We start from the raw sequence: 72,089 nt of genomic DNA, 5'->3' as shown, positions 1-72,089 counted from the left end.
CATCCATCGCCGCCGTCCTCCACCACATCCATCGCCACCGTCCTCCATCATGCCGGAGCGCCTACCAAGACCGCATCGTCCACTGCTAGAGATGGACGTTTCTCATCCACGGCGTCGGGCCAATAGCCTTGCATCACGTCCTCTCGCTTCATCGGCGCCGTCGTCCTCTTTGCCTGGGCCGCTCACACAACCTTCTCTTCCACCGCAACGGGACTTATCCCCCGATGCACCCGTCTACCATCGCAGATCTGCTTCAACGCCACCGACAGCCATCGCACCCCCGATGCCTACACGCCGCCGCAAGAGAGGTGGTACTTCATATCTCCTCAACTTTTTGATCTCAACCAGAAAATAGATCTTAACTTGGTTACTCTACTTTCTTTTCAGCTCTTAGAATTTAGTTCTTAGTTCGAAGCAAACAATGGATGCTAAATATCATTTCTCCGGTTTGCGGCTTCAAATCTGCCATGGCACATCCATAATACGGTTTAATTGATCATGCTTAGGGTTTAATTGATCATGTTGGTTCCATGGTGGTTTCTTTAATAGAAATCGGAGGGAAACCCTCTTTTGCTAAAAAATATGCTTAGAGTTTCCCCCTTTTATGATCACTATACGATCAGAATACGTGCTTTGTGTCATAATAACACTGCTCCACCCATCAAGCTAAACAAGCTTAGTTGTTCAAATACGAATCTGATATTATTAAAACAGATTTGTTTAATTGGTCAGCTAAATGTTCCTAAATTAGTTTCGAAAATGCATGTTCGCCGCTCGGGTGTGTATCTCTACAGGGTGCCCACGGTGGGCCGGCCCATCCTGGGATTTTGGGTCGTCCCAGGCCCCGATTCCCCTCTGTTCTGCTACGCCCTTCCGATCTCTACTCGGCCCCAGCCGCATGCCTCACCGGCGACTTGCCGTCCCCGGACAGCATGACTCTAGGAGGAGACGCTGGACTAACAGGAGGCCAGGAGCCGCTCGCCCAATAGCGTCACCGCTGCACGGGCACGCCGCCGTGCCTACCTTCCCAGTCCGTTCAGGGCTCAGGCGTGCAGCACCCACCAAGCCAACCCGATTTATCCTGAGATACGTCCTCAACACTCAGCAGCCACTCCTCATCACCCATTTTCTAATTGATTCATTACTCATTAGGCAGGACTGTCATTAGGGTTTGTTGTGTGCTCAGTGCTACCTACACTTAATGGTTCAGATATATTTCAATAATCTTTAGTACCTCTAAAGTTCACAGGGTTTTCAAAATTCCGGCCCTCGGAACAGAAACTAGTCATTTTGGATTGTTGGTCATAGTGACATTGACCCAGATTACTACTGCAAGCCAGGTTTGTTGACAATTTTACTTGTCTTTCTTACTCATTCGATATAATATCCAATTATTCACGTCGATTAGTTGCAAACAATAAGTGCTAGACAAACTTCTTCATTCAGATTTTGGACAGTCTCTTACTGCAGTTACAATTCTGCATACTTGTCCTAATAAGCTCACAAGTAAATGATTGATTCACTATATCTATGCTTGCCTTGTCATATTTGTTGTCAATATTCTTTTAGGGTGGACCACCCTGTTTCTAAATACTAGAACCGTAGACATGAGTGAATAGTATTTCTCTATGTGATCTCTTCCATCATGTGTGGGTAACGAATACTGCATTGTATAGAAAGAAAGTGTCATTTCCAGCTTTTACATAGGTTTCAATCTTTTACATGGAATACAATCTGCCTACTTGCTTTGTGTCGCACTACCAACACTCCAGCCTTGAAGCTAAACATTACGCCACTCATAATTGCTTAGTTTATTTGTTCAAATACGAATTTCTATGATTCTAATGTTCCTACTTTAGTTTTAAAATGTCTGTCTGCCTGTTATAGAGACATAAGGGGTTTGTATTTCTGTGTGTGGCCTGGTCAGCACGGTTGGGGAGGTGAACTTTGCATATGCAGGGGTTTATAGGGAGACACTCTCCGAGTTGAATCCGCAATGCATTCCATAGATAATCTGACTACTTTTTATGTTTTCATGAATCTCAGATTCTGAACATCATCATAATGATTATGAGCTTGCGCGCATGAAAAGAATAAAGCAGAACAATGACATGGCTGTCAAACTTGGCATTAAGGGACTGAAATCAAGTTTGGATGCAATGCAATGCAAACGCTCTCCACCTACAGATTCATGCTCAGAATATGATCCTAACAGTGATTCTGAGCTAGAGGGAGACCTAAGTCAATGTAGCTCCCTAGTGGAGGAGTCATAGGAAGATGACCTATCTTATTCACCCATCAAGGTACTTGCTCTAACTTTCCAAGGTTACATTGCTCGCACATATCTTGCAACTGATGCTTCGCATTGCTTCTACTTTGTTGAACTGCCATTAGCTTAGTTTACACATCGTGTATGTGAATACGCCCTGCCTATCCATTTTCTGTACATATTCTATTTGTCATCATACCATATTTATCCATTCAAATGTTGTTCTTGTGTATCAGACGTTCAAAAGGAAGAGGGCGATTGCTGATCGTGGAGGAGCACAAGCAAAGTATTTGGAAAAGGTAGTGGCACCTGATAAATCAAATAGCCCATTAGGTGTAGTTGCAATATCACCTGACCCACAAAATACCCCAACTCTAGCAGACTCCAGCCCTACTACACTGGTCATTTCTGATGCCCCAACTCAGCAGACCCAACTGCAGCAAATAGTATGATTATGCCAGTTGACATAGCACCAGCTGTACGATGCAAAACCCCCATTTCAGCAAAGAGTACACCAAATCCAGTTGCCAAATCCCTTTTCGAACCAGAGAGAGCCCCAATTGCAGCAAATAGGACCCCTGTTCCATTTCTTCCCACTTTAGAAGATGAAGCTTATGTTGTTTTCAGGAACTTTGTGCGCATCTTTCCTTCATGGAAAGATTATACCGCAGACACAGAACAATTTCCAGTCTTCCTCCGCAACTTATGTGTAAGTAATGTACTAATGTTATTCATGGTCATTACTGCATATGGTTCTGCTGACACAAGACACAAGATTTCATTCTTTTAAATAGGCGAGGAGCAAACTGGATTGTGATGACGAGCAAGGGTTGGTTGCGCTTTTCAAGCACTCGTTGATGAAGTATCATTCCTACCTGATGCAAGTGCACTTCGATGGCAAGCCTCTGAACAAAATTTCTGTAAAGTCTCCGGTGCTACATTTATCAGACGGTGACTGGAATAATCTTGTTACACATTGGTCTTGGCTGCAGCGTAAGGTACTGTCTATGATATCACATCAGAATTTGAACTACATTTCTGCATTTGCCTTAATGTCTCACTTGTATGAAAACTGTTAGCAGAAGAACAATCGTTCTCAAGGGACCACAGAATCTCGCAACTATACTGCACACTGCATTGCTCTTGTGAGTACCTCTTGCCATGTATGACCATACTTACTTTCATAGTTGTTTGATTATGTAGCATCACTGCACATGTTAGCCTCGTAATCGTCTATTTGGTGGACATTATAAGATCCCTATGGACTCTTACATAAATTTAGAATCAACCCAATGCTTTTGAAGAGGTTTAGCTCTACAATCCTCTTGTAAGGACTGAACGAGAGTGTAGGGAGATTTGCTTCTTGTGTCGTGCTTTGAGTCGTCTTGTGTTTTCTTGTGTGTTCCTTCTTTGGTTTGGTTTGGTGTGAGACCTAAGTTCTAGTCATATGGTGTAAGACATATGCTCCCTATCGCTACCTTATTACTTATGTCATTTCAGAGTACTGCAGTTTATTGTGAGATGCATGCTTGTCCTATTTACTCACTTCTCTCATATATATTGTGCTTAGTATTGTTGGACTATAAAATATAGGGGGAGTGTTGATCCGAATGTGTGTGTTGTGCCATCTCTAGGTGCACACATTCTGGGGGAGCCCGTCTATATTTTGTAGTTCTTAGTTTTCTTTGTTTCATTTATTTTCCTTGCGCAAATCCCTAGTTGTCATCAATCCACCAAAAAGGGGGAGATTGTTACGGCATATCTCTCTCAAGGTAGTTTTGGTGATTGATGACAACATGTTTGCGGACTAATCTTGTGCTTTGAATAATTCACAGATTCTCCCCTGGCACGAGACGCCTCCTTTGCTTCACTTCGAACCCTAGAAAGAACTTCAACTCTCCCATGGAGGACAACTCGAACTTTGAGGTCATGAGAGCGGCAAATTCCTCATTGAAAGCTTTGTTAGGAGAACCAAAGATAATATCATCAACATATAATTGGCACACAAACAACTCCCCTTTGACCTTCTTAGTAAAAAGAGTGGGGTCGATTAGCCCAACTTCAAAACCACGGTCTTGTAACAACTTGGTAAGGTGGTCATACCACACACGTGGGGCTTGTTTAAGGCCATAGAGTGCCTTATTGAGTTGATACACATGATCGGGAAAGTAGGGATCCTCGAACCCGGGGGGTTGCTTGACGTAAACCAATTCATTAATGGGACCATTAAGAAAAGCACTCTTCACATCCATTTGTTGTAACTTAAAGTTATGATGAGAAGCATATGCAATCAACATGCGAATGGATTCAAGACGAGCAACGGGAGCAAAGGTTTCACCGTAGTCGATACCCTCGACTTGGGAGTAGCCTTGTGCTACCACACGAGCCTTGTTGCGAATAATAATCCCATGGGCATCTTGCTTGTTCTTGAATATCCACTTGGTTCCAATGACATTATGGTTCCCCGTTGGCCTTGGCACCAATCTCCACACTTTGTTGCGCTTGAAGTTGTTGAGTTCTTGCATTGAGCCAATCCGGATCTTCTAGCGCCTCATAGACCTTGTGGGGTTCCACACAAGAGACAAACGCGTGATGCTCACAATAATTTGCTAATTGTCTACGAGTGCTTACCCCCTTTCTTAAGCTTCCAAGCACATTCGTCATGAGATGATCCTTGGTGGAGAGCTTGGAAGCAACCTTGGCGGCACGACGCTCTAATTCCTCCTCGGTGGTGAGTTGAGGAGCGGTTACTTGATCATCTTGAGCGTCGTCATGAACTTGTTCTTGATCTTGAACTTGCTCGGGGGAGAGAACTTGACCTTGGGCATCACTTGGTGTGTCACCACCGTCTTGAGTATGATCTTGCCCTTGGTCTTGTTCATGAGGTTGAGGGCCTTCACTTTGTTCTTCGAAAGCGTGTGGGCCTTGGGTTGGTGATGGCTCCACTTGAGTGGAGCATTGTCCTTCTCCTTCGGCCACAAGGGGTTCCTCAATGGGTAGGATGGAACCAACACCCATTCTTCTTATGGCTTGAGGAGGAATTTCATCACCTACATCACAAGTGCCACTTTGCTCTACTTGGGAGCCGTTATTCTCATCAAACTCCACATTACACGTCTCCTTAATAAGTCCCGTGGATTTATTGAGGACACGGTAAGCATGAGAGTTTGTAGCATAACCAACAAATATGCCCTCATAAGCTCTAGCCTCAAATTTAGACAACCGAACACCTTTCTTGAGAATGAAACACTTACACCCGAATACCCGGAAGTACTTGAGGTTGGGCTTGTTACCGATGAGTATCTCATATGGGGTCTTGTTCAATCCCTTGCGGAGGTAGAGCCGATTGGATGCATGACACGCGGTGTTGATGGCTTCGGCCCAAAAGTTGTATGGAGACTTGAACTCCGCCATCATGGTCCTTGCCGCATCCATCAACATCCGGTTCTTCCTCTCCGCAACACCGTTTTGTTGAGGGGTGTATGGTGCGGAATATTGATGCTTGATTCCCTCATCACTAAGAAATTCATCCAAGGTGTAGTTCTTGAACTCGGTGCCATTGTCACTTCTTATTGTCAAGATCTTTGCATTGTGTTGACGTTGTGCTTCATTTGCAAAGTCAATGACGGTTTGTTGGGTCTCGCTCTTCCTCTTGAAGAAATACACCCATGTGTACCTTGAGTAGTCATCCACAATCACCAAGCAATACTTCCTACCTCCAAGACTATCGAAGGATGGGGGCCCAAAAAGATCCATGTGAAGGAGCTCCAAGGGCCTCTTTGAATAAATGATAGTCGTGGGAGGGTGAGCCTTCTCATGTAGTTTTCCTTCGATACAGGCACTGCAAGCACGATCTTTGACAAAACTAACATTCGTTAGTCCACGGACATGGTCCCCCTTGAGAAGACTTTGCAAAGATCTCATATTGACATGGGCTAAACGGCGATGCCAAAGCCATCCCACATCAACTTTAGCCATTAGGCATGTCGCGGTCTTAGTGGGTCGCTCCGAAAAGTTAATCACATATAGACCATTCTCGACATGCCCAACAAAAGCTACTTTAAGAGTCTTGCTCCACAAGAGGGCCACGGTATCGATATCAAAGAAAGTGGCAAAGCCCATGATTGCAAGTTGACGAACGGAAAGTAAATTGTATGCAAGGGACTCAACAAGCATGACCTTCTCGATCGTGAGATCATGAGAGATGACCACCTTGCCAAGTCCCAATACCTTAGAGGATGAGGCGTCACCCCACTCGACATTGGTGGGCATAGATGGAACTTTGTGCACGTCCACTACCAAGTCCTTGCTTCCGGTCATATGATTTGTAGCTCCGCTATCGAGCAACCATGATCCACCACCGGAAGCAAACACCTACAAGAGATCAATGCTTGGTTTTAGGTACCCATTTTGTGATGGGTCTTTTGATGTTAGTAACAAGGGTCTTAGGAACCCAAATAGACCATTCAATACACTCATGAAGAGAACCAACAAATTTGGCATAAACATGCCCATCACTAGCACGGCATAACACATAAGAAGGATTAAAATCACCGGCTTTGTTGGGAGGGGTGACATTGCCCTCCTTGACAGTGTTCTTCCTCTTCTCCTCAGGGACACTCTCTCCCTCCCTCACAAAGGTTTGCATGAGGGGAGGAGGTCGTTTGGTCTTGTCATTCTTCTTCTTGTTCTTGGAGTCGGGCACGTACCCAACCCCTTCCTTGGCCACACCTCCCTTTTGGTTGATCAAGAGATCGTTGAGGTTCTTCTTGCCTTGTATGCAAGTTGCAAGACCTCTCTCAAGTTGCTTTTTCAACTTAGCATTTTCCTCAACAAGATGTATATGCTCACAACACGGGTTAGTAGCATTTGCATTATCAATTAAAACCATATGAGGAAAAGTTGCTTTCTCCTTAGTTAGCTTCACTTGGAGTTGATCATGAGACTCCTTGAGACTAGCGTGAATACCCTTCAAGGCCTTGTGGGCCTTGTCAAGTATATCAAACTCCTCTTTGAGTCTAGCAAGATCAATTCCGAGTTTGGCCTTGTCAGAATTTAGCATACGAGAAACCATGAGGGCATGATCATAATCTTTCTTTAACTTAGCATGATCAATGTTGTGTGACTCCTCAAGAGCCAAACGAAGACCACGCTCTTCCTCAAGAGCATTGGAAAGATCCGAAATCTCATCGGCATAGTCACGACTATGCCCTTCCATCTTAGAGATGGTGTCTTCGTGAGCCTCGATCAAGTCATTGGCCTCACCAAGTTGTTCCAAGAGAGCAACAAAGTGCTTCTTGGATTTTCCCTTGAGTTTTCCCATAAAGGCCTCAAACTCGTTAGCCTCCACATTAGCTCCCTCAAGTTCATTAATGCTATCCGTTTGGGAAGGATGATTAATGATGGTAGTTTTGATGTTGGAGGTTACCTTGTTGGTGGCTTTAGCCATGAGGCACTTGGCGGTGATGCTCTCGTTGGGTGAGTCGAAGAGAGACACCCGTGACGTTGTTGCAATGGCAACAGAGGCCATGGCAACCGACTCATCATCTTCATCATCATCATCATCATCCTCATTGTACTCTTCTTGCACAACCAAAGCCTTGGGAGGAGTCTTCTTGGTGAAGTTGTTCTTGTTGGGGAACGACTTGACCTTGTCCTTTCGGATGAGTTTGCCACCATTGTCTTCCCTCTTCTCATACGGGCATTCCACAACGAAATGACTCACGTTGCCGCAGTTGTAGCAAGTCCTTACACGTTGCTTGCCCCTTGTGCCACTCGAGTTGTTTTTGCTAAAGTTGGGCCTCGAGTTTTTCTTGCTCCAAAATTGCCTTGAAGCAAGTGCCATGTGTTCATGATATGCATACTTCGTATCTTCGGGGTTGCTCTCCTCTTCTTCCTCTTCTTCTTATTCCACGGTGAGCTTGGCCTTCAAAGCAAGGTTAGGCTTCTTTGCCCGTTGAGAACGGAGCACCGCATTGTCGGCGGTCTTGTCCAAAATGTTCATGGCCACAAACTCATCCAACACTTCGCTTGAGGTCAAAGTGTGGAAGTCCGGTCTTTGACGAATGACGGAGGACATGGCCTTGTGGTAGGGCATCATTGCCTTGAGGAATTTGCGCTTGATCCAATTGTCATCCATGTCCTTGCTCCCGTGATCTTGTAGTGAGACCGCGAGTTTGGTTACTCTCCGATAAAGCTCACGAGGTTCTTCATCTTCCTTCATTGCAAACTCATCGGCCTCATCTTGTACCACTTCATAGTTGGAGCGTTGAATGCTTGCGCTTCCTCGGTAGAGAGACACGACACAATGCCATGCATCTTTGGCCAAGGCGAAGGGACGAAGATGAGGTAGGTCTTCGGGTGGAATTGCATCTTGAATGATGAAGAGAGCATTCTCATTGAATTGATTGTCCGCGGCTTCTCGAGGAGTGAAGTTGCTTGGATCATGTGGATAGAAACCTTCTTCAATGATTCTCCAAAGGTTAGTGTTCACATGATTTAGATGATGTTTAAAGCGGTAAACCCAAGAATCAAAATCCTCATTTTTCACAATCTTAGGGGGAGGACCGGCATGATTCAAATGAGTGGAGGGAACCGGTCCACCATAAACAAGTGGTTGTTCCACATGGGCAAAGATGCCGGTGCCATTCTTGCCACTAGAAGAAGGAGCCTTTTCACTACTAGCTTCCCCCTTGTCGGGGATAGCATCCGACACCTTGTTGGCGGGATCACCCACTTTCAACGGTGCGGTGGATAGTTTAAGCCCCTCAAGAAATTTAGTAAACATGCTTTCAACTTCAGTCGTCATGGAGGTTTTCAATGTCTCCAAGGCCACATTGAACTCCTCACGAGAGACCGAAGTTCCCCCATCTCCCGTAGACGAGATCGGATTCACACCGGAGTGTTCCTCCACACCGTCTATGGTATCAACCATACTCTTTGGACGGTAAAATCCTTAATAAAGAGATGAGGCTCTGATACCAATTGAAAGGATCGATATGGTTGACTAGAGGGGGGGTGAATAGGCAACTACCAATTTTTAGCTTTCCTTTACCAAATTAAACTTTGCATCAAAGTAGGTTGTCTAGATGTGCAACTAGGTGAGCAGCCTATATGATGCAATAACAACAAGCATACAAGCAAGCAAGGGTAGAAACACTAAAGAGCTTGCACAAGTAAAGGTAAGAGATAACCAAGAGTGGATCCGGTGAAGACGAGGATGTGTTACCGAAGTTCCTTCCTTTTGAGGGGAAGTACGTCTCCGTTGGAGCGGTGTGGAGGCACAATGCTCCCCAAGAAGCCACTAGGGCCACCGTATTCTCCTCACGCCCTCACACAATGCAAGATGCCGTGATTCCACTATTGGTGCCCTTGAAGGCGGCGACCGAACCTTTACAAACAAGGTTGGGGCAATCTCCACAACTTAATCGGAGGCTCCCAACAAGACCACGAAGCTTCATCACAATGGAATATGGCTCCGAGGTGACCTCAACCATCTAGGGTGCTCAAACACCCAAGAGTAACAAGATCCGCTAGGGATGAGTGGAGGAATCGAAAATCCCTTGGTGGAAGTGTAGATCGGAGCCTTCTCAACCACTCCCGAGCAAATCAACAAGTTTGATTGGCTAGGGAGATAGATCGGGCAAAATGAAGCTTGGAGTATTTAATGGAGCTTGAGCAATAAATGGAGCTTGGGGGAGGAAGAGGTAGGTGATAAGGAAGAAGGGGACTCCCTTTTATAGTGGGGGCAACAATCCCGTTGCCCCCACCAACCAGCCCCGCACAGGGCGGTACTACCGCTGAGAGGGGGCGGTACTACCGCCAGAACAGCGGTACTGCCGCGCCAGCCAGTGGTACTGCCGCGCTGAGCAGACTAGTAGGGAACAGATCCAACTGCAGTACTACCGCTCCAGGAACGGTAGTACCGCCACTACAACCATGACTAGTGCCGCAAAACCCGACACGAGAAAAAGACCTCTCGAATCGAGGTGGTAGGAGCCAGACTGCCCAACGGTACTACAGCAGTGGGGTCAAGGGCGGTAGTACCGCTGTGGAGCGGTACTACCGCGGGCAGGTCACGGTACTACCGCTGCATGCCAATTTCCATCATTTTCCTGCCTTACCTTGATCTTTTGTTGAGTTTGTTGGCTTATGCTCGTTCTTTCTGGTTGTTTTGCGTGTTCTTGTGTTTGGCTCCAGGTGAGGACCCTTCCGAGCAGCAAGGTCGCCGTATCAACCCCGGGCGTGCCACATCAAAACACTACCATACCTATGAGCCAGCCGGTGGTTCCTCGAGCACCCAACCGCCTCCAGCAAGTGCATCTGCAAGTGTTCCTCCACCTCCTCAGCAATCGAAGCGGGCCGCCCACAAACCCAAAGGGAAGACTGTGACTGAGATGACCAACAAGGAGTTTTGGGAGAAGCGTCGCCGCAACCCCTATGCGGTGGCCCAAGAACCCTCTTTGGTCAACCGCCCGTTCTGGAACCGTTTTCAGTTTGCCATCTACTTTGATGTGATCAAGGCCAAGAAGAATCTTTTTGTTGATGTTTGCTCCATTGATACTGATGCTATGGAGAAGGACCCAGAGTACTTTGGCGAAGCTCTTCAAATGTGCACTCAGCTGAACATTCTCAGGATCATGCAATTCAACAAGGATTTTGATGCGGATTTGGTAGCTCAATTCTATGCCACCGTCCATCTTGGGACGGATGTCGACAGGACTCCGACATGGATGACCAATGGCAAGCTGCTTTCTGTCAAGTGGAAGGCTTTCATGGAGTTACTTGATGTGGTGGATACTGGGCTTGAGACTCCTGTCGGTTTCCGTCCTCACTGCAATGCTACATCCACCCACAAGCAAGCCCTTTGGCCCTATTGCACTGTGAAGGTTCACCCAGTAACTGAGAAGAAGACCTATGAGCTGTCTCCGTATCTGTACATTCTTCATCGCATATTCTGTGAGACTCTCTTCCCTTGGATCGGGAATCTGGATATGGTCCACTCTTACCTCGTGGACATGCTCCTTTTCTGTTAGCATGAGAAGGAATCAAGCACTGGAGAGAGCCTGGATATCTCTCATGTCATGTGGTCTGAACTTCTATCTGCCGTGTCTGAGCGCAAGTGTCCTATCTATGGTCCATTCATCATGAGGCTCATTGAGAGGGCCTGGGCACAGACTTATCCCAAAGTGTTGCTAGAGACTGGAGACTTGGTGTCTCATGAGATCAAGCGTCTAAGGAAGAAGGACAACTGGACAGCGCCTCACACAGGGGGTCCATCTGCTACTGCTGCCACAGGGGGTCCGTCTGCTGATGCTGCTGCTGCTGCTGCTGCCATGGGGACCGAGGGTGAGGCTGCTACTGATGATCATGAGGAGAACTTTGGCTCCTCTAGTGCAGAACCGTCGTGGGCACAGAAGCTTAAGCGCAAGATGAAGAAGCTTTTCTGCATGGAGTCTCATGGTCAGTACATGAATCATGTGGCGGAGAAGCATGCCAGGACGCGCCACAAGGAGCTCATGCATCAGATGGGAGCAACTGTTGCTAGTGGGTCTGAGGGTCAGATCACTGAAGAGGAGGACTGGATTCATCAGAATTGCCACTGGACCGACTCCGATGCCGAGCAGTTTTCGACCCACGATGAAGATGCAGAGATGTGATGTTCGAGCTCTTCCGCCTCCCATCACCTGGAGTCGTAGTGTCACTCTATGCCCTTTTTGGTGTCTTGCTGCCAAAGGGGGAGAGAGTGTAGGGAGATTTGCTTCTTGTGTCGTGCTTTGAGTCGTCTTGTGTTTTCTTGTGTGTTCCTTCTTTGGTTTGGTTTGGTGTGAGACCTAAGTTCTAGTAATATGGTGTAAGACATATGCTCCCTATCGCTACCTTATTACTTATGTCATTTCAGAGTACTGCAGTTTATTGTGAGATGCATGCTTGTCCTATTTACTCACTTCTCTCATATATATTATGCTTAGTATTGTTGGACCATAAAATATAGGGGGAGTGTTGATCCGAATGTGTGTGTCGTGCCATCTCTAGGTGCACACATTCTGGGGGAGCCCGTCTATATTTTGTAGTTCTTAGTTTTCTTCATTTCATTTCTTTTCCTTGCGCAAATCCCTAGTTGTCATCAATCCACCAAAAAGGGGGAGATTGTTACGGCATATCTCTCTCAAGGTAGTTTTGGTGATTGATGACAACATGTTTGCGGACTAATCTTGTGCTTTGAATAATTCACAGATTCTCCCCTGGCACGAGACGCCTTCTTTCCCTCGGAGTGTATTTCAAGACAGTGTAGCTCTTTCATTTCTTTCTCGGTAGACTAGTTGCGTAGAGGGCACCGTACTATCAAGAGGGGGTCCGCTGGGGTTTTGCATGGGTGGAATCATCACGTACACATCAGCTTCTCACCCTCCGAGCTTTTCCTGTCCATTGAAGAGATCTCTGCTCTCTTCCTTGTCCTGTCTGGGTCTAAGCGGCAGTACCGTGCACCCAGCGGTAGTACCGCTGAGAAGCCACAGGCGGCAGTACCGCTCCGCAGCGGTAGTACCGCCGTGGCTCCACAGCAGTAGTACCGCTGGGGGCCTGGCACCTCCGCCTGGTCCTTAGCTTCTTTGAGAGATCCCTTCTCCCTCTCTCTCTCTCACCCCAGTGGTAGTACCGCACTGCTTGCGGTACTACGACCGAAGGGTCACAAGCGGCAGTACCGCTCCATAGCGGTACTACCGCCCTTGACCCCACTGCCGTAGTACCGTTGGGCAGTCTGGCTCCTACCGCCTCGATTTGAGAGGTCTTTTTCTCGTGTCGGGTTTTGCGGCACTAGTCACGGTTATAGTGGCGGTAGTACCGTTCCTGGAGCGGTAGTACCGCCCTACCACCGCGGTAGTACCGCAGTTGGATCTGTTCCCTACTAGTCTGCTCAGCGCGACAGTACCGCTAGCTGGCGCGGCAGTACCACTGTTCTGGCGGTAGTACCGCCCCCTCTCAACGGTAGTACCGCCCTGTGCGGGGCTGGTTGGTGGGGGGGCAACGGGATTGTTGCCCCCACTATAAAAGGGAGTCCCCTTCATCCTTATCACGTACCTCTTCCTCCCCCAAGCTCCATTTATTGCTCAAGCTCCATTAAATACTCCGAGCTTCATTTTGCCCGATCTATCTCCCTAGCCAATCAAACTTGTTGATTTGCTCGGGAGTGGTTGAGAAGGCTCTGATCTACACTTCCACCAAGGGATTTTCGATTCCCCCACTCATCACTAGCAGATCTTGTTACTCTTGGGTGTTTGAGCACCCTAGATGGTTGAGGTCACCTCGGAGCCATATTCCATTGTGGTGAAGCTTCGTGGTCTTGTTGGGAGCCTCCGATTAAGTTGTGGAGATTGCCCCAACCTTGTTTGTAAAGGTTCGGTCGCCGCCTTCAAGGGCACCAATAGTGGAATCACGGCATCTCGCATTGTGTGAGGGCGTGAGGAGAATACGGTGGCCCTAGTGACTTCTTGGGGAGCATTGTGCCTCCACATCGCTCCAACGGAGACGTACTTCCCCTCAAAAGGAAGGAACTTCGGTAACACATCCTCGTCTTCACCGGATCTACTCTTGGTTATCTCTTACCTTTACTTGTGCAAGCTCTTTAGTGTTTCTACCCTTGCTTGCTTGTATGCTTGTTGTTATTGCATCATATAGGTTGCTCACCTAGTTGCACATCTAGACAACCTACTTTGATGCAAAGTTTAATTTGGTAAAGAAAAGCTAAAAATTGGTAGTTGCCTATTCACCCCCCCTCTAGTCAACCATATCGATCCTTTCAGTGGTCTATCACTGTGCTTACATTAACAGCTACTCCCTTCGTCCCATAATATAAGAACGTTTTGTACAGTACACCAGTGTTCAAAACACTCTTGTATTATGGGAAGAGGGATTGGTTCATTTTGTAGCATTATGCATCTTATCTCCCTCGCCCACCATTTACTAAAAAAGATTAGATCTATATTTAATCTTACCAACAAGTAGAATACACAGACAATGCCAGTGCAGAAGTGTAGCCCATTGCTCTTGTCAGTACATTTTGTCATGTAACACTTGTACTTCCAGGGATTGGTAGTTGATTATGTAGCATCAATCTGCATCTGATCTTCATTATCCTCTATCCCTTCCAGTATTATCATATCTATAATTACTCTCTACAAAATGTAGAGTACAGGCAATGCTTACGAAGAACATTCTGTGCTGAAATTCTTGAGTTATCCTTCCCTTGACATGGAGAAGGGCATTATAAAGCCGGTGTTAACTGTTAATGTAAGTCAGTCCTTCTAAAGCCTTTATCCTCAACTGCTGTTCAATTTGCTCATACTCCCTATTGTTTACTGCTGTTTAGTTTGCTGTTTCTACCAAAATGCATGTTCGTAAGAACCATAAGTTCTAAGTTTTACTTGTAAAATCAAATTCCTTATTCATACCATGCACATTACTTAATACTCCCTATATGTATGCTTGTTTTTGTGGATCTATAATCCAGTGTGTGGTGAAGCAGCCCACGTTTGCACCTTGTCATCTCCTGTTTTATCTTACTGATGTGGCTGATGATATGAACAACATGTCATGCACATTATCCAAAATAGATACAATGATTTTCTTTGCCCTTCATCTATGCTTGTTATGTTGACATGGTAATCCAGTAGTGTGGTGAAGCTCCCCGCATTATGAACAATGCCAAATTATGCTATTGATATTTTGAACTTACTCTTTATTTTCTAATTTGAAATTGGATAGAATTGACAGAACAGTTATCATCTTTGTTTATACACGTGCAAAACTTGTCATCTCTCTGCTTTGTTTCAGGGTGATATGCCTAATGGCATGCACAAGTCTGCTAAAGGCTGTGAGACAAACCCAACATATATTCCAGCAAAGAAGGCAAAACATCTTGAAGATAGCGAGACAACCCCAAAGTCTTGTCTTGATGCAGTGTTCAAGTTACTTGAGACTAACAGTCAGACAAGCTCACAGAATTCGTTGTCTGAATCAGTTCGACTTCTTCAGTCCCAAGTTCTAACAGAAAGGCATTCTGCAACTCAACTTCGACTTGAAGTCCTATCTCTAAGAAAGATTGCGGAGAACACCAATGAGAACCTCATCGCTAAACAGCTACACCTGGAAGCTATGACCGACATGCTAGGCCGGTCTCACAGCCTTGCTCAGCAGCTTGCGTGGCAGTTCCCCCGCAAGGCTAACCTTTCTTGAACTGTCTTGGAAGTGGTCTTGGCTCAGTATTATTTTGTTACGCTGCAATGGTGCCCAGTTTTTGTAATCTGCTTCTTCGTTGCACTTTATGATCACTGGTGGCGAACTTCGATGCCCAGTGGATGTAATATACCTTAAATATTTTATTGTATAGTGTAGGTTTATTCTTAGTTACTATGCCGTAATTTCTTTATTGTATAGAGTAGGTTTGTTCTTAATTCCTACTAGTTACTGCCATCATTCGCTATCTGAAAAAAATCAGATGTAGTCGACCGGACCGAAACATTCGACCCTAACGGGCCAGGTTTTTAGCGGGCCACAATTGGGCCGGCTTGCGTCTTTCTTGAGACTGAATGATTGGGGCCTTCACACATTGCGCCAGGCCCAAACATACATCGGCCTATATGTTAGTTGGGTCTTTTGTTGACCCAACGCTTAGTTTGGCCCAGGTAGCGTTGGGCCATTAACAAGCTGAATATTGTACTGGCCTGTTATGGCCAAGATGAAACCACGGGCCTTTAGCAGGCCAAAATGCATGTTGGGCCTCAATTTTCACTAGTCGTCGACGGGCCTTCAGCAAGCTGAAATGTAGACCGGGCCGTTTTGGGCCCAGTTAGCTCACGGGCGGTTACCAGGCCGAAACATATCTCGGGCCTTAGTTGGCCCACTGATATCATGGGCCTTTAAGAGGCCGAAAGCTTAGCACAGGCATCAACGGGTCAAATTACGCGACATGCCTTTAACAGGCCCAAAGTCACGTTGGGCTTAACTGTTGCCACCTTTAGCACGGGCAGTTAGTGGGCCCGATGTCCCATCGGACCATATATGGCCCATGGGCAGCACGGGCCATTCCCAGGCCGAAAGTCACACTGGGCTAAAATGGGCCCATGTCTACATCAGGCCTCTAATAGGCCGAAAGTCACTGGGCTATAGTCGGGCCCAAATATTCGACGAACAATTAACGGGCCAGATCTGGCTTCGGACCGCAAATGGGCCCAAATATTGGGCGAACAATTAACGGGCCAGATCTAGCTTCGGACCGTAAATGGGCCCAAATATTGGGCAAACAATTAACGGGTCAGATCTGGCTTTGAGCCGTAAATGGGCCTTTATTAAGCAGGCCGTTATTGGGCTGGCCCACTAGTACCTGATTAAGTTCTACGGGCCTTTGACTGGGCCGACCTTTTTAACCTATATGTGCCTCTGTTGGGTCCAGCCACGTGTCGACGTATCATAGGCATGTCTCCTCCAATGGACGGGCGACATCTGACCCACTGGCGAGCTGACAGGTGTTTCCTTCGGCCAATCAGAATTTTACATGTGGAAATTTCCCATTAGTTAGGGCTGTTAACGGGTTATCGGATCCAAAATCCAACCCGATAGATTAACGGCGTTCCTTTACGGTGGATGCCATGTGTCGATCACCCTTGACGAAAGCACTTCTGTGACGCGCGATTTATCGTCATGGAAGTGGACACTTCCGTGATGATAATTTTGGTAATGTCATGGAACACTTCTACGGCAGCACATGTATGACTATCTTGATTCTGTCATAAAATCGTCATGGATGTACATGCATGACAAAAAACGCGACCTACTGTGAAAAACACGTATCATCACGGAAGTGTATTTTTTTGTAGTGAATGGTCTAAAGCCTGCCTATCCAGAATTTTCCAGACTTAGTTTTTTTGAAACTGGAACTATTTTCTACTGCGGGTATCACGGAAGTTCAGGAGTCCTACTCTGTCACGACTCGAAGTATGGCGTGATCTGGAAATCCAAAATAGAGTAACAAAATACTGGACTCGTACTAGGACTAGTAGCGGAGATGAATCTAGTGGAACTCGGACTGATGGCGGAGATGAATCTGGTAGAACTCGGACTGGTGGCGGATATATGTTGCAGGCGGACTCGAATTGGCGTGATGGTGGCGGATATGTGGTGGCGTATATGGACTCGGATTGGTGGTGAATATGTGGTGGTGATATATGGTAGTGGCGATGAAGTTGGTGTGGTGGTGGTATATGGCAGCAGCGATGATGATGATGATGCGGTGGTGATATATGGCAGCGGCGACGTGACAACCTGTGAATAGAACTTGAAACTTTAAAGGACTAGACGCTAAGACCAACAACTTGACACGACAATGCAACCGCAAATTCAACAAAACAAATACAGAAAAGATTATGCAAAGGCTCAGATTGGTTCAGATAGGATGAACTAATCCTAACTTTTTTGGCTTTTTCGTGGACTATAGGTATGAAGACAGACTCGATCTAAACTATAAGAAACTGTAAAATTTCACCGAGCAACCTGGAAAAATCTGATACCACTTGATAGAGGCAAAGGTGTCCCGTCTTTCGATGAGATGGTGGCTATCGTTTTGGAGGAAGTCGACTTTGACGAAACGACTACGAACGTGCGAGGATGTCGCGCCTTAGCAACCGCTAAACCAACTCCGAGAGGTTATTGACCACGCCGGGGCACGATCAACCTGACCATGAAGGTATGTTTCCTGCAGGCAAACAAAGAACAAGCAAGAAACTAAGATTGCAATCTGGATATTGCGAATATAAGAGGAAAGCTTTATTGATCAAGATGGGGTTCTGTGACACCTTTGTCTGGTCGTTGAACACAAACGAAGAACGCAAAGTTGCAGCTATGGTGAACTTTAATCTAAACAAAACCCAAAGTCTAAACGATGCCCTAAGGGCAGTATATATGGAGGAGAGAGGGGGAAATTTCATGGCCCTTGGAGGAGGGGTCCGAAACCAACCCTAACTCTTATTTCCCCACACATACAGACTCTAAAAACAGCCTATAATCAAGTATTTCGAAATTACATGGGCCTGTCCCAAAAATAAGATGACGCAGCACCTAGAATAGCCTCTGGACAAAACTTATGAAGTGGCATCTTGTATATTTCATCCAAGGCTTCATGCACTCATTATGGCGGCTTCAAAGTCCTGGAATCATCACTTGTAGCTCCGTTCTTGTTCCCCTTGCGCATGCCATCATCTCCATGCTTGAACTTTCTCCAAGGTTCATCTATCTTGTCCAAGCTAGGCCCTTCATTTGTAAGCAAAACAAACATATCCAATTTAGGCAGCATCATATTCTCATGAACATTAGAACCGTTACCAAGAAACTAAAGTGCCTGGTAATTCAATTGGTGTGCGCGAGCTCTAGCAATTGGTCCAGTATGTATAGCAGCAGGGGTTGTGGGTGTAACAATGGTATTGATGTCCTCATCAGTACACCCCCCGGGATCTTCATAGCTGAGGAGCATGCGTAGTGTCCCTGAGAATCCCTACAGACCGCACAGACGGAGCCTTCGATGGCCGCCCTTGAGACAGCGTTGTCCACTCTAATCTTGTCCACACCCTGGGAGGAGGAATCCATACTGGACGTGATCTGTTTGGGGTTACCTGTGACGGAGCAGCAGCCTGTTTTGGCTTGCACACCTCTAGCTCATGCAAGTATTTCATGATAAAAGCATGTGTGGCTTGGGGGCCTTGAAAAATGTTCTCGTGCAATGCTTGCCTTCTTGCAAACCAGATGGCCCAAAGGGTGACGAAAACTTGAGTGAATTCACTGGGAGGGATTGACCCAGCGTTTATCATCAGGCTCCGTGATACTGTTTATTGCCTCGACCAAGTCTGGATTCTGCAATGCCCACACACAGCGAGCAGCATGGCAGTGTAGAAGAGAATGTTGCCAGGAGTCCTCGCTGCCACACAGTCCGCATGTTGTCACCGTAGACATGTTACGGCGGTGAATGAGGTCTGTAGTTGGGATAGACTGCTGGGCTAGTCTCCAGAGGAAGATTTTGATCTTTGAAGGAACATCTATCTTCCAAGATTTCTGCTCGCCTTCAGCATCGGATGCATCTGCTCTGCCTTCTAGCCAGGCTTTTCGTCGCAGTTTTATGGTGACCAATATCCGGTATGCAGAACGCTCCGAGAACACTCCGTTTTTCTCGTGTATCCAAGAGGTAATGAATAATAAATGAAAATACCAGTAAACCACCTTATGGGGCCGGCCTACTACTGGGAAGACGTGGGCCTAGCCTCCGTTGTTTGCCGCTGTTTGTTGTGTGCGTTTAGTGGAAGAGACATTATTGGGTTTCTTTAGCTCAGTCCACATTCCGTCGGTTCTCCAGAATATTCGACTATATTATTATAGTAGTACCAAGCATGATGAGAGTGATTTTCTTTTCCTAAAAAACAAGCATCATGAGAAGGACAGTTTATAGTGGCCTGGCGCATGCATGCCCGGCCACGTACCAGTGCGTCCATGAACTGGTAGAGCATATAGGAGCACTAAATTTCTGTCTCGGTAATTCAACTAGGCGAATTCTGCGCCGGTTCACCAACTGGCGCGCTTGTAATTGGGCCGGCCTGTTTTTCCTTTATATTTTTCAAACCCAAGCAAAAAAGGTGGTTAATGCACCAGAAGGGTTCGAACTCAGGATCTCTTCGCGGAGACCGCAGGTGCACTAACCACTAGGACACTAACTCATTTGTGCACAAATACATGTTACCTTCTTTTATTCTTTCTCCGGTCGCGGTTCTTATTCCTTATTCCTTTTTTTGTTTTCTTCATTGCACGAATTTGGTTCAATAAAACGTACATGTCGTGTCAAAGTCATGTACTACTACTAGAAAACCAATTAAATAAGAAAACAAAGAAACTCACGATCAAGACTTCCAGTTGAACCTTCCTAACCCTCCCATATATATGATGCTCGGGATCACGTGCTCTCCTATACCTAGGCGAGACGCCGAGACCTCGCATCGAGGAAGAGCAGCGCCGAGTTCGAGGAAGCACGATGGGCGTCCTTGGTCTTCCTCCCGATCGAGATCGGCCACGGTGTTGCCCGAGGTCGTGTGCATGACTTCCTTGATCTCTCACGATGCGTATGTTTGTTACCTTGCTCACGTCCTCCTCGACTCGATCGGCTCCAGAGAGCTGGATCGTCTCTTGTGATATATAGATCGCAATGGCGGCAAAGGTCCCAAGAACGCCCGCTGGACTTCACTCCAGATCGAGCTCTACCAGTACCCGTTCACCCCATGAGATTTGTCCGCCGACCGTCTCCTCCGCTCAATGCCCCCCCCCCCCCCGCTGGACTCTCCCGCTCCCGCCTAGCATGTCCGTCAACCGTGATCGGGCTCTTCTCTACCGGCACCGATCATCAGTAGGTCGCCGCCTCCCAACCTCATGCATCGATCATCCTCCACTCATTGCTCCCTTCATTGGCAGTTGCAGACGTATGTTCTCGTTGTTCGTCATGGTGCAGTGCTTAAGGTGTTCCGGGAGCCGCTGGCTGGCGCAGGAAGAAGCGTCTCGCCGGTTTACCACTCCATCGCCTATCAATGGCACCACCAAGGTATGTTGATCGAGGTCGAGGTTCACACAACATTGTGAATCAGAGATAGAGTCGTGTGCTTGGTGTAGTGTGGAGTGGCCTGTGACTCTGAACATTGTTCCAGCTTTCCTTTTTCTCATATACTTCCCAAGCAGGTAGAAGAGCGTTGATCTCAATTTTCATGTTCTAACCTTGCTATGAGCTGTAGAAGAGCGTGAACTACATCCTGGTGAGGTGATGGCTTTCCATGCAGGATGCAGCAGCAGCAGCATGCAGGGATGGATGAAAGTAAGTAGCAGACTAGCACTTTGCACGTCTTATGATTCTCCCTAATTGGTGATACGTTGCATCAGTAACGTATCCGTTCAACAATCCTTCTGTTATTGCCGCTGCTCCGGCCTATGAAGATATCTGTCCATGCATATCTTCTTGATGGACAGACATAATATCTTGGATGCCCATAAATATGTTAGAAAACATGGGTTGTGGGAATCACTTCCTTTTACTTAACATATATTTACGTACAAGTTTTGGCTTTTATATGCTTCAACTGCAGTGCCAACTGGGTGAGACTTCGCGGCGAGGACAAGAGCCCAATTGGAGTGTCTGATAAGAAAAAATCCCGACATCATTTATGCATGAAAAAATAATTCTAACCTGCATGAGCAGACAGGGCCAAGCAAAGGTTGCATGGACGTGTGAATTAATATACAAGTCTCCTATATATGCTTCAAAGAAAAACTCTGAGATCCATAGATGAGCTAGATAAGTACAAAGCTACGAATTTTCCTGTAGCTATGTGAGTTTGTGATGTTTTCCATACGTATTTCCTTAAGACAACAAAAGCATCCTACTTTTCAGTCTATAAGTTAGTTTATGAGTTGATCCAGTGCCAAACACAGTTCAGTTGAACATGTTTGTTACAATATTTTTACGACATGAGCGTGAATTTTGAAGAAGTAATTGCCGGGTTAGATCGAAATATTATAGTATGTCTTTTAGAAAACGTTTCTTGAAATTCAGAATAATTCTTTGAATTATCAAAAATTTTTGACAACCAAGATATTTTTTCAAAAATGTGAACATTGCTTTAGTTTGTGAATAAATTTAAAAAAGGATACATTTTTCTTGCATTTGTAAATAAATTTTAAAAATCATGAGATGAGATGTGAACAAAATGTGGTCATAACCATTGAAGAATATGATTTTTTTTTCTCCCGTTGTAATGCACGGGCCCTTTTGCTAGTAGTAATAAATAATGCAATCGATATCTCGCTGCAAATGATCCTGACAGTGACAGGCGGTCTCCGAATCCTACGATCCGAATTAACTAGGTAATCCAAAGAGATACCGAATCGCGCCAGATTAATCCAGGAGATTTATCATTGCCCGCCTCGCCTCGCCTCCCCTGAAAAGGCCGGGACGCGCATAGCATAGCATGGGGATAGTACACTCTGATCGTGGCCATCTCACTGGGCCGCATCCCCACGACCTCGCCTCGCAGTCTCACGCGACATGGCGATCACACGTACGTACCCGAAAAGCGATCGCTTGTCCAGCTCCAGCTCCAACGATCCATCCATGTGCGCCGCAGCGGTGGCCGTGGACGTGGAGGCCGGAGCACGCCCCACTTGCTCCACTCTGCATTGGCATTGGCATCTGCGCTGCGACCCTGCAAGTCGCGACCGTAAACATGTCGCTAGACAAGGCGGACGTGCTCATGGTTGGCGCCGGAAAGCTCGCCGGCCACATGGACACGGGCGCGGGCACGTAAATAACCCATGCCGCCCGAGGTGATAGTAGGAGTACGTTAGCGGCGGAGCCGGACGTGGAGCATAACCATGGCAGCACGCGGCTGCATAAACAAAGCCGGCGTCCATCTGGCGACCTGCACTTTTGGAAATTATTGCGAGGGCGAGGGCGAGGGGATCCACGTCAAAGCTTTCGAAATCTTAACTAACCCCGAGCCGGGATTAGACGGGGCGAGCTGAGAGCCACATGCTTTCGCTTTGTGTAATCTCCCTCCCCGCTGTTTGGAGTTGATCCAGCGTCTCGTCTGACTTCACAGCGAGCGAATGCGCCAAAGTGTTTGACATCGCGGGAGCTCATGGGTAACAGTATCACTGCTACAACTTGGGAGTACTAGTATATTTCTGTTTGTCGCCCTTAGCCTAATCCCTGCCTACAAATGGCCGCATTAGGGCCTGCTTCTTCTTCTTCACCACCTTCGTCCCAGACAAACCGCTCCCACTAATGAGCATTAGCCTTGCTTCCTGAACCCGAAACATACCTCCCAAAACATCACTGCAGCCCCGTCGCTTCTGCTCTGGCAACTCTGGATGGAATAACTCCCCTGCAGAAGCTTAATTAGGTGCGTGCCCATCCCTGACCAACGCACAGGCCCTTAAATTCCGCGCTTGTTTGATTCTCATGTGCATTGCAAAGTTTGTTCCTTGCTTGTTTCAGCACTCTACCCGTTGCATGTCCGTGTCTGTCTGCTCCTCTGGCATGCATATTCTGAAAACTCTCGCTCAGCGATGTCTTCGTTTCAGAGTTTCTTCAGAGCTAACTGCCGTGCATACCATGATTATATCTTACTTTTCTTTCTGTTCTCTGAGCGCTTAATTAGCTATTATCTGCGTTGTGACGCTCCGGTCTGAGATGCGTTCAGTTATGTGCGGAGCAGAGGCACCTTGACTGCATTTCTCTGTCAAGACTCGACAGACAGCCTGAAACATTCATACATTCTCTGGGAAAATAGTCGTGCATCTGGCGCTTTCTCTTCAGTTATTATATCATCTAGTAGTACCTTTCTAGCGCGAAAAGAAAAAAGAATTGCAAGTCCTACTACGTGCTCGTCAGCACAGCCATATGGCAACCTGTAGTGTTGAGATATGTATATTGCATGTATATTTCTTGTACCACAAGCCGTCCTCCTCCCTTGTATAGTTGAGGACGTGGCTACCCTTGTACCTATATATATACGTGCATATGCACCCGATCAATATATCGTGAGTTACATCAATCCTCTAATCTCCTACATGGTATCAGCCTAACTCGGTCTACCCTCGCGCGCCCTGCAACCCTAGCTGCCGCCGCGCCTTACCTCTTTCCGCCGCCGCTCTAGCTGCTGCTGCGCCTCTCCCCAGCGCGCCCTAGTCGCCGCCGCACCTCACGTTCCAACCTGCGCTGCTCCCTTGCTTCCAGCCACGCCCCACGCTGCTTTCGCATCTCCAGCCGAGCCGCCGTTTTCCTCAAAGCTGTGCGTAGCTTCTGCCCTAGCACCCAGCCGCGCTGCTTTCGCCTTCCAGCCGCGCCGCTCATCCATCGCTGCCATGTCTCACTCGAGCCTCTCCCACCGCAGCAACCCGTTCGCCTCTTCCTCCGAGGCCGGCTCTCTCCCCAACCCGGCGTACATCCGTGACGTTCCGATCTTCGATCGCGTTCCGATCAAGCTATCCCACACGGAGGCCAACTTCTATGCATGGAAAACCTATTTCAAACTCCTCTTCCGTGAGTACAACCTCCGTGACCACATCGACGGCACCACCGACTTCCTCACCATGCGTCGCGATGAGGATTGGATGGCGGTTGACGCCACCATCATCCGGTGGCTCTTCCTCACCGTGTCCAAGGACATCTTTCACACTGTTGTTCGCGACGGTGATGATGCCTACACGGTGTGGACGAAGATCGTCGGCCTCTTCACCGACAACAAGCTCCAACGGATCGTCTTCTTACAGCAGGAGTTTTTTGGTTGCCACCAAAACGACTCCTCCATCGACGCCTACTGCATGCGCCTCAAGACTCTCTCCGACGAGCTCAATGACGTTGGCTTCAAGGTTGGGGACGAGCTCCTCCTCTCCACCCTCACCGCCGGCCTCAACGAGGATCTCGGTAATGCCGCGTCCAATCTTACTCTTATGGCTAACCCTACTTATGAACGGGCGGTGGCCTACCTACGTCTTGAGGAGCGTCGCCTGAAGAACCTGCGGGCTCGTGCGGTTCATACCGCCTTCGCCGCCGACTACTCCCACGGCGGGTCTACATCAACACCTCCCGCCAGGGGCCACGACGCCTCGCTGCCTCCGCAGCCTCGCCCATCGGTGCCTCCGGCAGCCGCAGGTGCGGGTGGCTACGGCACACCCTACGGCGCCTCCTACGGCTCCCATCCACCTCGGCCTCTGGCGCCGGTGCCCCCTCCCCAACAACAGCAGCAGCACCAGGGCGACCGGCGCGGCCGTGGTGGTCGTCGTGGCCGTGGAAACCGCAGCAACAACGGCGGTGGACAGCAGCGTGGTGGTGGCCAGCAACAGCACCTTCCCTTGCCACCATGGGGCACCGGCCACAATCCCTGGACCGGGGTTGTACACGCCTATACAATGCCGGTTCCCCGCGCTCCACTTCCAGGACTTCTCGGGCCTCGACCAGCGGCACACCAGGCCTTCTACGCGGCCCCCCAGCCCGGCGCTCCGACACCACCGCCTCCCCCCTACCCTGCACAGTTTGGCTATGGCGCGCCAAATCCCAGTGGGGGGGTGACGGGGTTTGCTGGCTACCCCACGCCGCCGGTCTCCTACGACCCGGCTCTGCTCTCGGCGCTGCAATACACGCCTCAGCCCGGTTCTTACACCGGCGGTGGCGACTGGTTCATGGACACCGGTGCATCATCTCATATGGCAGCCTACCCGGGTAACCTCTCCTCCGCGTCTCCCGTTCACACATCTTCTCGTATCATCGTCGGTAACGGCGCTGGTCTTCCCATTACTCATGTCGGTTCTACTCCCTTTCCATCTACATCTAGGCCATTGTCTCTTAATAATGTGCTCGTGTCTCCTCAACTTATTCAGAACTTAGTCTCTGTTCGTAATCTTTCCCGTGATAATTTTGTAACTGTTGAATTTGACGAAGTTGGTTTCTCTGTTAAGGACGCCCGCACCCGGATGGTTCTTCACCGATGTGACAGTCCCGGCGACATGTACCCCGTCCAGCCTTCATCATCATCACACACTGCACCTCTCGCTCTTTCCGCCGGCATTGATCTTTGGCACGCCCGTCTCGGTCATCCTAGCACCACCGCACTTCGTCAAATAGTCAAGGGTTTTTCTTTTTCATGTAATAAAGCGGATGCTCATTCTTGTCAAGCATGTCGCATGGGCAAACATGTTAGACTCCCGTTTAGTTCTTCTTCGACAGTTGCTTCTTATCCTTTTGAATTAATTCATAGCGATGTGTGGACGTCACCTATCACAAGTAATTCTGGTTTTCTATACTATCTTGTTATTCTCGATGACTACTCTCATTTTGTGTGGACCTTTCCGCTTCGTCGGAAATCTGACGTTCCCGCCACCCTCCTCGCCTTTTTCTCCTATGTGTCTACACAGTTCGGTCGTCCCATCCATGCTCTACAAACCGACAACGGGAAGGAATTTGATAACCTCACCATCCGTACACTTCTCGCCAACCACGGCACCATCTTTCGGTTAACCTGTCCATACACCTCCCAGCAAAACGGTCGGGCCGAACGCGTTCTTCGCACTCTTAATGACTGCGTCCGCACTCTTCTGTTTCACGCCTACATGCCACCACGGTTTTGGCCGGATGCCCTTGCCACCGCCACCCTCCTTGTTAACCTACGTCCGTGTCGTGTCCGTTGGAACTACACCCCGCATCATCTTCTCTTTGGGTCTCCTCCATCCTACGACGGTCTTCGCATTTTCGGATGCCTCTGTTATCCTAGTGTCGCAGCCCACGCCCCTCATAAACTTGCCCCTCGCTCCTTACCTTGTGTCTTCCTCGGTTACCCGGCTAACACTAAAGGCTACCGATGTTATGATCCGGTGTCTCACCGTGTCATCACCTCTAGGCATGTTTATTTCGACGAGTGCTCTTTTCCTTTTGCACAGGAACAAATGGAGGTGCCAGGAGATGATCACCCCTTGGCTGGCTCTACTCATCAACGTGTTGCACTTGGACCTTTTCCTTTGGGTCGTGCACCGTTGGCCTCGCCAGCCCCTCTGCTGGCTTCGTTGGAGTCTTTGACGGCCTCGCCTGGCTCGTCGGCCACGCCGGGCTCTTCGCCAGCCTCGCCGGTCACCCCGGCCACGCCGGGCTCTTCGCCGGCCTCGCCTGGCTCGTCGGCCACGCCGGGCTCTTCGCCGGCCTCGCCGGTCACCCCGGCCACGCCGGGCTCTTCGCCGGCCTCGCCGGCCACCCCGGGCCCTTCGCTGGCAACGCCGGCGCCTTCACCAGCTTCGTCGGGGCAGTCGCCTAGCCCGGCCGTGCATGGCGCGCCCCCGGCACATGCTGCTTCTACGTCTACTGCACCACCACCTGCTGGTCCTATCACTCGTGCACGCATGGGTGTTCATCGGCCGAGTCTCCGTTACTCTGCTGATGAGTATGCTTGTCCGGCGTCTACGGTGCCACTGTCGCCTCTTCCGACCTCCGCTCGTATGGCTCTTCGCGACCCGCTTTGGTATGCAGCGATGAAGGAGGAATTTGAGGCTCTACAGCGCAATGCGACTTGGCAGCTTGTTCCCCGCCCCCGGCACGCCAACATCATTACCGGGAAGTGGGTGTTCAAGCACAAGTTTCATCCCGATGGCACCCTCGACCGCTATAAAGCACGTTGGGTGGTCCGAGGTTTTCGACAGCGTGCTGGCGTTGACTTCACGGATACATTCGCACCGGTTGTCAAGCCCGGGATGATTCGCACTGTTCTTCAGCTCGCGGTATCTCGTGCCTGGCCGGTGCACCAGATGGACGTCTCCAACGCCTTCCTACATGGCCATCTTGAGGAGCAGGTCTATTGCCAGCAGCCTACGGGGTTCGTCGACGACACTCGTCCGGAGCATGTTTGCCTGCTTTCTCGCTCCTTGTACGGGCTCAAGCAGGCTCCCCGCGCTTGGTACCAGCGCATTGCAGCGTTTCTTCATCAACTCGGCTTCCGCTCCGCTCGCTCCGATGCTTCGCTGTTCATTTACCAACACGGGGATGCTACCGCCTACTTACTTCTTTATGTCGACGACATCATCATGACAGCTTGCTCTAGTGCTCTTCTTCGACAGCTTACCGATCGTCTTCGCGCTGAGTTTGCCATTAAGGACCTGGGTCCTCTGCACTATTTCCTCGGCATCGAGGTTGTTCGACGTGCGGATGGCTTCTTTCTTCATCAGCGGAAGTATGCTCATGAGCTTCTTGATCGCGCTGGGATGCTTAATTGCAAACCCGCGTCTACTCCTGTCGACACGAAGGCCAAGCTCTCTGCCACCGACGGATCACCTGCTCCGGATGCTTCGTTATATCGGTCTATTGTGGGCTCCCTTCAGTATCTCACTCTGACACGCCCGGAGCTTCAATACGCCGTTCAGCAGGTCTGCTTACACATGCATGCTCCTCGTGATGCTCATTGGACTGCGGTCAAGCGGGTCCTCCGCTACATCCGCGGCACCTTGGATTTCGGTTTGTCTCTTCATGCCTCTATGGCTCTGGACATCACTGCTTACTCGGATGCTGACTGGGCCGGCTGCCCTGACACGAGACGTTCCACCTCGGGCTATTGTGTTTATCTTGGACCATCGTTGATCTCTTGGTCGTCTAAGCGGCAGCCCACTGTTTCTCGCTCCAGTGCTGAAGCCGAGTATCGAGCAGTGGCTAATGTTGTTGCAGAGTGCTCCTGGCTTCGTCAGCTTCTTCTTGAGCTCTCTTGTCCTGTCGCCAAGGCCACCATTGTCTACTGCGACAACGTCTCCGCTGTGTACCTCTCCGCCAACCCAGTTCATCACCGCCGCACCAAACATATTGAGCTCGATATCCATTTTGTTCGGGAACAGGTGGCTCTTGGACACATCCGGGTTCTCCATGTCCCTACTTCCCAACAGTTTGCGGACATCATGACCAAAGGGTTGCCTACGGCGTCTTTCGAGGATTTTCGCTCCAGTCTCTGCGTCGGACGTCCCGATGTTTCGACTGCGGGGGGGTGTTGAGATATGTATATTGCATGTATATTTCTTGTACCACAAGCCGTCCTCCTCCCTTGTATAGTTGAGGACGTGGCTACCCTTGTACCTATATATATACGTGCATATGCACCCGATCAATATATCGTGAGTTACATCAATCCTCTAATCTCCTACATGTAGCCCCGCGGAAACGATGGTACAGTAAACAGGAGCAACTCGTCCAGCACAGATACACAGCCTGTTAGCCATAGACCCGTAGTATACAGCGTATAAATTATGCAAGCTAAGTTTGACAGATTAGATCCGTTAACTCGTAGGCTGGAACATTTTCGCCGCTAAATCATTTTTCTATCTATCTACAACCAAGACTATCATTATACCCGGTGCAAGCACTACGTCCACATCATATCAGCAAAGGAAAACGCTGTACCACCGACCATTTTCCTCCATCTTTTCAAGGCACACCGTCCATTATTTATCCCCGTGAACTAGCAGCAGTACATGCGATGCGCGTACCCCTACCCCTACCCCTACCCCAACATGTGAACGCGGAAGATCAGTCCACAAAGTGTCATCCTGTTCTACGATCGGAAGGTCTAGAAGTCGAATCAGGCTTCCGTTGGAAAGAAGCATGGTGGTGAGTGGGTTATCTGAAGAAAAGCCTCCAATTGGAGGGGGAGATCGGTAGATGCTAAAAATAATCGAGGCCACTAGCTCATGGCTCCATCACCCCCCCAACCCAACTCACATGCATCACTGTCCCGCTGCCCCTTTATCCATAGTTCTATGGCACTTGTTGCAAGTTAACAACTGTTGGCATGAGAGCGATCAAAGGGTTGTGTTGTTTGTCTAGACGCGTGCGAAGAACCGGGATGTGTTCCACAAGTGCCGCCAATTAGGTAGGTCTCCATCTCTTTCTCTAATGTATGCTATGTATAGTGTATAGGGAGATCACATGTGGAAGATATGTTGGATGGCCTAAATAATGAAGTGCACCCCGGGTCTCTTACAGCATAGTATTTTTCCGAAATAATTGAAAAACCATATTCTTTATTTTAGGGAGTGTGTTTATTGATTTAGGAAGAAAAAAAAATCGGCTCTAAAGGGTATGTAATCATTTCCAAAAATAATTCGAGTTCAAGGAGACTGGGGCCATTTTGTAATTTCCTGAAAAATGGCAACTATTGTCTTTTGAGTCTACATTCTGAATTTATGTAAAAATATATATGTGGTTAAATTCTTTTTTGCCTCTTTATTCATTCCGAGGAATGGTCGCTTTATTGAGCTTTTTTAGCTACTCGGATATGTGTAAGATAATAACAAATGAGCAATTTGGTCATCTTTCCCTACCACAGTCACATTACGGTTATTTAGATTTTTCACAAGTTCATTTCTGATCTCGAGATTTAAATTTGAAGGCAGAATAGCACATCGATAGAACGATATTAATGCCATATCAATGTGTTTCCTTGAAACCTAAAGTATTGATGACACCAATGAAGTGAATTTTTTATGCTTCTCCTCAAGTCAGATTTTTTCCTTACCATTCCTTTATTGTCAACTTGCGGGTTGCCCCAAACCAAACAAATGTACTGTAGCTCATGCGTAAACTAAACTGCATCTCCCCGCCAAAAAAACAAACAAAACAAAACTGTATCCTTTAGAGCCCTTTGGTTCATAGGAATGGATTCCTATTCCTACATAGGATTGGTTCCTATCCTCCATATTTCATAGGAAAATAAAAAAGAGCCTAGACTCAATGGAAAAATTTCTTTGGTGTCAACCAAATGACATCTTGTTTCCTATTCCTACTCATAGGATTTGAGATACATGCCATTTTATTTCCTACAAGATTCCTATTCCTATGATAATCCTATCCTATGAACCAAAAGAGGCCTTAATGTTCTGAAAAGTTCAAGTTCTCTAACTTTAGCCAATTTCATAGAGAAAAATATCAACAACCACAATAATATTGTAGACTTCGATATATTTTTGCTATAAACTCAATTAAACACGGAAAATTTCGATTTTTTTTACAAAAATCAACAGCCTTATATTTTAAAAAACAGAGGAAGCAGGAAGCAATTTCAAGAAAACAGAAAGAAGTACCCTCTCCGTCTAGGTGTGTAAGTCACCTTACGAAAACCAAATAATCCCAAAACACTTAGGCACCGTACATTAACTCCCTCCTTGTTTCTTGTCTTGTGGCATATCAACCAATAATATATGTGGGCCGTGCATGCTTTCAATGACTTAAAACTACCAAACATAACATGCAGTGATTAGTTCATTGCATGCAATGCTATTAATTAACAAAAAGACATTAAGTTTTCTCGTTTTCCTCTCTGCCTTGATCGCGATGCACAACGTAAGATGATTTACACACCTAGACGGAGGAAGTAGTAGTATGACAACATAAAAAACGCCTCACTTCCACGACAACATACCTGTCGTCAGAAGGACCCAGAATTAAAGTTACTCCTATTTCAAAGTCGAGGGGACCAAAATAAACCCCAAAAATCACTTCACATTTCTAAACTTTTGTTTGGAAGGTAGCAGCAATCCCAGCGAAAATTCCGTAGGTTTCCATGCCGTTGGACACGCAGCAGCAGCCAATCAAGAATCAGAAGAAGATGGGGGAAAAGACCGGCCGAGCACCGGGCCGGAGAATGCGATGCGACCGATCAAAGGCGGACCGCGTCGCGATTTAGCGTTACAGCTCCATTTATTTACACAAGGGAACAGCTCGACCGCCTAGGAAACCAAGGCCACAAGGTACGTACAAAGACGGAGGGAGGGAGCGCACGGAAGGAGCGGAAGAAGAGTCCAAGAACCCCAATCCCAAGCTCCAACCGGAACGAGTCCTCATTCCCCTCCCCTCTGTCTGTCCCCCCTCGAACCCTCCGCCGGCCGCCCCGGGAGCAGCAGCAGCACCAGGCACCGCGCGGCTGCCTGGCCGCCGGAGGCCTTGACGGCGGCCGGAGGCGACGCCGTGAAGAGCCGATCGATTCTCCTCGTCCGGAGTCCTCACGCGCGCGGAGAAGGTGACGAGATTCGATTCCTTTCTGTCCTTCTTTTCTTTTCTTTGGGGGGTCGATCCGTATGGTTTGGTTGCTGGAATGGCACAGTGATTTGCTATACGGAGTGTCTCCTTCTCCTCCTCTGTGGCCGTTCCTGTTTGAATGGTACAGTTCGTGGGCAGTGGGATATGCTTCGTTATTTTGGGGGGCTCGGTAGTAGTACCAGTATTCGCTTTCTTTTCTTCCGAGCCTTGGATTTTAGCCCGCCTTCGTTTTGCTTGCGCCGCCTGAGATTCAACTGCAAATTTTGCCCATCGAGTTGCGATCGGAGCGCCGGTAATCACCAGAAGCTTCGAACGTTTGTTTCAGGAAAGGGACTTCTTTTTTGTGTTTTTGTCATTTTGAAACGGACGAGCGTTGCTTTTCCCACATTCTAGTAGTAGCACACAACTGAATTGAACACCAGTGCGACCAGATTATCCCCGTTGAATGGCGCCGTTCTGTCGAGATCACTCTGTCTAGTAACTACCAGACGATTCGTTTTCATTCACATCGCATTTACTACTATGGCTTGCAGTTTTTTGTACTCAACCGAGCCAGCACTGGTAACGTTCGGAATCTGTGGCGATGCAGTTAAATTCTCATTTTCATCTGAGACGAAGGGGAGGCGCCGAAAAATAAATCCGTTTCATTTGTTAGCGCTGCCATTTGTGCACAGGAACCAAAAAAGCACCGCAAATCAAAAACGAGAGATCGCTGCCGCATCTTTCTCCCTTTGATTGATGAGAGGAGCAGCGTAAAGACGCGTCTTTAATGGCCAGCCACGCGCCTACGCCCGAGCCCGTCCGGCCGTCGGCGTAGCGGTAGTGGTAGGCGTTAAAATAGAGCAGCCAGCGCGCGGCGGCAGCGCACGTCGCTGGACCCCCGCCCGCGCTTCTCCCTCCGGTGGCACGCAGACGCAGCAGCCAAAGTACTACTGCTACGGCGTAGCAGCTGTTTTTACGTGCCGTCCTCCTCTCCTCTCCTATTCGTATGGCCCTTCTTTTTTACTTTTGTCTCTTTAGCCTTTCTGCGCTGTTTCTAGCTGTTGCTTGCTTGCTTGCTTGCTTCCCCTCGGGATCTGCGCGCCATGCCGCTGCCGCTGCTGCTTTGTGGCCTCCGCCGCCGCCTGCCCGTGTGGGTTGGTCGCCTGCTTCCTCTGCCGGCGCGGCGGGATGCCCAACGTGGGTACGGTTTGGCAGCGCTGTGTTGGTGAGCTGTTGCCTTGTTGGTGAGCAGGACCCCGGTGCTCTGCCATTTTATTTTTAAGAGTGAATTGCACAGAACATCAACTTCAGAGGCACTTATAACACTTTACCTCACCTTTTGGAGAAGTTTTCACAAAACCACAACTTTTGGGCTAACTAGTAACACACGGCCCAAATCCACCCCACACAGCCCAAATCCTCTAACTAATGCCCAGTAACACAAACGCTGTACACGTGCGTGCGTGCGGTGTCCTCCCGAGCGAGAGCCAAGCCGCCGCCGGCTCGCTCGTCGCCGGTAGGTCGCCGCCCCCGTCGCCCCCGTCGCCCCAGCGCCCCTCCTCCCCCTTCTCCCCGACATCATCTCCTCCTCCGCTTCAACACCGCCTCATCTTCCCAGCGCCGTCGTCCTCCACACCCACCCAGTTCCTCGCGCCTCTTCTCCTTTCTTCCTTGAACTGGGGTAGCCGTTGCGCGGCGACTCACGGACACGCATCATGGAGTGGAGCTTCAACAATTCCGGCATTGAGTATGCACCCACTCTCCAGCTCCTCTTGGCTTTGATAAATTGGTTTGTTTTGGGGATTTTAGGGTTGGTTGTAACCAAATAGGTAGTGATTTTCAGTGATTGCTCATGAATGACGTGATTATGTTGGTAGATTTTACTAGTTTTCAGCAGGCGCCTAATTTGTTACAATATTGGTATTAGCTAATTGCATTTTAAATCAGATTCGAGCTATCTAGGGTTGGAATTGAAGCAAAAAATCATGTCTTTTTTGTTGCTTTTCTTTCTCTGATATACAAGTATGTTTCATTATGCAGTGTAGATGATGAACTTTGGGTGGTTAATGTGCTGCCAATTAATGGTCTAGGGGATAATGTGCAAAGGATAATTGGACTGTCTGATATCACTTTTCTCAAGTTAGTGAGCTTGGTGTGCTCTGTTGGCTATAACAAAAAGGATACCATCTATTATCAGTGCGGAGGATTAGTTGGCATGGAGCTATTGGACAGTAATAAGAAGGTGACAACAATGGTAAATCAGTACAAGAGCGTTAAGATGTTGAATCTGTCAGTTTTGAGGAGACCCGCACCAACCCGCGGCAAGAAAAGAACGAGGAAGCAAGCATTGTTGATAGAGCAGCCAACCAAAGAGGGCATTAACGAAGTCATAGTTGAGCAAGAAAATGTGTTAGAGGAAAAAGTTGAGGTGACAGAGGAAGAAGAAGAGATGGCAGTGGTAGAGGAAAAAGAAGAGATGGCAGTGGCTGAGAATTATGATGATGAAGACTTGGAAAATCTTGCTCGATTAAAGAGACAGAAAGAAGATCCTGCGGAGCACATGGAGGGCGACACCGATATTGAGGACCTTTATCCACTACTAGATGATACACCTGTTATTCCTATTGAAGATAGCACACTTGATTCTTGCAATCCATCAAAGAAGAGAGCAGAAGCATGGCAGAAGAAGAAACTGAGGAAGGATGCTATTCTCGGTTCACAAGCAAAGTTGCGAGATGTAACCAACACTCAAGCATGTGAACTTTCAGATCCAGGAAGTGAGGATATTGGAATGGATATAATATCAAGCGATGATGATGGCTTTGAACCTGCAATATCCGTTGCACCAAAATGCAAGAAGAGTAGAGCACAACCACTTCCAACTAGAGTGTGGTATGATGAGGGCAGGTTGCTTGGAGGTGAACAACTCTGTTTGCATATGTGTTTTGTGAACATGCATCAATACAGAAGAGCCTTGAAGAATTATCATATACTTCAAAGTAGAGACTATATGTATCTTAGAAATGATAGAGATCGGGTCAATGTTTGTTGTGTGACTGAACTTTGCCAATTCTATATGACAGCTTCAGCTATCAAGAGAGAAGAGACTGTTTGCATTAGGAAGATGGTGTTACCTCATACTTGTGGCATTACCTATGATACTTCTAGAGTGGACAGCACATGGTTGAGCAACAGGTATGAGGAGAACTTTAGAGGCGATCCAGATTGGAAGATAAGCGCGCTAATAGACACTACCAAGAGAAATCATGGTGTAGACATCACTCCTATGATGGCATATAGGGCAAGGAATAAAGCAGCGGATATTGTGTTAGGAAATCACAAACAACAGTATGTGAGGATCAGGGACTACTTGCAGACAGTGCTTGATACAAACCCAGGCAGCCGATGCATCGTGACCACGGTTCAGCAGCCACCACCTGCAATGAATCCTAAGTTTCATGGCTTATTCTTCTGTGTGAATGCATCTAAGGAGGGATTTTTGCATGGATGTAGGCCATTCATTGGTCTTGATGGATGCTTTGTTAAGCTGACTACAGGAGCACAAGTGTTGGCCGCCTCTGGAAGGGATGGCAACAACAACTTGTTCCCCATTGCATTTGGAGTTGTTGGCAAAGAAGACATTCCTAATTGGTGTTGGTTCCTTGAACAACTCAAGTATGCTCTTGGTGGCGACTCAGGGCCATTTGGAAGGTGGACTATCATGTCAGACAGACAAAAGGGCCTGCTGAATGCCATAGACAAAGTATTTCCTAATTGTGATCAGAGATATTGTCTTAGGCATATTTACGCAAATTTTCAAACTGCTGGTCACAAGGGTGGTGATCTTAAAAAACACATGGATAGTGCTGCATATGCTTACCAAAAGTCTGATTATGATGCTGCTATGAGTGACTTGAAGGCTGAGAGTGAAAGTGCATGGGAATGGTTGTCCAAAATTCCACCTAGGCATTGGGCAAGGCATGACATGGACACAAATTGCAAAACAGATTTAGTGGTGAACAACTTAAGTGAAGTATTCAACAAGTATATCCTAGAAACTAGAGACAAGCCCATTCAAACCATGATAGACAACATTAGGACAAAACTAATGGTCAGATACAACAGCAATAGAGAGGGGCTCGTTAATTCAAATTGGGAGATCACACGAAACTATGCAGAGAAGTTGGAACTTGAGAAGACCAGGGCAAAGCATTGTAGGCCAGTATGTGCAGGTCAAGGGCTGTGGCAAGTTACTTCTGGATTGAAAACATATGTTGTTAATGTCGATGCTAATACATGTGGATGTAGAAGGTGGGACATTAATGGTGTGCCATGCAAACATGCAGTGTCATGCATTTATAAGAAAAAAGAGCATCCTGAAGATTATATGAGTGCATTCTTCAAAAGGGCTATGTACCAGGTTGCCTACAACAATATTATATACCCTGTCCCTAGCAAAGATAGTTGGACAAAGACTGAAACACCCGATATTGACCCACCAATTTTCACTAGACATCCTGGAAGACCTAAGAAGAGCAGAAGGAAGGGAGTGCATGAGGTGCCTCAGCCGGGTTCTAGACATAGGATGACAACAACGACATGCTCGAACTGCCACAAACCTGGTCACAAGTATACCAGTTGTACCACACCACTGAGAGTAGACTTGGCGATAAGAAAAAACAAGCACAAGGTAATTCACATATTCATAAATGTAATTAGCATATGTTTCTGCTTGTTAACACAACTTTGAGTGTTTGTACTGGTTGCTCAGAGTAATAGAAGAATATTTGAAGAAGGACCAATCCATGATCAAGCTGAAGAAACACCACTTCATGGTCAAGCCGAAGCATCACCTGTTCATGTTCAAGCTGAAGCAGCACCAGTTCATGTTCATGCTCAAGCTGAAGCAGATACTTCAACTGGTGCAGCCAAAGGCAGAGGGGGAGGAAGAGCACAAGTAAATGGAAGCGGAAGAGGCCGTGGAAAAGGCAGAGGCAGAGGACAAGCTGAAGCTGCAATTCAAGATCCTTTTCATGCGCATGCGGTCTTCGAAGCACATGATCCTTTTCATGGGTTTGACATACAAGAAGTTGCTTCACAACCAGCTGCAGCTAATACTAGAGAGAAGCTACCAGTAATGAGGGGTTCAGGTTCAACAGGGGGCAGATTCATGGAGTACTTCACTGCCAGTGGCAACCACTGAAGAAAATCCTATGTCGAAGGCTTCTTTTGTGAATGAAAAGTTTACATCTTTATGAAAACTGACTTGTAAATGCCAGGTTTATGTAACTAAAAACTCAGACTTGAATGAATGCTTATGTTACATTACATATTTTGGGGATCTAGGCACAGTGACTTGTAAGTGTCAGGTTTAAGTAACTTAAGCACAAGTTGGAGTAGGGTTAGGAGTTGCTAGGTCAGAGGGAGGAGAGCCTGTGCGTCTGTGCTTGTGTTTTCCCCTTGCATCAGGCTTCCTGGCATGGTACGTACGCAGTTTCTTGATGGATGACCAGTTGATCTGCAATGCTGCTTGCTGATGAACTGCGTGATTCGTTTATTTTGAGTTGTCTTGTCCATCCAAGGCCTTGGCGCTTCTTGTTTCGTTGGATTATCATGTGGGAGTGGGGCATCTCTGTGCTCCTCCTCTGCTGGCTGCAGGGCCAGGACTGCTGCACGCCTTAATCTCACTTTCCCCACTTGCATATCAGTGCTTGCCATGAGCATTTCTTTGTACCTGAACAAGTGTAGATAGTATTATGATTGTTGCTGTTATACCATCGCTAGTTTCATGTAATCTAACTGGTTATCTAATTGTACACACATAAGTTTAATGTAATAAATAAAACCATGGGATGTTGGGCTAGAATAGAACTGATAAAGTTGGTCAGCCATCGCTGGATAATTACTTGACATATCGGGTACTCAATCGTTTCTTTTGCGTTTAGTTCATTTCCACTGTACTGTACTTCATGTTTTTTTCATGTTCTCGGCTGCTCTATTCCATGTCGGCAGCCTGACATTTGCGTTGTCAGTTGCAGATGACATTTTGATCACTACTCACCTTTCACACTGGTCGACAAGACCTCTGTGCCGATTGTTTTCTCAATCTAGAAGAAATTTAGTGCGATATGCCAAGATCCAACTCAGACAGGGATGATATCTTCTTTGATGCATTTGATGATATTAGTTCAGCAAGGGAGCCTTCATCATCAGATGATTGTAGTACGAGTGGCGAAGGATTGGCGCCAAGGGAATTTGAGTACGACATTTGGGCAAACGAGCCAATGAGTGTTAAAGAAAGGCGGCAAAGATTCCTGGAGGGAATGGGATTAGATGACTTAGGTTCCACTAAAGTGGATCTTCCTCAATGTCAGGCAGAGATAACAAGTGCTGACACTGGTGCTGACTTGCAGGAAAGGACTGTTATGAGCGACGTCTCTTCTTTGGGTTCATCTATACCTGAGAATGAATCAGCATTTGATGCCGCCTGCTGCATTAGGGATCTGGATAGTGGAAAGAGATATGTAGTTCATAATGGCGGGCATGACGGACTAACTAGCTTTCTCAAGGATGTTGCAACAGATAAGGTGTTGTCTCTTCTGGAGTTTGAAAGCTTAGTTGGTGTTTCTCGATCTGTTCAAAAGTTATTACGAAGAGCATATTGCCAGAGTCCTGCCCTGGCAACAGAGGCAAAAGAGGCTATTGGTGGAAAGAAAAAGGATATCAAAAGCTTGTGCAAAAACTTGATGAAGAAGAGGAGTTTCGGTGGAATGTGCAAGACTGATGTCCATGTAAAAAGCTGCACGACAAGTATACCATCCAGAACAAAAGTTCAGCACCGAAAGAAGAAGAATGCGGAATTCTCTGCTGTCTATATGGGTCAAGAAATCCGGGCTCACAACGGTTTAATTAGAGTAATGAAGTTTAGTCCGTCTGGCTGGTATTTAGCAAGTGGTGGTGAGGACTGTGTTGTGAGAATTTGGCAGATTACAGAAGTGGACGCACATTCTAAAATGTATGGGGGAGAGAACCACTCTCATGAACATGTAGAGAAAATTAAAATCCTAAAACCGAAGCTAGAAGAGGGGCAGGGCCGTGCACTTGCAGTTATGCCAAGCAAGGGTTTTCACATTACAGAGAGCCCATTGCATGAATTGCATGGCCATACAGGTGATGTCCTGGATATGACATGGTCGAATTCAGATGTAAGTTTCTCGTTTGGTTCTCTAGAGCTATCACATTACTTATACTCATACTCAACCTACATTTTGGCCTGAATGATTGTCTGTTAACATGTTTTCATGTATCATGAACATACTCTTAGATTATTATCTTTTGTTACATTTGCTTAATTGCTTACCTTCATTGGCTTGGTTTTGACTGCAGTGTCTGTTGACCTCATCAAAAGATAAGACAGTCAGATTGTGGAAAGTTGGCTCAGATGTTTGTCTTGGAGTATTCAGACACAAAGACTACGGTAAGCAGAAATATCATAAACCAACTGTTGTGTGCTTTTGATGGCCTAGTGCCTTGCCCATTGTTGATTTCTTACATTGTTCTACTGGTTTTGTTGTTTTAGTGGCAAAGAGTCTTATCGTATACTCCAAATTTTGAGCCATTGCAGTTTCAATATTTCCATGAATAAGAACTTAACTTTCCTTTGAAATTGCCAACAGTGACGTGTGTTCAGTTCAATCCTACTGACGAAAGATACTTCATCAGTGGTTCAATAGATGGTAAAGTTCGCATTTGGGATGTTCTACACAAGCGGGTCGTCAACTGGGCTGATACCAGGAATGTTATATCTGCTGTTAGTTACCAACCAGATGGAAAGGTTTGGATCTGATCAAAATGTTATTGCAGATTATTTTGCATTACCGAATACTAATTCATGCTCTCTGTAAATCAGAATTTTGTTGTTGGCACGACTGGAGGAGTTTGTCGCTTCTACGATCAATCAGGTACATAGAAGTCAACACTTACCATCCATGTGGTTTTTGTTACTTTGCATGTCTCTTAGTAATGATATATTATAGTACTCTCAGCTGAGCAGTTCGTTTCTGTAGGTGAAGACATCCAACTAGACAAAGAATTGTTTATGCAAGGGAAAAAGAAATCTGCTGCCAATCGGATCAAGAGTCTGCAGGTGTGATATCTGCCATGATATTCTCTACTGGTAGTATATTTGGAAGTAATTGTTATGCCGATAAACTAATTTGTGATTGGCACTTGGCAGTTATGTACAAGTGATTCCCCTAGATTCCTAGTTACATCAACAGATTCCAAGATTCGAGTTGCTGATGGTGCTGATATCGTCCAAAAGTTTAAAGGCACGTATATTTTTGCAGAAGTTTCCATCCTTCATTGGCTTAGAACGTTTCCGTTTTCACATGTTTACGTTTCATGATCTCAGTGATCCTAACACCATCCTTTGTGCTTTACGATGCAGGGCCTTGGAAGTCGAAGGCTCTTTCATCGCCATCACTAACATCAGATGGCAGATATCTTATATCCACTGGCATGGACTCCAATGTCTACATATGGAATTTTGACAACTCAAGCAGCGCCTCACAGAAAGGTGAAGCCAAATCGGTTCGATCGTGCGAAATGTTCTTCTCCAAGGACGTGACAACCGCGGTGCCATGGCCGGGGGTGCACCAAGACAGGCATGTCAAGCCGTCCCGCTTGCCCGAGAAATCTGCCAGCGCGTCGGCTTTACGCCGCCATGGAGGAGAAAGCCGTTCCCCTGGGACATGGTTCTTCGCGGACGGCATGAGGGGGTCTGTGACGTGGCCAGAGGAGAAGCTCACTTCGGCGAAGCCTGTCAATGGCCCCCGGCTGGCTGACTGTCTCTCGGCGATATCGGCTGCCTGGAACATGGTGATAGTGACGGCGAGCCACGGCGGCGTGATCCGGTCCTTCCACAACTACGGCTTGCCTGTGACGTTGTGAGGTTGTAAGCTTTGGTTATCACTAGTTTCTTCTACTGACGACCTTGAGTTGTTTTTTTGTTCTTCCTCCGGAAGTGTTGGGGGAGTGGTGGAAGAGAGGTTTGGTATAGCACCAAGAAAAGAGGGAATGTTGTACCACGGGGGTCCCTAGCTTCTGAAAAGGAGATTAATCAGTGGAGATGCTCGCTTTTGTCTGCAAGCTCTCTTTTTTTCTTTATGAAAAGGCCTCAAAATTGTTGCTTAGGTTTTTTGTTGCTAGTTCCTCTCTACGAGGTGACTAGCATATGTAACCCTGTTGAAGCTGTTTTCAAAGATGGTGGGCAAAAATCCTTGTGTGTATTTCACTCTTGGAAGACCAGACAGTGCAAGTCCTGATGTTTTGGCTGCATTTAAGTTCAGTTATTGTCAGTCAAGCTGGTGACTGGTGAGGTGAGGTCTCCCACCGGTTGCTTCCAGACTTGCAGTCATGATCATGTGCTTGTTGCGATTCTCCGAGCTGTGGCTATGCGCGTTCGGTACAGAAAGCGCTACTGGAATGTTCCAACTTGCCAACTTGGTGAGTTGGTGGCAGGAAAAGCTCCAACCCTAGTCACGCGGAGCCGCACGTTTCGGTCGGTTCGGCTCGCAGCCGTTGCCTGCCTCCGCCCCATTTTAAAGTTGCAACATTGCACGTTCCTGATGACGACGTTCACGAGATACATGTTTGCTGCTAGGCTCCACACTGACGTACAACACAGGGTGCCAACAGTGAGTGACGGGTCTACAGGCAGTGTATTTGTTTGTGGGCCTGTGCTGATGTTTTTTTTTTCTTCTATTAACCATGGTGCTACAAGGGGAGTGTCTGGTTCTCGTAGCAACTTTTGCCTGCATAGCATACAATTTTCAATTGGGCCTGACTGAGGAAAACACGTGAAAAAACATCCGCACCTAGTTTGGTTGGCTGCATACCTTCTAGCCTGCATGGAGCTTAACGAAATGTGGCCTGTTTGGTTGCCCGCTTGTTTAGACGAAACACACAAGGCATGGTGTTTGGTTTCATGCAACACCTGTTGTCTTGTAACCTCTTTGGTGAGGTGGTGAGGTTATCAGCACACATGGGCCTGTAGGACAACCCAAAGACACACACAAAATAGCATATTAACATAGTTTAAAACAATAGCAAGCAGTTTTAAACATAGTACCACACTTAAACATAGCAGTTTTGAAGCAAATCAGTATGATATAGTCGATACTAAACCAGTTGGAGCAACTGAGAGTTGTCCTAGACATTTACGCCGAAGGCGTTCTCGTGCCTCCCGCACTTTGTCACCACTTCAATGCCTTCGTCGTTGAAGAGGATGACCTTCAGCGTGTCGGGAGTCAGCAACTTGAAGGTCACCATGTACCCGATCTTGATCTGATGGACGACGGCGATGGTGGCCCAACCCTAATCGAGAGTGGTCCTGCCGTTCATCAACCTCACAGTGACCCTCCATGAGGAGCCAGTGTTTGTCTTCAGCTTGAACTTCGTCGGCACGGTCAAGAAGTGCTAGGTGAAGTCTAGGGGCATTGGTCCATTTAATCATGTTGACATGTATAATCAAACTGCGGTTGGGGGTTGATCTTACCCAGTAGTTTAAAATCTTAGGATGGACGTGACAACCGCGGTGCCATGGCCAGGATGTCGACTGACCGTGCCGACTCAAGTAGAATGTTAGTCCATTTAATCATGTTGACAACTCAAGTAGAATGTTAGTCCATTTAATCATGTTGTCATGTATAATCAAGACCCACTAATGGGTCCTAGATGCAGTCACAACATAACAACGTAAAATGTCGTACCAAGAGATTTAGAATCAAGGCATATGACTAATGATTTTTCCAATCCAAGCTCGTAGGAAATTTCCTCATGTCTAAGTCGAAGCGCAACTTTTTGTTTAGTGAAAAGTGCATTTTGCACTTACTAGAAAACTAGGTGAAATAAGAAATTGTATTTATTTTAGTAGTTGCACCATTTAGACCAACACATAAGAAAGCCCCGCCCGACATAGATACATACAGGTGTTTTTACCAATGAGAACACTTCCATCCTGCAAAAATCGAGTAAAGGATGCAGTTAATAACGACACAACTGATAGCAAAAAAGATGCAATGGACAAGAACGTAGTTGATAAATATGCAGTTGCTTCTCTATATATGATATGATCCGCATGTTGTGCGTATTCAGAAAAGAAAATGCAGCTGATGATGCAGTTAAGAGTGGTGTAATTGACAATGGTGTCTCAACTGCATTCTTTTTCAAATGTAAATCACATGCTTCAAGTGTATTTTCTGAGCTGCTGTTTTGCACTACATATATATCTGAACTGCGCTGATTTCTACTCCTAAAGGACAACTTGGTAGTCTCCATTTCGTCTGTTTTTTTCATCTCAACCTCCCACCTTCATCTGTTTTTTGTCCCTCCTCCCACCACCATCTACCACGCCGGCTTACCTCACAGGATACCCAAAAAACCAGGCGAAGAGGCCCCTCACTCGTAGCAAAAAATAATCAGGCAACAATGATCCGCTCGATCTATTTGCTACGGCCTAGGTCACGTCGCCGTTGCCGCCATTCTGCTCATATGCCGCCACCACCATTCCGCTTGCACGCTGCCGTCACCATCACCCCTCTCGCATGCCGCCGCCATCACCCATCGCAGCTGCTCGGGCATGGAGCTCGTGTGCTGCCATGGCCGCCATGGCATCCGTGGCCGTCAAGAAGGGACCCTAGGCCTCGGCCGTGTCCGCCTGCTCGAGACACGGGGTCACCACGTCCAATGCTGCCAGCACCTCATGGATATGCCTAGCGCCCTCCATGCGCCCGCCGATGATCGGATCGCCACACCATCCTCGGAGGACGATGCATCCGTGCCTCCCCACTGGCACCCCACTGTCGACGGCCTCTCCCCCCGATTTTGACGCCCTGCTAGCGGCCTCCCTACTCGCCACGGGCTCCTACATGCATGATGGTGCTGCCTCTCCATGCATTGAGGATGTCGTGGATGCGACGACCTAGAGACGAGGACTGCATTGCTGCGGCGCCGCTGCCGCCACTTCCTATAGACTCCCTGACTCACAGTGCAAGACATCCCAACTCGAGTCCATCCGGGTAAACGCCACCGTCGCCTTGGTAGGATCTGTCTTTTGCGGCTTGGATCCAGGCGAAAGAGGAGAGGAAGGAGAGAAGTATTGGTCTACGACTCGGGTCATGGGGATGGATGCATCTCTCGGTAATGGTGGATCCAAACTCAGTTCATCTTTTAGGCTTAATTTGTACTGTGTCATTTTGTTGAATACGTTGCTCCCTTATTTTATCTACAATCAAGATGCTTTTCCTCTGTGGGGTATGCATATCATCTTCCTTTCGTTTTCATTAGGCCTCCTTTGGTTCATAGGATAGAAATGTTGTAGGAATAGGAAAATCATAGGAAGTGAGATGACATGCATCTCAATTCCGATAGAGAAAAAGATGTCATTTTATGCATAGGATATGAATTTTTCCATTGAGTCTTAGCTAATGTTTTTTTCCTCCAAAATGTGAAGGATTGATTCCTATCCTACATAGGAATAGGAATCCATTCCTACAAACCAAAGGGCCTCAAAGGAAATTTTCCTCTGCAAATCCTATCCTATAGAAATCCTATGACATTCCTACAAACCAAAGGAGGCCTAGAACTTATCATATTTTGTTTGAGAGGCAGGTACAATGATGGAAAATATTTCTTTTCATCACAAGTATATTTTCATGGGATACAATGGCAATCAGGTTTGTGTTTCACGAACTTTCTTCATATCACTGCTTCTACTTTATGCAGATTGTACAGTGGCAATCAGGACTATTGTATTTTGTTGGTTCCTAAATGATCGTTTGGGGTGATATATTACATGTCAGCCGATGTACCATTGTACAGTTGGATAGCTAAATGAGTGTGGTACACACTATTGCAGGTTGCTGCTAACGCGACACTACGATCAGAGACCCTTCGATGAAACTGTGTGCGAGGCCATAATTGCAAACGGTGGTGTAAAAAACGTCAAAAAAGGTGCAAAATGTTTGCGATGGAGGATGCATCGAACACGGTTCAGATTTTAATTGCGTGTGCGATGCAGGGCATAAGGTTCAGCTAAATTAACTGTTTGCGATGAGGAGGAATAAAATAAACGGGCAGCCAGATGAAGGTGTGTGCGATGTACAACATACCGTTCACTCGGATGAACTGTTTGTGATTAGGCAACACAAAAGAAACGGCCAGCCAGATCAAAGGTGTGTGCGATATACGGCATGCGGTTCACTCGGATGAACGTTTGCGTTGAGACATGAGAGCGGAAACGGTTCAAATGAACAAGATGTGTGTGATACGAGGCAGACAGGTGTGTAATCGGAAACATGTGCGAAGACCGATAACAACACAGACGGTTACTACTAACAAGCCTTGTGTGTTGTGAGCAAACGATTGCTGGTATACAATTGTGAGTGATTGATGAAAACATCACCAACGGGTTACATTGTTTAGTCCGTGTGCGATGTGATTTTCTTTGTCCGCACAACATCTACGCTCTGTCTACAAAGCATCAACATATATACTTAAAAAGACAACATTGCATAACCAAATTAAGCATACAATTACACATGTGACTACACACATAACATTTCCACACACCAAAGCAAGCAATTACATGCATACTAAAGTAGGAGAAACGAGGATCTAATCATCTACTTATTGTTGTGACGACGCTTGCCATTGCTCTGCTTCCGGCTGGATCCCTGGCCGTTTTGGGGAAGGGAGCACTTCCTCATGTCAACGATCTGCCGGTACATGTCGTAGCTCGTGTACACCTCCTTGCCCGCGTACATGACGTGAGCTTTGTCGAGTTTCTCCATCCAGGCCGAGTGTCGGGCATGCTTGTCCTTGTTGCACGAATCCTTCATGTCTCTGTAGTAGGGGTCGATGATGGCCTCGACGAAGTGAACCAGTGAGTCCTTCTCATGCTCCTTAATCCCCCAAATCTTGTATTAGCCCTGGATGTCAACAAGATTCTGGCAGGCGATGCCCGAATTCTCGAGCGCCTTTACATCGTTGGTGATGTCCACCGTAGCGAACATGTAGTGGGGGCTGTTGACAAACCCGGCGAAACGCTTGCAAGGACTTGTGGCCAGGCAGTAGTGGTAGACGAGAACGTGGTGGTGCACGAACATCTGGGCGATGCGACCTTGGGATGACATCCGACACGAGCGCGGGTGTACTCGAGGTCGAACCCGACCACCTTGTACTTCTCTGCGGCAAGCAACAACTCCGTGATGTGGATGGAGTGCTCCACCCAGACCAGGTCGTTGGTGTACACCACTGAGAGGTCCATGAACCTTCCGTGGGTGTCCACCGCATCACGCATGGTGAACTACTGCTCGTCGTCGGCAGCCGCTCAGAGCGCCATTGAAGCCGCGCAGGATACCCTCTAAGAATTTCTCGTGTAGGGTGTGCTTCTTGCAATGGTGGGGCGCGATCGAAAAGTTTAAGAGACACAAGGGTTAAATGGCCGCTGTAATAAATGGGGGCCGGCCAGCCTGCAATCATCATGTCTTGTCATGATGTTCATAGCGGAGGATTCCAGCGCACGCTTGACAACACCGCCCCGCACGCGTGGGCTCAAAGAGGCACCAAATATATCGTCGGTGAGCCTATTCACACGCTACCACGCTGTTTACCATGCATGCTTCCCGCCCCACTTGTTTGGCCACACGCCGACTAGAAGAGGGACAAATCATGGGCGTTTATTGGCAAAAAGCTTTGTAAAAACGAAGTGTGTGGAATGACTTCGATCATAAGGTTACCCGTGGGTGATGAGGTCAAAGTTACACAGAAGGGTGATGATGGACACTCGAGTGCGATAAGTAATTATGTGCTCTATAGTGCACACGGTGGAAGAAACCAACTGTGTGCAATAATGTCGAAGATCGCAGTCGAGTTAGCTATACAGATCGTGTGCTGTGAGATCGACAAGGTAAACTGATTCAAGATGGTTAATGAAATCTAAGACCATTACATACTAAGGTCAAAATAGTGTTAGCAATATACAAGTCTCATACGATGCCATTTCAACAATTGTACCACAAAAGCTCGAAATGTTACAAGGTTCAAATTCCAGAGTTATATGGCTCAAATTCGAAGGCTACAAGGTTCAAACTGATATTAGAAATGAAATTCAGCTCATCAGCTACAAACGCTTGCGCTGATCCGCTGAACATGGATATCAGAGAGGTTCAAACTAATATCGCCCCTTCTAAGTCTGGTTTCGAAACCTCACAATTTTTGCAAAGGGGTCAGCCACTGAGAAGTCATGTATGAGGTTGACATGATGACTTCCGATTACTCTGTCATCTGAAGTTCCAAAATGAAATTCAGCATTTTGGAGTCTACTCCATTCTGCCGCAGGCGCCAGCGCTGATCAACAAACCAATCATTTTTGCGAAATAAATATAGGGGAAACCTCATTTCCTTCAACACCCTTGCTCTCAGAACAAAGAACCTAGCGAATATAATCTCCTGTAAGGTCCCTCGGTAGGAGTTCAAAGTAATTTCTGAGAGATGCAGATCTAGGCATTCGACATGATTGTTATATTGTATCACAATATCCACCACTGGGCCTAATCTTATCTGCAAAAGAATAAAACGTGTTAGTGCCTACATGCAATTTTGAACATTACTACATGCCTATTTGGTTTGCAGGATTTGTAAAATGCACTAGCATGCCATCTTCGATCTGACATGATTAACATGGGCATTTGATTACATTCTAGAAAAATGTAGCCTTCTCACAAGAGGTTGGAGTGGATGAAAAGTTCCCTAAGAAAAATTGAACTCCCTTATGGTTAACATTTAACAGGAAAGGAACATCACCTCGATATATAGCTTCTCCAGGCACAAAAAACATCTCAGGAAACTGACAGCTTGCTCCAGGTTGGGGCCGATAGATTCTAGTGCCAAGACCTTCACTGTGCGCAGTTTCGGGGTCAAGCTTGTCGGAATCAATTTCTGAATGACAGACGAACAAACATCTTCAAAATTAGAAATAATGTTAATTTGTAGAAGGAGAGGTAGAAGGAAGCTATTGTACCTGAACAGGTGTGGATCCAATAATAAGTTCAGAGTATTTGTGAGACGAGTAGCCCACCACTGTCAATTTCGGCACAGAAATGACATTGATTCTTGTTGGACCTTCTTGATCAACTACAAGTAATCTCTCAAGTGCAGGTGTGTCCTCAATGACCATACCATGGTACACATCTTGTGATGTCTTCCTGCCGCCCCAGCAACACACATAAATAGTCCGGAGAGTCATGGAGGTGATATGGAAGGTACTCAACCCATTGATTGCCTGAAGATGAAGGTACTCGAGTGCAGTACATCCAAGGAGCAGGCGCTCCATGTCACTGTTTGAGAGGCAGATGGCGAGGAGCTCGAGGTGCTTCAGTCGTGGTAGAGTAAGAGCGGGTGCGTCATTAAGGGGGGATGGCAGTTCCTGAACTTGGCAACACGCAACATGGGCGTGAGGTGGAGTGCGGACGTTGGCAGCGATCGCATATGCCCATCATCAAAAGTGAGCTCCTCGAGCTGATCTAGGGCGGGGGATCAGAACCAATCATCAAGCTTGGCTCGGTCCTTGCCGTTGGAATGGAACTTGCCCATTCTAAGGCCTTTGGTTGGGCCAAGGTGACTGCCGAGGATCTTGGAGAATGATGTCTACTACGCAACCTTTCTTCTTGTAGACGTTGTTGGGCCTCCAAGTGCAGAGGTGTAGGACAGTAGAAAATTTCCCTCCAGTGGATGACCTAAGGTTTATCAATCCGTGGGAGGTGTAGGTTGAAGATGGTCTCTCTCAAACAACCCTGCAACCAAATAACAAAGAGTCTCTTGTGTCCCCAACACACCCAATACAATGGTAAATTGAAGGAAATATGCCCTAGAGGCAATAATAAAGTTATTATTTATTTCCTTATATCATGATAAATGTTTATTATTCATGCTAGAATTGTATTAACTGGAAAAATAATACATGTGTGAATACATAGACAAACAGAATGTCACTAGTATGCCTCTACTTGACTAGCTCGTTAATCGAAGATGGTTATGTTTCCTAACCATAAACAAAAGAGTTGTTATTTGATTAACAGGATCACATCATTAGGTGAATGATCTGATTGACATGACCCATTCCATTAGCTTAGCACCCGATCGTTTAGTATGTTGCTATTGCTTTCTTCATGACTTATACATGTTCCTATGACTATGAGATTATGCAACTCCCGTTTGCTAGAGGAACACTTTGTGTGCTACCAAACGTCACAACGTAAATGGGTGATTATAAAGGTGCTCTACAGGTGTCTCCAAAGGTACATGTTGGGTTGGCGTATTTTGAGATTAGGATTTGTCACTTCGATTGTCGGAGAGGTATCTCTGGGCCCTCTCGGTAATGCACATCACATAAGCCTTGCAAGCATTGCAACTAATGAGTTAGTTGTGAGATGATGTATTACGGAACGAGTAAAGAGACTTGCCGGTAACGAGATTGAACTAGGTATTGAGATACCGATGATCGAATCTCGGGCAAGTAACATACCGATGACAAAGGGAACAAAGTATGTTGTTATGCGGTCTGACCGATAAAAGATCTTCGTAGAATATGTAGGAGCCAATATGAGCATCCAGGTTCCGCTATTGGTTATTGACCGGAGACGTGTCTCGGTCATGTCTACATTGTTCTCGAACCCGTAGGGTCCGCACGCTTAAGGTTTCGATGACAGTTATATTATGAGTTTATGCATTCTGATGTACCGAAGTTTGTTCAGAGTCCCGGATGTGATCACGTACATGACGAGGAGTCTCGAAATGGTCGAGACATAAAGATTGATATATTGGAAGCCTATATTTGGATATCGGAAGTGTTCCGGGTGAAATTGGGATTTTACCGGAGTACCGGGAGGTTACCGGAACCCCCCGGGAGGTATATGGGCCTTAGTGGGCTTTAGTGGAAGAGAGGAGAGGTGGCCAGGGCTGGGCCGCGCGCCCATCCCCCCTAGTCCGAATAGGACAAGGAGAGGGGGGCGGTGCCCCCCCCCTTCCTTCTCTCTCTCCTCTTTCCCCCTTCCCGAATCCTATTCCAACTAGGAAGGGGGGGGGAATCCTACTCCCAGTGGGAGTAGGACTCCTCCTGGCGCGCCCTCCTCCTGGCCGGCCGCACCCCCCCTTGATCCTTTATATACGGGGGCAGGGGGCACCCCTAGACACACAAGTTGATCCACGTGATCATATTCTTAGCCGTGTGCGGTGCCCCCTTCCACCATAATCCTCGATAATATTGTAGCGGTGCTTAGGCGAAGCCCTGCGACAGTAGTACATCAAGATCGTCACCACGCCGTCGTGCTGACGGAACTCTTCCCCGACACTTTGCTGGATCGGAGTCCGGGGATCGTCATCGAGCTGAACATGTGCTAAAACTCGGAGGTGCCGTAGTTTCGGTGCTTGATCGGTCGGGCCGTGAAGACGTACGACTACATCAACCGCGTTGTGCTAATGCTTCCGCTGTCGGTCTACAAGGGTACGTAGATCACACTCTCCCCTCTCGTTGCTATGCATCACCATGATCTTGCGTGTGCATAGGAAAATTTTGAAATTACTACGTTCCCCAACAGTGGTATCAGAGCCTAGGTTTTATGTGTTGATGTTATTTGCACGAGTAGAACACAAGTGAGTTGTGGGCGATATAAGTCATACTGCTTACCAGCATGTCATACTTTGGTTCGGCGGTATTGTTGGACGAAGCGGCCCGGACCGACATTACGCGTACGCTTACGCGAGACCGGTTCGCCCGACGTGCTTTGCACATAGGTGGCTTGCGGGTGACAGTTTCTCCAACTTTAGTTGAACCGAGTGTGGCTACGCCCGGTCCTTGCGAAGGTTAAAACAGCACCAACTTGACAAACTATCGTTGTGGTTTTAATGCGTAGGTAAGATTGGTTCTTGCTTAAGCCCGTAGCAGCCACATAAAACTTGCAACAACAAAGTAGAGGACGTCTAACTTGTTTTTGCAGGGCATGTTGTGATGTGATATGGTCAAGACATGATACTAAATTTTATTGTATGAGATGATCATGTTTTGTAACCGAGTTATCGGCAACTGGCAGGAGCCATATGGTTGTCGCTTTATTGTATGCAATCGCTCTGTAATGCTTTACTTTATCACTAAGCGGTAGCGATAGTCGTGGAAGCATAAGATTGGCGAGACGACAATGATGCTACGATGGAGATCAAGGTGTCGCGCCGGTGACGATGGTGATCATGACAGTGGTTCAAAGATGGAGATGATGGTGGTGGCCATATCATATCACTTATATTGATTGCATGTGATGTTTATCTTTTATGCATCTTATCTTGCTTTGATTGACGGTAGCATTATAAGATGATCTCTCACTAATTATCAAGAAGTGTTCTCCCTAAGTATGCACCGTTGCGAAAGTTCTTCGTGCTGAGACACCACGTGATGATCGGGTGTGATAGGCTCTACGTTCAAATACAACGGGTGCAAAACAGTTGCACACGCAGAATACTCAGGTTATACTTGACGAGCCAAGCATATACAGATATGGCCTCGGAACACGGAGACCGAAAGATCGAGCGTGAATCATATAGCAAATATGATCAACATAGCGATGTTCACCAATGAAACTACTCCATCTCACGTGATGATCGGACATGGTTTAGTTGATCTGGATCACGTAATCACTTAGAGGATTAGAGGGATGTCTATCTAAGTGGGAGTTCTTAAGTAATATGATTAATTGAACTTAAATTTATCATGAACTTAGTCCTGGTAGTATTTTGCAAATTATGTTGTAGATCAATAGCTCGCGTTGTTGCTTCCCTGTGTGTATTTTGATATGTTCCTAGAGAAAATTGTGTTGAAAGATGTTAGTAGCAATGATGCGGATTGGATCCGTGATCTGAGGTTTATCCTCATTGCTGCACAGAAGAATTATGTCCTTGATGCACCGCTAGGTGACGGACCTATTGCAGGAGCAGATGCAGACGTTATGAACGTTTGGCTAGCTCAATATGATGACTACTTGATAGTTTAGTGCACCATGCTTAATGGATTAGAATCGGGACATCAAAGACATTTTGAATGTCATGGAGCATATGAGATGTTCCAGGAGTTGAAGTTAATATTTCAAGCAAATACCCGAGTTGAGAGATATGAAGTCTCCAACAAGTTCTATAGCTAAAAGATGGAGGAGAATTGCTCAACTAGTGAGCATGTGCTCAGATTGTCCGAGTACTACAATCGCTTGAATCAAGTGGGAGTTAATCTTCCAGATAAGATAGTGATTGACAGAATTCTCTAGTCACCATCGCCAAGTTAGTAGAACTCCGTGATGAACTATGATATGCAAGGGATAACGGAAACGATTCCCAAGCTCTTCGTAATGCGGAAATTGACGAAGGTAGAAATCGAGAAAAACATCAAGTGTTGATGGTAGACAAGACCACTAGTTTCAAGAAAAGGGCAGAGGGAAGAAGGGGAACTTCAAGAAGAACAGCAAGCAAGTTGCTGCTCAAGTGAAGAAGCCCAAGTCTGGTCCTAAGCCTGAGACTAAGTGTTTCTACTGCAAAGGGACTGGTCACTGGAAGCGGAACTACCCCAAGTGATTGGCAGATAAGAAGGATGGCAAAGTGAACATAAGTATATTTGATATACATGTTATTGATGTGTACTTTACTAGTGTTTATAGCAATCCCTCAGTATTTGATACTAGTTCAGTTGCTAAGATTAGTAACTCGAAACGGGAGTTGCAGAATAAATAGAGACTAGTTAAGGGTGAAGTGACGATGTGTGTTGGAAGTGGTTCCAAGATTGATATGATCATCATCGCATACTCCCTATACTTTCGGGATTAGTGTTGAACCTAAATAAGTGTTATTTGGTGTTTGCGTTGAGCATGAATATGATTTGATCATGTTTATTGTAATATGGTTATTCATTTAAGTAAGAGAATAAATTGTTGTTCTGTTTACATGAATAAAACCTTATATGGTTACACACCCAATGAAAATAGTTCGTTGGATCTCGATCGTAGTGTTACACATAATCATAATATTGAAACCAAAAGATGCAAAGTTAACAATGATAGTGCAACTTATTTGTGGCACTGCCGTTTAGGTCATATTGGTGTAAAGCGCATGAAGAAACTCCATGCTAATGGGTTTTTGGAATCACTTGATTATGAATCAGTTGATGCTTGCGAACCATGCCTCATGGGCAAGATGACTAAAATGCCATTCTCCGGAACTATGGAGCGAGCAACTGACTTATTGGAAATAATACATACTGATGTATGAGATCCGATGAGTGTTAAGGCTCGTGGCGGGTATCATTATTTTCTGACCTTCACAGATGATTTGAGCAGATATGGGTATATCTACTTAATGAAACACAAGTCTGAAATATTTGAAAAGTTCAAAGAATTTCAGAGTGAAGTGGAGAATCATCATAACAAGAAAATAAAAGTTTCTACGATATGATCGCAAAGGTAAAATATTTGAGTTACGAGTCTGGCCTTCAGTTAAAACAATGTGAAATAGTTTCACTACTCACGCCACCTGGAACACCACAGCATAATGGTGTGTCCGAACATCATAACCGTACTTTATTAGATATGGTGCGATCTATGATGTCTCTTACCGACCTACGACTATCGTTTTGGGGTTATGCTTAAAGACAGCTGCATTCACGTTTAAAAGGGCACCATCTAAGTCCGTTGAGACGACACAATCTGAACTGTGGTTTGGCAAGAAACCAAAGTTGTCGTTTCTTAAAGTTTGGGATTGTGATGCTTATATGAAAAAGTTTCATCCTGATAAGCTCAAACCCAAATCGGAGAAATATGTCTTCATAGGATACCCAAAGGAGACTATTGGGTACACCTTCTATCACAGATCCGAAGGCAAGACATTCGTTGCTAAGAATGGATCCTTTCTAGAGAAGGAGTTTCTCTTGAAAGAAGTGAGTGGGAGGAAAGTAGAACTTGATAAGGTAATTGTACCTTCTCCCTTATTGAAAAGTAGTTCATCATAAGAAATCTGTTCCTGTGACTACTACACCAATTAGTTAGGAAGACTAATGATGATGATCATGTAACTTCAGATCAAGTTAATACCGAATCTCGTAGGTAAACCAGAGTGAGATCCGCACCAAAGTGGTACGGTAATCCTGTTCTGAAAGTCATGTTACTAGACCATGACGAACTTGCGAACTATGAGGAAGCGATAATGAGCCTAGATTCCGCGAAATGGCTTGAGGCCATGAAATCTGAGATGAGATCCATGTATGAGAACAAAGTATGGACTTTGATTGACTTGCCCAATGATCGGCGAGCCATTGAGATTAAATGGATCTTCAAGAGGAAGACGGACGCTGATAGTAGTGTTACTATCTACAAAGCTAGAATTGTCGCAAAAAGGTTTTCGAGAAGTTCAAGGTGTTGACTATGATGAGAGTTTCTCACTCGTATCTATGCTTAAGTCTGTCCGAATCATGTTAGCAATTGCCGCATTTTATGAAATCCAGCAAATGGATGTCAAAACTGCATTCCTGAATGGATTTCTGGAAGAAGAGTTGTATATGATGCAGCCGGAAGGTTTTGTCGATCCAAAAGGAGCTAACAAAGTGTGCAAGCTCCAGCGATCCATTTATGGACTGGTGCAAGCCTCTCGGAGTTGGAATAAACGCTTTGATAGTATGATCAAAGCATATAGTTTTATACAGACTTGCGGTGAAGCCTGTATTTACAAGAAAGTGAGTGGGAGCACTACAGCATTTCTGATAAGTATATGTGAATGACATATTGTTGATCGGAAATAATGTAGAATTATTCTGCAAAGCATAAAGGAGTGTATTTAAAGAAGTTTTTCAAAGAAAGACCTCGGTGAAGCTGCTTACATATTAAGCATCAAAATCTATAGAGATAGATCAAGACGCTTGATAAGTTTTTTTCAATGAGTACATACCTTGATAATATTTTGAAGTAGTTCAAAAATGGAGCAGTAAAAAAAAGAGTTCTTGGCTATGTTACAAGGTATGAAATTGAGTAAGACTCAAAGCCCGGCCACGGCAGAAGATAGAAAGAGAATGAAAGTCATTCCCTATGCCTCAGCCATAGGTTCTATAAAGTATGCCATGATGTGTACCAGATCTATTGTATACCCTACATTGTGTTAAGCAAGGGAGTACAATAGTGATCTAAGAGTAGATCACTGGACATTGGTCAAAATTATCCTTAGTGGAATAAGGAAATATTTCTCGATTATGGAGGTGACAAAAGGTTCGTCGTAAAAAGTTACGTCGATTCAAGTTTTGACACAGATCTTGATGACTCTAAGTCTCGATCTAGATACATATTGAAAGTGGGAGCAATTAGCTAGAGTAGCTCCATGCAGAGCATTGTAGACATAGAATTCGCAAAATACTTACGGATCTGTATGTGACAGACCCGTTGACTAAAATTATCTCACAAGAAAAACATGATCACACCTTAGTACTCTTTGGGTGTTAATCACATAAATGATGTGAACTAGATTATTGACTCTAGTAAACCCTTTGGGTATAGGTCACATGACGATGTGAACTATGGGTGTTAATCACATGGTGATGTGAACTCTTAGTGTTGAATCACATGGCGATGTGAACTAGATTATTGACTCTAGTGCAAGTGGGAGACTGAAGGAAATATGCCCTAGAGGCAATAATAAAGTTATTATTTATTTCCTTATATCATGATAAATGTTTATTATTCATGCTAGAATTGTATTAACCGGAAACATAATACATGTGTGAATACATAGAAAAATAGAGTGTCACTAGTATGCCTCTACTTGACTAGCTCGTTAATTGAAGATGGTTATGTTTCCTAACCATAAACAAAAGAGTTGTTATTTGATTAACGGGATCACATCATTAGGTGAATGATCTGATTGACATGACCCATTCCATTAGCTTAGCACCCGATCATTTAGTATGTTGCTATTGCTTTCTTCATGACTTATACATGTTCCTATGACTATGAGATTATGCAACTCCCGTTTGCCGGAGGAACACTTTGTGTGCTACCAAACGTCACAACGTAAATGGGTGATTATAAAGGTGCTCTACAGGTGTCTCCAAAGGTACACGTTGGGTTGGCATATTTCGAGATTAGGATTTGTCACTCCGATTGTCGGAGAGGTATCTCTGGGCCCTCTCGGTAATGCACATCACATAAGCCTTGCAAGCATTGCAACTAATGAGTTAGTTGTGAGATGATGTATTACGGAACGAGTAAAGAGACTTGCCGGTAACGAGATTGAACTAGGTATTGAGATACCGATGATCGAATCTCGGGCAAGTAACATACCGATGACAAAGGGAACAAAGTATGTTGTTATGCGGTCTGACCGATAAAAGATCTTCGTAGAATATGTAGGAGCCAATATGAGCATCCAGGTTCCGCTATTGGTTATTGACCGGAGACGTGTCTCGGTCATGTCTACATTGTTCTCGAACCGTAGGGTCCGCACGCTTAAGGTTTCGATGACAGTTATATTATGAGTTTATGCATTTTGATGTACCGAAGTTTTTTTGGAGTCCCGAATGTGAACACGGACATGACGAGGAGTCTCGAAATGGTCGAGACATAAAGATTGATATATTGGAAGCCTATATTTGGATATCGGAAGTGTTCCGGGTGAAATCGGGATTTTACCGGAGTACCGGGAGGTTACCGGAACCCCCCGGGAGGTATATGGGCCTTAGTGGGCTTTAGTGGAAGAGAGGAGAGGTGGCCAGGGCTGGGCGTGCGCCCCTCCCCCCTAGTCCGAATAGGACAAGGAGAGGGGGGCGGCGCCCCCCTTCCTTCTCTCTCTCCTCTTTCCCCCTTCCCGAATCCTATTCCAACTAGGAAAGGGGGGAATCCTACTCCCAGTGGGAGTAGGACTCCTCCTGGCACGCCCTCCTCCTGGCCGGCCGCACCCCCCCTTGATCCTTTATATACGGGGGCAGGGGGCACCCCTAGACACACAAGTTGATCCACGTGATCATATTCTTAGCCGTGTGCGGTGCCCCCTTCCACCATAATCCTCGATAATATTGTAGCGGTGCTTAGGCGAAGCCCTGCGACGGTAGTACATCAAGATCGTCACCACGCCGTCGTGCTGACGGAACTCTTCCCCGACACTTTGCTGGATCGGAGTCCGGGGATCGTCATCGAGCTGAACGTGTGCTAAAACTCGGAGGTGCCGTAGTTTCGGTGCTTGATCGGTCGGGCTGTGAAGACGTACGACTACATCAACCGCGTTGTGCTAACGCTTCCGCTGTCGGTCTACAAGGGTACGTAGATCACACTCTCCCCTCTCGTTGCTATGCATCACCATGATCTTGCGTGTGCGTAGGAAAATTTTGAAATTACTACGTTCCCCAACATAAATTGTTTAGGTGCACTAGTTCGGCGTAGAGATGGTGATACAAGTGCAATATGTATGATAGATATGAGTATTTGTAATCTGAAAATATAAAACAGCAAGGTAACTAATGATAAAAGTGAGCGAAAACGGTATTGCAATGCTAGGTAACAAGGCCTAGGTTTCATACTTTCACTAGTGCAAGTTCTCTCAACAATAATAACATAATTGGATCATATAACTATCCCTCAACATGAAGAGTCACTCCAAAGTCACTAATAGCGGAGAACAAACGAAGAGATTATTGTAGGGTACGAAACCACCTCAAAGTTATTCTTTCGGATCGATCTATTCAAGAGTTTGTACTAGAATAACACCTTAAGACAGATATCAACGAAAACCCGAATGTCACCTAGATACTCAAATGTCACCTCAAGTATCCGTGGGTATGATTATACGATATGCATCAAACAATCTCAGATTCATCTATTCAACCAACACGAAGTACTTCAAAGAGTGCCCCAAAGTTTCTACCAGAGAGTCAAGATGAAAACGTGTGCCAACCCCTATGCATAAGTTCACGAGGTCACGGAACTCGCAAGTTGATCACCAAAACATACATCAAGTGGATCACGTGATATCCCATTGTCACCACAGATAAGCACATGCAAGACATACATCAAGTGTTCTCAAATCCTTAAAGAATCAATCTGATAAGATAACTTCAAAAGGAAAACTCAATTCATCACAAGAGAGTAGAGGGGGAGAAACATCATAAGATCCAACTATAATAGCAAAGCTTGCGATACATCAAGATCGTACCACCTCAAGAACACGAGAGAGAGAGAGAGAGAGAGAGAGATCAAACACCTAGCTACTGGTACATACCCTCAGCCCTGAGGGTGGACTACTCCCTCCTCGTCATGGAGAGCGCCGGGATGATGAAGATGGCCACCGGAGAGGGATTCCCCCCTCCGGCAGGATGCCGGAACGGGTCTAGATTGGTTTTCGTTGGCTACGGAGGCTTCTGGCGACGGAACTCCCGATCTATTCTGCTCCCCGATGTTTTTGGGTATATGGATATATATAGGCGAAATAACTCGGTCAGGGGAGCCACGAGGGGCCCACGAGGGTGGGGGGCGCGCCTCCCTGCCTCGTGGCTTCCTCCAAGCTTCCCTGCCGTCTACTCCAAGTCTCCCGGAGTGCTTCTGTTCCAAAAATAACTCTCCCGAAGGTTTCATTCCGTTTGGACTCCGTTTGATATTCCTTTTCTTCCAAACACTGAAATAGGCAAGAAAACATCAATTTGGGCTGGGCCTCTGGTTAATAGGTTTGTCCCAAAAATAATATAGAAGTGTATAATAAAGCCCATAAACATCCAAAACGGGTAATATAATAGTATGGAACAATCAAAATAACATGTCTTCTTCTTTATCAATGTATTCTTCTTTATTGTGGCAAAAATATTCAGATCCATAAGATTCAAGACAAAAGTTTAATATTGACATAAAAATAATAATACTTCAAGCATACTAACAAAGTAATTATGTCTTCTCAAAATAACATGTCCAAAGAAAGCTATCCCTACAAAATCATATAGTCTGGCTATGCTCTATCTTCATCACACAAAATATTTAAATCATGCACAACCCCGATGACAAGCCAAGCAATTGTTTCATACTTTTGATGTTCTCAAACTTTTCAACTTTCATGCAATACATGAGCGTGAGCCATGGACATAGCACTATAGGTGGAATAGAATGGTGGTTGTGGAGAACACAAAAAGGAGAAGATAGTCTCACATCAACTAGGCGTATCAACATGCTATGGAGATGCCCATCAATAGATATCAATGTGAGTGAGTAGGGATTGCCATGCAATGGATGCACTAGAGCTATAAGTGTATGAAAGCTCAAAAAGAAACTAAGTGGGTGTGCATCCAACTCGCTTGCTCACGAAGACCTAGGGCATTCTGAGGAAGCCCATCATTGGAATATACAAGCCAAGTTATATAATGCAAGATTCCCACTAGTATATGGAAGTGACAACATAGGAGACTCTCAATCATGAAGATCATGGTGCTACTTTGAAGCACAAGTGTGGTAAAAGGATAGTAGCATTGCCCCTTCTCTCTTTTTCTCTCATTTTTTCTTTGTTTTTTTGGGCCTTCTCTTTTTTTATGGCCTCTTTTTTTCGTCTGGAGTCTCATTTTTACTTGTGGGGGAATCATAGTCTCCATCATCCTTTCCTCACTAGGACAATACTCTAATAATGATGATCATCACACTTTTATTTACTTACAACTCGATACTTAGAACAAAATATGGCTCTATGTGAATGCCTCCGGCGGTGTACCGGGATGTGCAATGAATCAAGAGTGACATGTATGAAAGGATTATGAATGGTGGCTTTTCCACAAATACGATGTCAACTACATGATCATGCAAAGCAATATGACAATGATGAAGCGTGTCATAATAAACGGAATGCTGGAAAGTTGCATGGCAATATATCTCGGAATGGCTATGAAAATGTCATAATAGGTAGGTATGGTGGCTGTTTTGAGGAAGGTAAATGGTGGGTTTATGGTACCGGCGAGAGTTGCGCGGTACTAGAGAGGCTAGCAATGGTGGAAGGGTGAGAGTGCGTATAATCCATGGACTCAACATTAGTCATAAAGAACTCACATACTTATTGCAAAAATCTATTAGTTATTGAAACAAAGTACTACATGCATGATCCTAGGGGGATAGATTGGTAGGAAAAGACCATCGCTTGTCCCCGACCGCCACTCATAAGGAAGACAATCAGTAAATAAATCATGCTCCGACTTCATCACATAACGGTTCACCATACGTGCATGCTACGGGAATCACAAACTTTAACACAAGTATTTCTCAAATTCACAACTACTAAACTAGCATAACTCTAATATCACCATCTTCATATCTCAAAACAATTATCAAGTATCAAACTTCTCATAGTATTCAATGCACTTTATATGAAAGTTTTTATTATACCCATCTTGGATGCCCATCATATTAGGACTAGTTTCATAACCAAAGCAAATTACCATGATGTTATAAAGACTCTCATAATAATATAGGTGAAGCACGAGAGTTCATCTATTTCTTCAAAATAAAACCACCGACGTGCTCTAAAACGATATACGTGAAGCACTAGAGCAAATGACAAACTACTCCAAAAGCTATAAGTGAAGATCAATGAGTAGTCGAATAATTATGTAACTATATGAAGACTCTCTAACATTTAATAATTTTAGATCTTGGTATTTTATTCAAATAGTAAGCAAAACAAAATAAAATAAAATGACGCTCCAAGCAAAACACATATCATGTGGTGAATAAAAATATAGCTCCAAGTAAAGTTACCGATGAACAAAGACGAGAGAGGGGATGCCATCCGGGGCATCCCCAAGCTTAGGCTCTTGGTTGTCTTTGAATATTACCTTGGGGTTCCTTGGGAATCCCCAAGCTTAGGCTCTTTCCACTCCTTATTCCATAGTCCATCGAATCTTTACCCAAAACTTGAAAACTTCACAACACAAAACTCAACCGAAAACTCGTAACCTCCGTTAGTATAAGAAAATAAATCACCACTTAGGTACTGCTGTGAACTCATTATAAATTCATATTGGTGTAATATATACTGTATTCCAACTTCTATATGGTTCATACCCTCCGATACTACTCATAGATTCATCGAAATAAGCAAACAACACATAGAAAACAGAATCTGTCAAAAACAGAACAATCTATAGTAATCTGTATCAAACATATACTTCTGGAACTCATAAAATTCTGAAATAAATTGTTGTACATGAGGAATTTGTCTATTAATCATCTTCAAAATAATCAACCTAATCGCACTCTCCAGTACACAATGGCAGGAAATCTCGTGAGCGCTAAAGTTTCTGTTTTTTACAGAAAGATCGCAAAGACTTCACCCAAGTCTTCCCAAAGGTTCTACTTGGCACAAGCACTAATTAAAACATAAAAACACATATAAACAGAGGCTAGATGAATTATTTATTACTAAACAGGAACAAAAATCAAGGAACAAAAATGAAGTTGGGTTTCCTCCCACAAGCGCTATCGTTTAACGCCCCTAGCTAGGCATGATGATTTCAATGATGCTCACATAAAAGATAAGAATTGAAATATAAACAGAGCATCATGAAGAATATGACTAGCACATTTAAGTCTAACCCACTTCCTATGCATAGGGATTTTGTGAGCAAACAACTTGTGGGAACAAGAATCAACTTGCATAGGAAGGTAAAACAAGGATAACTTTAAAACTTTAAGCACATAGATAGGAAACTTGATATTATTGCAATTCCTATAAGCATATATTCCTCCCTCATAATAAATTTCAGTAGCATCATGAATGAATTCAACAATATAACCATCACATAAAGCATTCTTTTCATGATCTACAAGCATAGAATTTTTATTACTCTCCACATAAGCACGATTCTTCTCATTCGAAATAGTGGGAGTATCATAAGAAACTCGAATACTATAAATTGCTTCCACATTAAAAGGGTAATTTTAAGAAAAAGGGTAATCATAATCATGACAAGTTTTAATATAATCATCACTACTTTTTATAGCATACGTATCGTCACAATAATTATCATAAGTAGCAACTTTGTTCTCATCATAATCGATTGAAACCTCTTCCAAGATAGTGGAATCATTACTAAATAAAGTCATGACCTCTCCAAATCCACTTTCATAATTTTCACAATAAGATTCAACATCCTCCATAATAGTGGGATCATTACTTCCTAAAGTCGACACTCTTCCAAACCCACTTACATCAATATAATCATCATAAATAGGAGGCATGCTATCATCATAATAAATTTGCATATCAAAACCTGGGAGGTTAAAAATATTATCTTCATGAAACATAGCATCCCCAAGCTTGGGACAAACATTAATTGCATCAAATACATTCTCAAACATAGCATCCCCAAGCTTGGGCCTTTTCATATCATAAGCATAATCACTCTCATCATTAATAGTATGGATAGCACCAATAGTATAGCAATTATGATCATCACAATGAGTAATAGGGGCAACATCATTTGGGAGGGATACCTTTTCACCTTTACTTCTCCGTCTTTTCTTTTTCTTCTTCACATTATGTGTGGGTTCAATCCTCTTTTTGGAGCTCCTTATTGATGAGATTGGTTGAATAGAAGGCTCCTCCTCGTTACCTGATTCATCATAAGAAATAATAGGAGGATATTGGGAAGCCTCATCCCTTTCATTAGTATTCTCTTCATCCTCTATTTGTTTTCTTTTCTTTATGTAATTGGAAATATAAGGATTTTCAATGCAATTCACCGCACGATACATAAAAATTTCTTCTAGATTGATATCGAGGAATTTCTCAAGGTTATATTCTAGAATATGCTTAGTTATATGTTTCATTTCTTCATAACCCAAAAGCAAACTAAGTTCATTATGATGTGCAAGGGAAATCAAATCATCACAATTTTTGGACACGATACGATCATGAAACAATTTGCATTGGAGATTTAAATGACCATGTTCATTGCAAAGTTCACAAGTATGGCGAAGAAATTTTAAATTTTCAGCACAAACATCTAGCCTCTCTTGCAACCATTTGGTTTCTAAATACTTATGCCTCTTGCAAAATCTATCTTCCCTATTTGGTGTGTAGTTGCAAACTCTATGCACTCCACAAAAGTTCACATGCTTATAAGAGACATTTTCATCATGACTAGTGGAATCATCATTAGTACTATGGATATTCAAGGAGTTCATACTAACAACATTGCAATCATGCTCATCATTCAAAGATTTAGTGCCAAACATTTTAGATACTTATTCTTCTAGCACTTAAGCACAATTTTCCTTTCCATCATTCTCATGAAAGATATTAAAAAGATGAAGCGTATGAGGCAAACTCAATTCCATTTTTTTCTTTTATAAAATAAACTAGTGATAAAACAAGAAACAAAAAGATTCGATTGCAAGATCTAAAGATATACCTTCAAGCACTCACCTCCCTGGCAATGGCGCCAGAAAAGAGCTTGATGTCTACTACGCAACCTTCTTCTTGTAGACGTTGTTGGGCCTCCAAGTGCAGAGGTTTGTAGGACAGTAGCAAATTTCGCTCAAGTAGATGACCTAAGGTTTATCAATCCGTGGGAGGCGTAGGTTGAAGATGGTCTCTCTCAAACAACACTGCAACCAAATAACAGAGTCTCTTGTGTCCCCAACACACCCAATACAATGGTAAATTGTATAGGTGCACTAGTTCGGCGAAGAGATGGTGATACAAGTGCAATATGGATGATAGATATGAGTATTTGTAATCTGAAAATATAAAAACAGCAAGGTAACTAATGATAAAAGGGAGCGAAAATAGTATTGCAATGCTAGGAAACAAGGCCTAGGGTTCATACTTTCACTAGTGCAAGTTCTCTCAACAATAATAACATAATTGGATCATATAAATATCCCTCAACATGCAACAAAGAGTCACTCCAAAGTCACTAATAGCGGAGAACAAACGAAGAGATTATTGCAGGGTACAAAACCACCTCAAAGTTATTCTTTCGGATCGATCTATTCAAGTGTTCGTACTAGAATAACACCTTAAGACACATATCAACCAAAACCCTAATCTCACCTAGATACTCCAATGTCACCTCAAGTATCCGTGGGTATGATTATACGATATGCATCAAAGAATCTCAGATTCATCTATTTAACCAACACAAAGTACTTCAAAGAGTGCCCCAAAGTTTCTACCGGAGAGTCAAGACGAAAATGTGTGCCAACCCCTATGCATAAGTTCACGAGGTCACGGAACTCGCAAGTTGATCACCAAAACATACATCAAGTGGATCACATGACGTCCCATTGTCACCACAGATAAGCACATGCAAGACATACATCAAGTGTTCTCAAATCCTTAAAGACTCAATCTGATAAGATAACTTGAAAGGGAAAACTCAATTCATCACAAGAGAGTAGAGGGGGAGAAACATCATAAGATCCAACTATAATAGCAAAGCTCGCGATACATCAAGATCATACCACCTCAAGAACACGAGAGAGAGAGAGAGATCAAACACCTAGCTACTGGTACATACCCTCAGCCCCGAGGGTGGACTACTCCCTCCTCGTCATGGAGAGCGCCATGATGATGAAGATGGCCACTGGAGAGGGATTCCCCCCTTCGACAGGGTGCCGGAACGGGTCTAGATTGGTTTTCGGTGGCTACGGAGGCTTCTGGCAGCGGAACTCCCGATCTATTCTGCTCCCTGATGTTTTTTGGGTATATGGATATATATAGGCGAAAGAAGTCAGTCAGGGGAGCCACGAGGGGCCCACGAGGGTGGGGGGCGTGCCTCGGGGGGTAGGGCACGCCTCCCTGCCTCGTGGCTTCCTTGAAGCTTCCCTGATGTCTACTCCAAGTCTCCTGGATTGCTTCCGTTCCAAAAATAACTCTCCCGAAGGTTTCATTCCGTTTGGATTCCGTTTGATATTCATTTTCTTCGAAACACTGAAATAGGCAAGAAAACAACAATTTGGGCTGGGCCTCCGGTTAATAGGTTAGTCCCAAAAATAATATAAAAGTGTATAATAAAGCCCATAAACATCCAAAACGGGTAATATAATAGCATGGAACAATCAAAAATTATAGATACGTTGGAGACGTATCAGAGAACGCATCCAAGCTTTTGCGATAGCCATGGCAGAGCTCGTGGGTGTCGATGAGGTCGAGAGGGCTGGAGTTCCATAGGGGGCGCCACCGCCGGGAAAGGACGGTTGTTCTCGCGCCATATTTTATTGGGAGGAGGGAAATGATGACTCTCAACATATCATTGGGGAGACTGCTGATGAAGTCTAGGCCTGCTGGTGTCGCTTGCGGTTCTAGCTCGCCCCGCCTCCGCTTGTTGGCAGCCCCGTTCTCCACCTCCGGAGTCTCCTTGTTAGCGGCGCTTTCTGATAGAAATGGGAGTACATGGAATATTTAGTTAAAACAGGGCAATAGAAAAGTGTATTGGTAACTAGAAGTTATTAGGTAGGAATATAGTAAGAAAAGGGAATAACAATTGGTTGCTTAAATACTACACAATTCATTTGACATTGCTGGGTAAGTCAACATGCAGATAGTTGAAAACAAAACTTACTTCGAATCAAGTCTGCACGGATGATTTTGTCAGGGAAGTTAGCATATATCTCATGACCAGGCCCTTTTATGTGCAGTGCAATTTTAGTGCTAGCTTTCAGTACATAAAACTTTGCAATTTCTTTCCAAAAGCCAGTGCCAAAGTAGGAGTCACCACGTTCATCAAGTCTTACCGTAGCAACGATTGTAAATCCATGGTTTGTGTGCAGTATGACATCCGTGGAGCCTTCATCTATGTAAAGGGAAAAATTGTGCACTACATAATCTGTTGCATAGCAAGGGATGTTCTATAGAAAATGGTAGGATTGTTAAAGAAAATATGGTAACATGTAAATATGGGCCCAAATTGAAAAAACTGTACAACAGTTGAAATCGAAAGACAAAAATCTATAATTAAACAGATAGGGTAAACATGATGTCATGGAAATATGAGAGTAATCGAAAGAATAATACATCATTAATTTGCCTAACATAGAAAGAAGAGGGGGAAAATCCCCTTTGACGTATATGGTGCATGTGGCACCTTTTATCCAAATGTAGCAATATTTAGAATATGTACAGGAAAGTAGGCCATGGCAACCGATTTAGGGTGAGATTGAACATACCGCGCGCGTCATCAAGTTATCTAGTACGGTGAGATGGAATCTCCGACGAAGGTTGCAAAGTCTTGAAGTGTCGGCACACTGTACATTATATGAATGAAAGAAAACCGTCGAATCAACTCGAATAAAAATGAATTCACGGTGATTTCTGCCGGGTGATTAAAGGAGGCAGATGAACTGGGATAAGAGATGAGATAATATCTCATTAAATTAGTTACTTGTCATCCATGAGAAAGAAACCTCAGTACGACAGATTTCCCAACCGAGCGGAGCTGGGTCGACCGCGAGCAGCGTCGAGAAAGTCGATGGCGATAGGCGGCGGCAAGGAGAAGTGGCGGAATGCGATGGGCTTTGCCGGCAGCCTGACGGCGGCGGTAGGCGTCGAGCTAAGTGTTTACCGCTGCGATATGTGGTGCCATGGCATAGACGCGGAGGAGTACCGGAGGGGCCGAGGGGGTGGCGGGCGGGGTGAGTGTTTTTGTGACATGGGGATGGTGAGAGTTTTATTTTTTGTTTTTTGAATTGAGTGGTGAGGGTTTTCTTTCCCACAAAGAATTTTGGGGGGCGACGGTTTGCTAGAGAGAACCGTGTGTGATCGACGTGGCAGGCAAAATGAAAGTCATTGCATACGGTTCCAATTTTGGGAACCGTGTGTGATTGACGTACTACCTCCATCCTGGTTTATTGGTCCCCCATTGTAATTTTTACCAAAATTTGGTGAAATATTTAACATACTCAAACATAGATAATAAGCGTACACGTACATAAGCATAGTTCAACCATAAGTAGTACATAGATCAACCGCATTAAGCATACTCAAGCGTACATATATAGTACATATATAGTTCGATCCATCCCACATCTCATCTCACAGGACGGCACGATCCTGAAGCTTCTCCAGGTACTCGGTGTACGCACCGTGCACAACCCTCGAGAATACTTCTGCTTGAAGGAGCCAACGACCCGTTCTCTTGCATGCGCCAGAACACTTAGATACGCGTCATGAAGCTTCTGGTTGCAAAATGGGCATCTATAGCCGCCGTTCCAGGTCCTAATACGCCTGTTATGCATTCTCGCATAAAGCTCCCTCAGGATTTGCTTGTTGTACCTTCTCTAGACATCTTCATCCTCGTTGTCCACATCGTCAGACAACACCTATACAAATAGTAAAACAAATTTGGCATCAAATCAATGATTACATGCCGTGAAGTAGGATTAGGAATTTATGGCTATTTATTTATACATATCCAGAGATTATGGTTTGATTTTTAAGCACAGTCGTCTATGTACAGACCAATCTTGAAGAAAATAATGGCACACACATATGTAGGTATTTGAAAATTAATTGTCAAGACCTGGCTAGCAATTATTAGCACGAACACTAACCCTAGTCAGATTACTAGCAAAAATCATTTGCACAGATGAAACAACTAATCACTTATCACCTGTACAATTCAAACAATCAATACACTACACGGATCTAATGAAACTTACTCAGATTTCATGGATTGGGAGAACATAACCATAGGATTTCTATTCCAAAAAGGGGGAGGCAGGAGTAACCATAGAAACCCTATGATCTATTTGACACATAAATGGGTATATATGACTAACCAGCTGTCCGTCGTCGTCAGAGTCGTCACCGGAGTGGTCGTCGGAGTCATCGCCGGAGTGGTCGTCAGAGTCGTCGCCGGAGTGGTCGTCGAAGTCGGTGTGGAACTCCGCCTTCGGCTGTGGAAGCTCAACGCCGTCGATGACGTCAGGGTGCAGCGATAACTCGCCGGCGGTGACGGCAACCTCTGACTCCATCTCCATGCCGTGCTTCGGTGCTTTAGCAGCCCCGGCATCGCCACTCCGTTTGATGGGGCGCTTCGGCGGCATCCTCATACACTGACGGCTTTGAGGACCGAGAGCGGCGTCGAGGATGCAAGTGGAGAGAGAGGATTGTGTGTGTGTAGCGAGGATGGGGGGTGCGGCCGCTCGGGTGCACCATTAATATGGAGTAGTGGAAGTTGTGGGAGAGAGGCGGGCGGCGGTCAAATCAATGGCTTGCCTCCCGGTGAGCCTGCTCACCGGACTGCTGGCATGCCTACAAAAGTATCACACAACTACTCGCATGCCTCCCGATGACACTGTGCAGCGAGCACGCCTCCATCAATTCACACACCTGCACACATGCCTTCCCGTCTGCCTGCGCGGCGGACGCGTCCCGCCAACTCACGCCTGCTCGCACGACACACGGGTCGCGCAGCGGCATGTATATTGTTTTTCTATTTGGATGATTAATGCTGCTGCTTTATTGCTTAACCGAAGCATCGCACGTATCCATTGTTGGTCTAACGCATATCGGTTCCCAATTACTATTAATCTGCCGTCTGTAATTAGATAAAGATTACATCAAAACTGGTCTCAAATTTGACAAAAAAAGTACAATGCCACTTTGTATTGGTGTCCATATGACAACACGGTAAGTTTCATGAACTTCAAATAATTTTTGGATGTACTAGAATTTAAAAATCAAGATTCTCAATGTTTGAAATTTGTTGCACGGGGAGTAAACATGCACCCACTGAGACACATGTGTTTCTGCAATCCATTTAGGTGCACTGTCACGTGTGCATGTAGCTGAAATTTGATTTTTGCACATTATACTGATAACCCACAAGTATAGGGATCACAACAGTTTTCGAGGGTAGAGTATTCAACCCAAATTTATTGATTCGACGCAAGGGGAGCCAAAGAATATTCTCAAGTATTAACAGTTGAGTTGTCAATTCAACCGCACCTGAAAGACTTAATATCTACAGCAAAATATTTAGTAGCAAAGTAATATGGAAGTAGCGGTAACGGTGGCAAAAGTAACAGTAGCAGTTTTTTAGTGATTGTAACAGTGGCAATGGAAAAGTAACTAAGCAAAGATCAATATGCCAAAAGCTTGTAGGCATTGGATCGGTGATGGATAATTATGTCGGATGCGATTCCACATGCAACATTTATAACATAGGGTGACACAGAACTAGCTCCAATTCATCAATGTAATGTAGGCATGTATTCCGAATATAGTCATACGTGCTTATGGAAAAGAACTTGCATGGCACCTTTTGTCCTACCCTCCTGTGGCAGCGGGGTCCTATTGGAAACTAAGGGATATTAAGGCCTCCTTTTAATAGAGTACTGGAACAAAGCATTAACACTTAGTGAATACATGAACTCCTCAAACTATAGTCATCACCGGGAGTGGTCCCGATTATTGTCACTTCGGGGTTACCGGATCATAACACATAGTAGGTGACTATTGACTTGCAAAATAGGATCAAGAACTCACATGTATTCATGGAAACATAACCGGTTCAGTTCTGAAATCATGGCACTCGGGCCCTGGTGACAAGCATTAAGCATAACAAAGTCATAGCAACATCAATCTCAGAACATAATGGATACTAGGGATCAAACCCTAACAAAACTAACTAGATTACATGATAAATCTCATCCAACCCATCACCGTCCAGCAAGCCTACGATGGAATTACTCACGCACGGCCATGAGCATCATGAAATTGGTGATGGAGGAAGGTTGATGATGACGATGGCGATGGATTCCCCTCTCTGGAGCCCCGAACGGACTCCAGACCAGCCCTCCCAAGAGAGATTATGGCTTGGCGGCGGCTCCGTATCGTAAAACGCTATGAATCCTTTTCTTCGATTTTTTCTCATCGAACGTGAATATATAGAGTTGGAGTTGAGGTCGGTGGAGCCTCAGGGGGCCCATGAGACAGGGGGTGTGCCCCCACCCTTGTGGACAGGGTGTGGGCCCCCTGACGTTGATTCTTTCACGAGTATTTTTTATATATTCCAAAAATATTCTCCGTGAAGTTTCAGGTCATTCCGAGAACTTCTATTTCTGCACAAAAATAACACCATGGCAATTCTGCTGAAAGCATCATCAGTCCGGGTTAGTTCCATTCAAATCATGCAAGTTAGAGTCCAAAACTAGGTCAAAAGTGTTTGGAAAAGTAGATACGATGGAGACGTATCAACTCCCCCAAGATTAAACCTTTGCTTGTCCTCAAGCAATTCAGTTGACAAACTGAAAGTGATAAAGAAAAACTTCTACAAACTCTGTTTGATCTTGTTGTTGTAAATATGTAGAGCCAACATTCAAGTTTTCAGCAAATATTATGAACTAACCATATTCACAATAACATTTAGGTCTCATGTTTACTCATATCAATGGCATAATCAACTAGAGAGCAACAATAATAAATCTCGGATGACAACACTTTCTCAAAACAATCATAATATGATATAACAAGATGGTATCTCGCTAGCCCTTTCTGAGACCACAAAACATAAATGCAGAGCACCTCTGAAGTTTAAGGACTGACTAAACATTGTAATTCATGGTAAAAGAGATCCAGTCACAATCATACTCAATGTAAACTAATAGTAATACATGCAAATGACAGCAGTGCTCTCCAACTCATGCTTTTTAATAAGAGGACGATGACTCAACATAAAAGTAAATAGATAGGCCCTTCTCAGAGGGAAGCAAGGATTTGTAGAGGTGCCAGAGCTCGATTTTGAAATAGAGATAAATAATATTTTGAGTGGTATACTTTCATTGTCAACATAACAACCGAGAGATCTTGATATCTTCCATGCTACATACATTATAGGCGGTTCCCAAACAGAATGGTAAAGTTTATACTCCCCCTACCACCAACAAACATCAATCCATGGCTTGTCCGAAACAACGGGTGCCTCCAACTAACAACAATCCTGGGGGAGTTTTGCTTGCAATTATTTTAATTTAAGCATGGGACTGGGCATCCCGGTTACCAGCCATTTTCTCGTGAATGAGGAGCGGAGTCCACTCCTCTTGAGAATAACCCACCTAGCATGGAAGATATAGACAACCCTAGTTGATACATGAGCTATTTGAGCATACAAAACAAAATTTCATTTGAAGGTTTAGAGTTTGGCATATACAAATTTACTTGGAACGACAGGTAGATACTGCATATAGGAAGGTATGGTGGGCTCATATGGAATAACTTTTGGGGTTTATGGAAGTGTATGCACAAGCAGTATTCCCACTTAGTACAAGTGAAGGCTAGAAAGAGATGGGGAAGCGGCCAGCTAGAGAGTGACAACAGTCATGAACATGCATTAAAATTAATCAACACCGAGTGCAAGCATGAGTAGGATATAATTCACCATGAACATAAATATCGTGGAGGCTATGTTGATTTTGTTTCAACTACATGCATGAGCATGTACCAAGTCAAGCCACTCGAATCGTTCAAAGGAGGATACCACCCTATCATACCACATCACAACCATTTTAATAGCATGTTGGCACGCAAGGTAAACCATTATAAACTCCTAGCCGATTAAGCATGGCATGAGAAACTATAATCTCTAATTGTCATTGCAAACATTTTTCATTCATAATAGGCTGAATCAGGAACGATGAACTAATCATATTTACAAAAACAATATAGGTCAAGTTCATACCAGCTTTTCTCATCTCAATTAGTTCATCATATATCGTCATTATTGCCTTTCACTTGCACGACCGAACGGTGTGGATAATAATAATAGTGCACGTGCATTGGACTAAGCTAGAATCTACAAGCATTCAATATACAGGAGAAGAAAAGGTAATATGGGATCTATGTGAGAGCCACTCAACATTTTCATCATGGTCTTCTCCTCTCGACCCCCAAAGAAAAGAAAAAGAAACAAAACTATTTACAAGGGAAAGCTCCCAACAAGAAAAACAAGAACGAGAAATCTTTTTGGGTTTCTTATAATTACTACTACTACAAGCATGGAAAGTAAACTAGCTAAAAGCTACAACTAATTTTTTGGTTTTTCTTAAGGTTTTTCGAACACACAAGAAGAATGTTGGAAAAGAAAATAAACTAGCATGGATATTACAATGA

At 45.3% G+C, this 72,089-nt stretch overlaps 2 protein-coding genes across 4 annotated transcripts; both read left to right on the top strand.

The window, feature by feature from the left end:
- Positions 1-31,581: 31,581 nt before the first annotated feature.
- Positions 31,582-41,161, top strand: LOC123189184 (WD repeat-containing protein 44). 3 transcript variants are annotated; one of them, XM_044601531.1, is made up of 8 exons: positions 31,582-31,881; positions 38,297-39,088; positions 39,270-39,360; positions 39,560-39,717; positions 39,793-39,844; positions 39,950-40,029; positions 40,120-40,213; positions 40,333-41,161. In XM_044601531.1, exons 2-8 carry the CDS (start codon positions 38,309-38,311, stop codon positions 40,833-40,835), a joined length of 1,758 nt encoding a protein of 585 aa, XP_044457466.1. In that variant the 5' UTR covers positions 31,582-31,881; positions 38,297-38,308; the 3' UTR covers positions 40,836-41,161. The 3 variants fall into 3 exon arrangements, with proteins under 3 accessions (XP_044457466.1, XP_044457463.1, XP_044457464.1); XM_044601528.1 differs by having other exon boundaries at positions 37,922-39,088; XM_044601529.1 differs by having other exon boundaries at positions 37,916-39,088.
- Positions 33,303-37,213, top strand: LOC123189183 (uncharacterized). The gene is made up of 3 exons (XM_044601527.1): positions 33,303-33,630; positions 33,924-36,573; positions 36,655-37,213. The coding sequence occupies exons 1-3, from the start codon at positions 33,599-33,601 to the stop codon at positions 37,084-37,086; spliced, it is 3,114 nt and encodes a 1,037-aa protein (XP_044457462.1). The 5' UTR covers positions 33,303-33,598; the 3' UTR covers positions 37,087-37,213.
- Positions 41,162-72,089: the final 30,928 nt, after the last annotated feature.

This window comes from Triticum aestivum, chromosome 2A (genome assembly GCF_018294505.1).
Source record: "Triticum aestivum cultivar Chinese Spring chromosome 2A, IWGSC CS RefSeq v2.1, whole genome shotgun sequence".
Lineage (NCBI taxonomy): Eukaryota > Viridiplantae > Streptophyta > Magnoliopsida > Poales > Poaceae > Triticum > Triticum aestivum.
Note: the sequence above shows the minus strand (reverse complement) of the source record. Positions and strands in the feature narration are given on the sequence as shown.

Coding starts and splice junctions, on each gene's coding strand:
- LOC123189183 (XM_044601527.1), top strand. CDS start 33,599: ATGGAGTGGAGCTTCAACAATTCCGGCATTGA. Junction 33,631..33,923: donor TTCAACAATTCCGGCATTGA/GTATGCACCCAC, acceptor TTCATTATGCAG/TGTAGATGATGAACTTTGGG. Junction 36,574..36,654: donor TAAGAAAAAACAAGCACAAG/GTAATTCACATA, acceptor CTGGTTGCTCAG/AGTAATAGAAGAATATTTGA.
- LOC123189184 (XM_044601528.1), top strand. CDS start 38,012: ATGCCAAGATCCAACTCAGACAGGGATGATATCTTCTTTGATGCATTT. Junction 39,089..39,269: donor TGACATGGTCGAATTCAGAT/GTAAGTTTCTCG, acceptor TTTTGACTGCAG/TGTCTGTTGACCTCATCAAA. Junction 39,718..39,792: donor GTTACCAACCAGATGGAAAG/GTTTGGATCTGA, acceptor TCTGTAAATCAG/AATTTTGTTGTTGGCACGAC.